Source organism: Olea europaea, chromosome 13 (assembly GCF_002742605.1).
Source record: "Olea europaea var. sylvestris chromosome 13, O_europaea_v1, whole genome shotgun sequence".
NCBI classification, from domain to species: Eukaryota; Viridiplantae; Streptophyta; class Magnoliopsida; order Lamiales; family Oleaceae; genus Olea; species Olea europaea.
In genome coordinates, this window is record NC_036249.1 from 27,475,228 (window position 1) to 27,547,316 (window position 72,089).

Consider the following 72,089-nt stretch of genomic DNA (forward strand, 5'->3'; position numbering starts at 1 on the left):
TTTGGAGGGCAAAAGTGACATGAAAATCAAATTTTGGGGATCAGATTGTACATAGATCAAAGTTGAGGGGCCTTTGTGGAATTAAATGGAGTATTAAATTGGAAAAAGAAATGAAGAAAGCCACTGTGTGTGCAAGCTTATTATGGCATGTGCACGGGAGGAACTTTGTGATTTACTGAGGCCAAAAGGGTCTCGCAGCGTGTGCACGGTGCCTTCCAGCTGGGCGAATATTGCCTATTTCGCATAAATTTCGAGACCTCTTGTGCAATTTCACTTGAGACGATTTCTAGCCTTTTGAATACTGGTTTGTTGGTCACTTCTAGGGTAACTCTTATAGGAGAACACTTAGAAAAGCATTCAAAGAGAAAAGATGCAAGAAGAAGAAAGAATATATATCTAGCAAAATTGAGAGTTTGCAAGGAATATTCAAGATTTCAATTCCTCATTTGTTCAAGAATATATTCAAGGGACTGTCTTCTTCCACTATCTTGTATTTTTCTATTATATCCTTCATTTTGTAATGGGTTCTCTTTTTATTTCATTTTTCGTGCTTCTATTTTGCAATGGGCTAAGTGTTTAATGTCAGGATTTAGGGTGTAACTTGACCTAAGTTTCTTTAATGTTAATATTCAATATTTAATATTTTAATTACTATGTTATTGTGCATTTATTATTGTCTTAAATTTTTACCATGTATGTAGCCAATAGATGATTGAATTAGGCGGTTTGTGCAATTATTGAGAGATTCTTGTGCATTATTGACCAAAATAATTAATGCCCTAGGTTGATTTAGAAGATAAAGATATACTTCAAACCCCTATGTGATCCATTGAATTATTTTCATTACAATTTAATGCGGACGGTTGGGTTTTTATCAACATAGAGATATAGTATGTAAAACCAATCGATTATGGTTAATTTCGCTCGAGTGAGTTAATTAACTAAATTTGAAAAATCGAATCTAACAATATAACTTGGTAATTTACATTTTTGGTTTGTTGCGATATTAAAGAAATGATGGTTAAGTGAAATTGTAAATCCCAACTTATTTATAAATTTTCTTTCATAATTGTTATTTTAATTGATCTACAAATTCATTTTCTTTTCCTTTTCATACATAAAATCTAATTGTGTGTTTTCAATTGTTAAAATTGAGTAAACAATTGTATAATTAAAAAATCACTCCTCGAAGGATCGATACTCGGACTCATAAGTCCACTTTATTACTTGAACACATTCGTGCAACCGCGGTATATAATTTTAGCGAATAATGATAATTAAAATCGAAATAAATCAATCCCTTTTGGAATGATACGTAAACTCAAAATCCATTTTATTATTTTTCAACAAACCGCACACTTGCAATGGTTTAATTCGAAATATATTTTCGTGAACAAATTTTTGGCACCGCTGTAACACCCAAATTCTAATAACCCATCGCGTTACCAAACATGAGTTCTTTAACATTAATCTTCAAAAATATGAGATATAAGAAAGTTTTTAAACTAGAATTTATTTAATCAAAGTATATAATTATAACATTTTTTTAACATAGAAACTTAGACAAAAATTATGGAACAAAATAATTTGGAATGAGTTTAAAAAAAGAGAAAAAAAGAAAAGAAAAAAAGAGCAAGCTGAAACTGTTTTCTACAGTTGTGCAGTGAGTTTATAGAAGTTCTTTGACCTAGTAAACCTTGACAAAAATGTATGAAATTTTACAGAAAAATATAAAACTCATATAAGTACAACATATAAAAATATAGGACCTTGAGCATGAAATTATTTTTCAAACAAGCTGGTTTGTATTTTCCGAATTTGACCGTCACAGTTTACTAAAATTGCTATTGTAAATTCTACAAGAATCAGATCGACCTATTTTCAGTTGCGTATGATAATAACTCACAAAGGATCATTTTCCAATTAAATACATGCTAAGATTCCAAATACACGAACCATAGCACAATTTAAAAAATGGTGGCAAAATTCTTGAATTTACTAAAAATGCATGTTCAAATATTAAAAATTGTCGTCACAAAACATGAGTTTAAACTACAATTTCTGGGACACTCCAATGATTATTAAACATAAAAGGGACAATCTAAAATATAAGAAATAAATTTCTCTAAAAACAACACACACCTTTCATGCCGAATTACTGCTGGATCTCATATTACTCTGAAAAGGTTATATAGGAGTGAGCATTTCAAAGAATACTCAGTAGGCTGCATGTGATATATGAACATAATAATTATATATTTCATCATGCATCCTTACATATTACCTTCATAAATAAGCAAATCGATGGTCAAACAATATATTTAAAGTTCCGAAGAGCCTTTGCGACCACCAATTTAAACATATATACTTGAAATTCTAATGGCCCTCTACGACTATCAGTTTAAACATATATAATCTTTCTTGCTTCAAAATTTAAAAGAATCTCTCAAAAGCACTTTATATACTTAATGAGCAAATATAACGAATAACATGCTTAGATGAAAATTTAATTTATATAACAAAAACTTCATATAGGGATCCTGCCTTAAATTTGTAATGATATGGTAGTGAGTACGTCAATTGATATTCCTTTCGAATCTTAAACGTGAAAATATTCTCTGCTTTTCTATACTTTTTTGGTGTATCTGTCATATACATATAATATGTATTTAATGGGCGCTATGTATTTTATGTATCCAGAATAACTTTTTATCTATAATATCAATAGGATTTAATGAGTACTCGCAAAGATGAGATAAAGACGTATATTAAATAAACAACGGTTTTCTAGTCAATCTTTTGAAACCCACACGTGAAATGCTGGAAAATGATGGAATTGTTTATAAATCATTCCAATGAAAATCAATTAAAACAAATCCTAAAAGCTTTCATCCTAATCCAACATCAAAAGGTCAAATTTCATTTGACTTAAGGTGGCTACTAAACTTGTCAAACGCTTTACTAACCTTAATTAAAATAGGACTTCCTTTGAACTACAATAATTTAGGCCTAACTTATCCAAAATATTTTTTTCTCGAGTACAAAATTCGCTACTTAATATAAGCTTCGAAATAAGCCCAATATCGATATGAAATTTCTCACTAAATGAATATTTGATTATTTGGCCAAATAACTAAAATATTGACATAAAAACTTATTTTTAAATAATCCCTCGGTATCTCAAAATTAAGGAAACATGTCAAGATGAAATAGATGAATATTTATTTTCGGTTGCTACAATCCTCTCCACTTAAAATAATTTCGTCCTCAAAATTCAATTTACGTGATTAAGGGGTCTGATTACTTAGCTAAAACATATTCTTCTCTCTCCCACGTAGCCTAGTCTCTCCCATGTCTACCCCACTGGACTTTGACCAATGGCATTTCTCAATTTCTTAAAATGTGTACCTTCGTCTACAAAACCATTACAAGTGCTTCTTCATAAGTCACATCACTACACACGTCCAACGACTAAACATAAACCACGTGACTTGGATCGTGGATGTACTTTCTCAGCATAGAAACATGAAATACATCATGCATTGTCGATAACTCAGGCGTAAGTGCCAAACGATGTGCTACATTTTCAACCATCTCAAGGATCTCAAATGAACCGAGAAATCTCGATTTCAACTTTCCTTTCTTTTCAAATCGTAATATGGGGTCACCTTGAGAAATACTTTCTCTCCAAGCTCAAATTCTAGTTCTTTTCTTCCCTTATTTGTTTAACTATTTTGGCAATCTTGAACTATCTTAATCCTCATTCTGATCTTATCGATAGCTTCCACAGTCCTCTGAATAAGTTGTGGATCCAAAATTCTCTTTTCGCCAACCTCATCCCAATATATTGGTGAATGATTATCTCAATTCATGCAATTGTGACGATCGATAATTTCACTTTTATTTATTATTTTTTCCCAAGATATAATAAATCAATGATTACCACGAGACGATTCTATTCTTAGTCCGAATTCATATGGCAAACATGCATTAACATTTATGATTATCATATAAGATCGTACATGCCACAAATATTATTTCTAATATTTATTGCCCGTGTGTCCCAATAATAATGTTCTACTTCTCATGAGTTTTTCAGCAATACGAATAAGCAACTTATTGTCGTAATTATTCGTAAACATTAAAACAATGTAAATAGGCATATTAATGAAATCACAACACAAGAATTAAGATAAAAACACGGGTTTCAAATTAAAACTAAGAATTAAACAATTTTGTCATCCATCCAATACATGGAAATACTTAGCCTAACATAATGTTGGAACTAAACATGTAAAAAAGGAAGGACATCACCTAAAATCGAAGGGACGTGATTAATTTCCAAATTCCTTGCATAATTATTAAAGAATAACTGCACGAAAATTTAGCCGCAATGTCTGATTCTTTCTGCTGCCGCCAATTTGTCGTTTATATTCTTGGCTCCCTTTTCAATTTTTTTTGCTACAAATATATATAATCTCCACCAGGCAGCCTTTCCAATGTGTTCTCACCCACAATTCCAATCACCAAAGTTTGTAAATGTGTAATTTCCCACTGCCAACACGTTGATTATCAGTTCCTCTTCATTTAACCTCAATATCAACTGACCCTTTTGCATATCTATTAGAACCCTTTCCATAGCCAAAAAAGGGTGACCCAATATGAGGGGGACGTCCTTATCTTCCTCCATATCCAGAATAATAAATTCCGCAGGGAAGATAAACTTATCGACCTTCACCAAAATATCTTCACAAATACCTCAAGGGTGTTTGATCTACCTATCAGCCAACTGCAATGAACCTATAGTCGGTTTTGCTTCCCCCAAACCTGGTTTCCTAAAAAGAGATAAAGGCATTAAATTAATGCTAGCCCCTAAATCACACAATGCTCTATCTATATATAAATTACCAATGTTACAAGGAATAGTAAAACTCCCTAGATCTTTTAACTTCGGTGGTAACTTATGTTGGAGAATTGCGATGCACTCCTCAGTAAGCATGACTATTTCATTTTCCTCTAGCTTTCTCTTATTTGATGGAATATCTTTCATAAACTTGGTGTAATTGGGCATCTGAGCTAAAGTTTCAGTGAATGGTATGTTTATGTGCAGCTTCTTGAACACATCCAAAAAAATTTGAAATTGCTTATCGAGCTTGTGTTTTTGCAATGTAATGGGATCGGAGGAACATAAACTTTAACAGGAGTGGTTGCCTTCACCCATGGACTATCTGATGACTCAACTTGATTTTTCTCTGTGGCTTCGTCTGATTCATCCACTTGCTCTTCACTCGTGGTAGGCACCTTTTCTATGACAATTGCAAGCTGCTTTACATGTATTTCTGGTAACTGGAGTCACTACATATAGTGATTTCTTTGACCTATTCCTTAAGATTTGTCTCAATATTACTAGGTAACGCTCCTTGAGCTCTATCTGATAGTGCGACTGCAATTTATCCCATCTGTTGTTCCAAGTTCTTGATCGAGGCTCGTTTGTTCTGAAAGTTGGTCTCAATTTTTGTAATGTATTGAGCTAGCAAATCTTCCAACGATAGCTTTCTCCCTTGCTGTTGTTGCTGTTGGAACCTTGTAGTTTATTTTGATTGTTTCCTCCATGTTCTTGTCCCTGATTATTAGACCATGAAAATTTTGGATCGTTCCTCCACGCCAGATTATATACGTTGAAGTAGGGTTTATTTCGCTGTCTCTAAAAGTTCTATGTGTAGCTCACTTTCTCAAGCTGATTAACATGTATAGAAACCAAAGGGTAGTGTGTAGTAGCTTGATCCATTCCACAACCTTCGCTAACAGGTGGTAATTGGTGTACCATGTTAACTGACTTAGACAGATTGTCCATTTTCATTGTAAGAACTTCCATTTGCATGGCCCATCTATCACTGCATCCACGTTGTGTAACCTTACTATTTTCCTTGGAGCTTTCCTATCGATTGGCCACATCGATTGATCTTCAACTATTCTTTCATACAAATCATAGGTCTCGTCGATATCAAGTTTCATAACCGATCCTTCCACTGGAGCATCTATTATATTCCTCAACTCCTGTTTTACATCGTAGTAGAAAAGACATTGCTGAGCCTGCTTAGGAATGTCAAAGCTGGGTTATTTCCTAAAAAAAAACTTTGAACCTCTCCCATACCTCAGATAGCTCTCAAGATCTTTTTGCTTAACGGTGTGGACTTTATTACTAATCTAGTGAACTCGAGAGGGCGAAACGAATTTCATGGTGAATTTTTGAACCATGTCATTCCATGATTGGATGCTCCTTGGAAGTAAATAGAGGAACCATTCTCTTGCGACGTCTTTCAAGGTATGAGGAAATAATCGCATTCGGAATGGGTCTACTGATATCCCTTCATGAGGGATTACCTCAAATAGCATAAGAAACGCTAAAATATGTTCATGAGGATTCTCCGTAGCTTTTTCAAAGAACCTGATGTCTTGGTGATTTTGAAACAGATTGATGAGATCTGGTCTGAGGTGAAAATTAGGCTATCTGAAAGGAGGTTATTCCACGGCGGGTTGCACTGGTACAGGAACTGGATTTAATCCCCAACTAAAATAGGAGCTCCATTATGGATGGCTCTCTCTTGATTTGGCTGTTGTATTTGCTCTTGAAACTGAACCTGATTCTACGGTTGATTTTGATTATCAGCCATTTTCCTTGCTTGATGTGCACTCTCCTATGAAATCTGAATGTCGTTTCGATTTCGTGATCTATCGAAATGAGATTTGACTCGTCAAGATTTTGCATAAACTAAAGTCGCCTAAAAAGAGTCAAGATACAAGAGAATTAAGTAATGAAATAGAAACCTAAAAATAATAATTAAAAAAAATAAAAACAAATCTAAATTATCCAATAACTAAAATTAACATCGTTATTCCCAATGACATCAAAAACTTTTCATCAAAATCCCGCAAGCGTACGAGTTCGTTGTACAAATAATAATTGTGATGATAGTGTAATCATTTCACATGGAATAAGGATCAATTTTAGTATATTTGATATACTTAAATTCGTGTTTATAACCGAAAGACAATTGATGAATAACTGACTAAGTTTTATAACTAAAACTTATGAAATCAATGAAAGTTGATTTAAAAATCAAATGTGTGAACATATTGAATTTTCGGCGCCACTGATAAATACTTAGTTATAATTCTCAACCAATAATAATTATCTCAATTCATGCAATTGTGAAGATCGATAATTTCACTTTTATTTATTATTCTTTTCCAAGATATAATAAACCAATGATTACAATGAGACGACCATATTCCTAGTTCGAATTCATATGGCAAACGTGCATCGACATTTAGGATTATCGCATAAGATCGCACACGTCACAAATATTATTCCTAACATTTATTGCCCGTGTATCCCAATAATAGCTTTCTACTTATCATGATTTTTCCAACACTACGAATAAACAGCATATTAATGGAATCACAACACAAGAATTAAGATAAAAATACAGGTCTCGAATTAAAACTAAAAATTAAACAATGTTGTCATCCATCCAATACATGAAAAGATTTAGCCTAAACATAATGTTGGAATTAAACACATAAAAGAGGAAGAACATCACCAAAAATTGACGGGACGTGATTAATTTTCAAATTCCTTGCACAATTATTAAAGACTAATTGCGCAAAAATTCAGCCGCAGTTTTCGATTCTTTCTTCTGCCGCCAATTTGTTGTTTATATCCTTGGCTCCCTTTTCAATTTTGTTTTTGCTGCAAATATATATAATCTCCACCAGGCAGCATTTCCAATGCATCTTTCCCCACAATTCCAGTCGCCAAAGTTTGTATATGTGTAATCTCCCAGTTGCCAACAATTGTATGTGCTTTCCCAAACTGCTAATTTGTATATGTCTCTTATAATTAAGCAGAAAGCAACCTTTTTCTTCCCAAATTCACCAGTTGTGCTGCCCCATTTATGCGTGTATACATATGCTATAGCCGACCGCCCAATTGGTCTCCTTTTTCTACGTTTAATTTGACTCCAAAGAACTCCAATATCTCCCTCGTTGGCAGACGACAGCCCTCTTCTGAAGTTAGTCTCTCCTCCTCTGTATCTGCATGCATGTAAGCAGCCATAATATTTGACTAAAAATGGACTATCATTCTCTTTCAATTACTTGACTTTTGCTGTGTCTTCCATCCCACTTTTTGTGTAAATTGGATTCGCAATTGTTAATGAATTTTAATCCTATACAAGTCCAACAATTAGGCCTATTTAATTTATTATTTTCTTCAAGTCCTCAAGTTTCAAAGTGCAGAATTTGGTCCCCAACTTTCATCCAACGGCTAATTTAGTACCTTGTACTTTGGATTTTGCCATTTTTCGTCGCTTTTTGCTTATTTCCTTCAATTCCTTTTTATTCATAAAGTTTTACCTGTTAAACGTAAAATACAAAAATTTAGGATATTGTTTGTTAAAAGAACTATTGAATATTTCTATTTTAGGCATTGGAATAAGTGTATAAAATACAGTTATTAGCGAAATAACATCTCTAGTCATAAAATGCCTCGTACGATGCCATGCTGATAGTAGCTTGAAAACTGTTATTGCATGCAAACTCAACCAACGAAAAATAGTTTTCCCATTTAATACCCAAATCTAGTATACATGCTCTCAACATATCTTCTAGTATTTGGATAGCTCGTTTTAACTATCCATCAGTCTGAGGACGATATGCTATAATGAAAGACAACTTAGTTCCCATAATTTTTTAAAGACTCTTCTGAAATTTGAAATGAATCTTGGGTCTCTGTCCAACACAATGGACGTTGGTACCCCATGAAGTCGAATATTTCTCTGACATATAATTGTGCAAACTGTTCAAAGTGAAAGTCATACGAATCGATAAAAAATGGACAGATTTTGTAAGTCAGTCTACTATGACCTAAATGGCATCATGACCTTTTGCCGACCCAGGAAAACCTACTATAAAATCCATCAAGATCTTTTCCTATTTCAATTCTGGTATGTCCATTGGATTTAATAGCCCTGATGGCCTCTGATACTCAGCTTTCACCTGGCGACAAACTACACTCTTTAACCTGAACAAAGCTATTCTTCCTTTCATATTCCTCCATCAAAAGGTACTACATAAGTCTCTGTACATCTTTGTGGAGATGGGTGTGCGGCATAAAGAACGGAGTGAGCCTTAGCCATGATTTCCTTTCTTAGTCCTTTACCCTTATGTACACACAATCGGCCTTTAAACATAAGTGCCTTATCACTGCTCATCTTAAATCCCTTTCTTTTCTCGATTTCAACATCGACCCTTATCTTTTCCAAGAAAGGATCATTTTTTTAAGCTGCTATAATCTTGTCCATGAGGACTGATTTTAGAACCGAACTTGTTAACTTATTTAACGTTCGATCTAGTAGTGTTAGCACTTCTATTCTCTAATTTTCAAAGTCTTTGATTAACTCGTTTAATGTGTACAGAGTGCTAATAAACGACCTAGATTCTTCCTACTAAGAGCATTCGCTACTGCATTTGCTTCCATACAAGTAATGATGCCAAATCTTGAGATCGTGAACTATTGTTGCAAGTTCTAAATCGTGTGTTGGATAATTTTTCTCATATTGCTTTATTTATCTTGATGCATCCCCTGGTGGTGCCGCTTCATCATCTTCCTCAATCCATTGTCTCAAGAATCTTTACAGCTGTCTTATAAATCTCACTATTGTCATAACTCTGCAAGTTCTCAATTTTTTCCAACCCTTCGGCATCATCAATCATTTGAGCATAGAGATTGATATCTCCACTCCATCCTAAGTTCTTAGCTTCCCTGAACTTCAAAATGCTTTCAAGCCCTTCTAAACACACAGTGACAATTCTTGGGTCAGGACAAACGAGTAGATCGCATAGAGGCTTAACACATTGTTGACTTAGAAGGTACCTATTTACAGAAGATAATAGACGTCAAGGAATGTTAGCATAAAAACACACACTCTTATCATCTATGTACTTGATTTGTTCATGAGTGCCACCAGATGTGGCATTAGATATTGCCGATGCAACCTCTTTTTTTATTTCGAATTCTGTATTTTGAAGCAAATGAACTAGCGGGCCAATAATGTTAGTCTCAATCATAGCCTACGGAAGTGGGAAAAGTCATGTCATCCATAACTGACATGCTTTTTTTGGCTAAAGTCCAAAAAATGATCTCATGGGCTCTTGAGAAGATTAAAATTGATATATCAATTACCTGAATTTTCTTCCTATTTCCAGCTGTGATATTTGAAATAGTCCAGCATGCTTCTTTCTTAATGTTCTTCTTACGATTACAAGTTAAGAGGTTCAGAAGACACGACAATGCATTGAAGTTGATGATAAACTGGAAAAACCCAGATGACTTAGCCAAAAAAACTAACCAACGGTTAGGAATTTACTTATCATGCACAGCGGAAATAAAAACGAATTTCAATTCCCACTAGGAATCTTCTTTGTGTTTAGCTTCTTTGTATTTAGATAGGAATTGTAGTAAAAGTTATACATTTTTCTAGATCTGTAAACTCCATTCTTTTTCTCTGTTTTAGCAACATTAATCTGCCACCCACAACTGTCCAATTGTTCAGCCTCCAATGAAATTTCACACAAAGAACATATTGTAGTCATTGGGGTTTTTTCCTATTGTACTAGCAAGAATAATGAGAATCTCTACAAATTGAAAATCCTAGTCACGTATTTATATAAGCCAAAATGAGCTTGGCCTAATCCGGTCCAATATTTAATTAACTTATTTAATTAAATCCGGTCTATAAATTAATTAATCCGGATCTATAAATAAGCAACACAATTAATTAATTTATCCAGCATTTGTTAAATTAATTAATTGACAAATTACAATAATTCAATTTTATTTTTGTATGTGACCCATCAGGTTCCCGATCACAATATCTAATTACGTGAAATATTATTTTGATCTAATCAAAATTGAGAAATGAAAACACCATTTTAATTTATCATCAATTCACACTTGCCATCCCAAATTGATATTTAACAATGTGTCAGGGCAATTCATGTAACGAAAAATGTCACATGGTATGACAAAATCAAACTTGTTGTTTACCATGAAATTATAATCCATTTGTCAACATGATCCGATCAATTACGAGATATAGAAGTGTGTCAATCCCGATTATCGACCATATCTTTTATTCCACTATTAAGTCAATATAAGTCGAAAACTCTGAGTACATCTTGGCCAGAGATTTCGTTATTGATTTAATTGAATGAATTATGGATTATAATATCTTACTATCTAAGAGTGACGAATCCTCTATAGGTTATTCACAACTTTCATACGATTTTTGATATACCCGAGCGATACTGTATTAGCGTCCATTGGCAGAGCAACATCCAACACTGCCAAAGTATGACTGTCCTCATATAAAACACTATGATGACCTCAACTCAAAGGACCAATTCTACTATCGAACGTTAGAGATTAACCACTCACACTCAGATAGTTATCCATGTGGAATCTCCCAACGAGTCTCCAATATTTTGTTCTATAACAAAACATTTACGCGTTCATTTAAATGTCACTACATTTTAACTTTTGAGTTCAGCTACTTACTTCACAAGTAAGAAATGCCACAAGTGACGGTCTATCCGTAATAACGATATACGTATTTCGTTATTATTTACGACCATTGATTATTCAAGATCTAATCATATGTAATTTGTATCTTGCAATCACAGTTCTTGTAATTAACAAAATACTGAAACTTGAATTTTCGGACTCTATTATTTAATATTATTCATCAAAATATTAATTTAAATAAATAATAAATATTGCCAAAATAAATGTATTAAACATATTAGAAGTGTTTACAACCTAAATTCGATTAAATATAGGGCATAACACTTAAACCAACAACCAATAGTATATCCTATGAACACTAATCTACAAGGATTAATTCAGACTTCACAAGACATAGATCAGAAAAAGCTAAAACTCTACTTTCTTAATGAGATAAATTACAGTAATCATATTTTGTGGGTTACAATTGAAAAAGAATACCATTGTCTCAATAAAGGAATCCTTCAAAGATTTAAAAAAGCACATGGCAAACATGCTGTAATTCAGTAATGTAGCTTATTTCCAGGCATCTCTAGTCCATCTCTAGTCGTAGAATGACTTACCATTATTTTGGAAATGCTCTTAGTTAATTTTTTTTTTTGTCACCAAGAGATGCAATAATGCAACAAGCAACTTGTATTTGTTAAGTCATTACACTCAATAAAAGTAATAGTGGTTCAATAAACTAGTAGTAAAATCCACATATAGTGTAGGAAGAACTTATGCATAACAACAGTCCTAGTAGTGAATTACTATTGCGAAATGTTATGATAAATTCTGATTCATGATATTGAGGAACACGTTTCACACCACTTGGTTTCAGCATTAATATTTTGACAAGTTGTGAACTTACATCTTAATCTTCTTAAGATGCGAAAATGCTCAAAAGAATTATATAACTTGCACTCTCCCATGAAAAGATCCAAGTATTGCCGCATCAATAGCTTACAATGTACGTGCAGAAATATGGATACATGAAAAGACGGAGAGTTAAAATAAAATTTGTGGTGTTGCACACTACCTATGTTTTTTTTTTTTTGAACATCTCAATTCAGATACTATCTCTGTCCCATTTATATAGGCCGATTTTCTTGTCCCAAATTATAGTCACGTTTCTTTATTGAAAATGTATTTATTTTGTTCATTTACATAAGAAAAATGTATTTATTTTGTTCATTTACTAATATACCCTTATTTAATTTGACTAGTTATAACCAATTTTCTCCATTTAATCTTGAAATTGTACTAATTTTAAATTACCTACTCTTTGGAATCATCCAAATCATACACACAGTTCTTGGAGGGAGTAGAGTTTAGGTGGCTCATAGTATTTCCCACCATTATTTTTTAATAGTACTACGTGTTTTGTTGATAATTAAATAAGTGTAAACTAAAAAAATTCATTGCAAAAATTGCTTTTTCAATAACATTGAATAAAAAATTTTAATCCACATGAAAAACAAAATCATTCGATATAAATGGAATGGAGGGAGCATTAAATTTGGCCCAATTAACAAACTTAATACAAAGAGTTATCAGTTCTTTCATTGAAAGGGTCCTCATGATATCATTTGGTAATACTATGATCTCAATTGAGATCTAATGCTCTTCTTGAATGTGATCTCAAAAATCATAATAAAATTTCGTCTAGTTCACATTCTACAATTGATTTGTATTTGAATTCTTCATGTCCAGCAACTTATCATCTCCCATTACAATCAATCTAGTTATCACTACCTTGAATTAAAAATGGCACTTTAAATCCAAAACTTTAAATTCTCATTTGGTGCTTGTTTGATGATTTTAAAAATTTTAAATTGTTTGCTACAGTATGATTCTCCTCCATACATTCACACAATGAAATATTCTACACACAAACCAATATTTTTTTTAACCTCACATTCTCCAAAATATACTATTCAAAACCTTTTAATTTCCCAAATAATGGGTAACAAACAGAGGCTTAATTCTCACCAGAATATTCGCATCTCCCTCTCCCTCTCCCTCTCCCTCTCCCCTATTTCTTGTTGTCTCCAAATCTCTCTCCTATCTTCCTTGACCTCCCATATTACGCCTATTAACCTGGGAAAATAGTCAAGAGAGAAACGATCTAGAGATTCAAGATCCAATCGCCCAAATTATTAGATTTATCTCCGTGCCTACTAGGTTGTGACAGGTTCATTTGAGTCTTTCCCTATTTTTATATTGTTACAATCCTTGTTTAATAGCCATCATGGATTTTAGTAAATTTGACCTTCTTTCCCTTTAATTTTATGTTTTCCCATTAAATTGTTTGAATATCACAAAATGGGGTTGCAGTTTACAAGACATTATGTAATGTAGCCCGTGAATCAGAATTAAAAAGCAAAATTTAGCACATTGTATTGATCCCAAAGGTGACGCAAGGATTGAGATTAATGACATTGTATGAAATATGCAACAAGATCACAATGAAACAAGATTTAAAGTAAAGAAATCAAAGAGAGTTAAATAGAGAAAATGATGCTTTATTATAACAACATGGAGAGAAAATTACAACATAGAAATTTTGGTTTGAACTGAACTGAAAGAAGATGCCGCTATTTATAGGTACATACCATACCATAAAGATGAAAATAGTATAAAAAATTATGTGTAATAAAGAAAATAATATTTTTCCCATAAAATCACGTAAAAATAAGGAAACAATTTGTTTCCTAATTTGAGTCATAAATCCAACAATTTCACTTTGAGCTAAATTTCGGTATAACGAACGAAACTCAAAAATTTCTCCACCAGGAAAAATATGTCCAACTATATCGAAATAATCGAACTCTTCAAAACAGTAACTAGAACTCTCCATCACAAAAAAATCTTCTGCTCGGCGTCCAGAAGCAACACCCGAACCTAACTCCTTGTGCTCTCAAAATTCCACCAAGAAATTAATGCTGACCAAATAGGGTCAAAACACAACCTGTAGCAGAAATCACACCAAATGCCTGATCAGAAGGCCCTTTGTTAGAATTTCGCTTTCGACGATCTCGAAAGCATTATAGACATTACGAACACCACTATACTTATGCTCCATGAATCCAACCTTAGCAACTGAATACAGTGTATCCACTTAAATTAATGGCAAAGTAGAATCTACAATGCTTTCCTAAGCAATGTTCTGAACCGACTCAGATCCCGTCACAAGAGGTACCGTATCAAACTGAATATCCACCACGGTATTGAATTTGTCTACATATCTCTTAATCAGTTCTACACTTCCCTACAAGATGTACAACTGTGACTTCTTTCGTCCCTCTAGTACAACCCGGACACTCCTTCGGACCTTCAAGGCTCCACCTCTACCAGTGAATTTATACCCTTTTGCATTTAGAGCACTTAGCGAGATGAGATTCCTTTTCAGGTCTGGAATATGTCGAAACTGATCAATTGTTCTGACTGTCCCATCCTGCAACCTTAATCTGACTCGACCAATTCCAGCAACACGACAAGATTGATTATTTTCTATCACAATTCCACCTTGCTTGATAGTCTCATATGTCAGAAAGAAATTTCAATTGGAATACATATGCGAACATGCAGAATTGAGAATCTTCTCCTCATCAGATTTAGACTCCACGTCAGATACCACGGTCAACATCACATCATCACCGTCCGAAAAATCCTCGGTAACATTAATCTCATCCGAATTGCATGAGTGCTCCCTATGATTTGCAGTTAAATTACCTTTAGCCTGTAACTTATATCAATCTTTCTTAACACGTCCTTTACTCCTGCAATAGAAGCAATATAAATTGTTGAAATTCGTCCTCGATCTATGCCTCCATCGATCATCATGAGATACAAGAGTTTCCTTATCCCTCGATGTAGCTCTAACCAAATGTTTCATCTTCTCTTTTGAGAACAAAGTATTGTAGACATCCTCAATGGTCAAAGTATCACGACTGTAGAGGATGTTGTCCTGAAATGAGGAAGAAGAGGCGGGCAGCGAACACAACAGGATCAAGGCCAAGTCATTCTCATCATACTTAACCTCCAATGTCTCTAAATCTTCAACTATTTTTTTGAACACAGCAATGTGGTCTTTCATTGACCCTCCTTTTGCCATACGATAGGAATACAACTTTTTCTTTAGAGCCAATTTGCTAGTGAGACTTTCAGTCATATATAACTGCTCTAGTTTCAACCAAAAAGTAGCCGATATTTTCTCCTTCAAGACGTTCTGCAAAATATTATTGGATAAATGAAGATGAATTTGCGATAAAGCCTTCCGATCCCTTTGTTGTTTCTCCTTCATTATCCAATTAGCTAGCATCTTCTCAAAACCCGACAATGTATCATCCAAGTCCAATTACGCCAGACTAGCCCTCATCTTCACTTGTCACAGAGAAAATCTTGTATTATGATCCAACAGCATAATATCATATTTCAATGTAGCCATCTCTAAAAAATCTCAATCAAATCTCGAAGAACCTGCAGCCTAACTCTGATAGCACTTGTTGATCGCAAAGGTGACGTAATGATTGGGATTAATGACGGTGTATGAATTATGTAACAAGATCATAAAGATAAAACAAGATTTAACGTAAAGAAATCAAAGAAAGATAAGCATAAGAAACGATGTAACAATATGGAGAGAAAATTACAACATATCAATTTTAGCTTGAACTAAACCGAAAGAAGCGACCACTATTTATAGGTACATATCATACCTTAAAGATGAAAATAATATAAAAAATTATGTGAAATAAAGGAAATAATATTTTTCCAACAAAATCACGTGAAAGTAAGGAAATAATATTTTCCACATGAAAATAATGAAACATTTTTTTCATAATTTGAGTAATAAATCCAACACACTGGACACATTTGGGAAAAAAAAAAAAGGATTACACGAACTGATGTCCTATGAAGTACCCTATATACACGCCGACACGTGATTTTCAAAAAATAAAGATACATCACGTCGTTGACACATGGATTAAATTCTTTAAAATTATTTATTTATATAGTATAAGTTTAGTTTTATATTTCTTATTAATTTTCCTAGTTGAAACATTTTAAATATGAGTACATATTTATTATTTAGGTTATGTTTGATACCCATTATTTTTAAAATTCATTTTTCTCTCTTCTTTCAATCACACATTTTTCAATAAAATAATTTTACACGCAAATTAAAAAAATTTCCTTATTTTTCTACCAAACATTTTTCATCAATCTACTATTCTAAAATGCATTCTTTACTAAAAATGAGGTTCAAACATGCTCTTAATAATAACTTCCGAGTTAAAAATATTTAACATTTATGATAAAGAGAAAAATGACCATGACTGAGTGTCGGACACGGACGCGCTACTCTAGTTGAAGTGTATGTGTCACAGAAGATCTGTCCATTGTGGTATTTGCCAGGCTACTTAATTTTTGACAAGAAACCTAAAAGCAATAACAAATAAACAGAGGAAATGGGTGTGAATCTTCTTCCTGCACCCACACACCGGAAGAGAATGGGCTTCATTGGATCTTTCTCTATTCTTAGGGTGCTTATAATCGATGCCTGGTAAATGCAGCATAATGAGTCTCTCTCTTGCTATCTTCTTTTTTCCTTTTTTATTGGACTCCTGCTAGGTTTTTTGTTGCTTTCGTAGTAAGTTTACAGTGTTCCTTACTATAATGCAAAGACACAGCATATCTTGAAACAGAAACATATTCGCGAGAACAGTGAAACTACCAACACCTTTGAACTGTACCTGAGTTGGTATATCATATCTGGTGACAATGTTTCCAACTGTCCGAAGGGTAGGGATAAGAACAGAAGGAGAGGGATGACTGAAATATCACATTGTCTTGTTATCAGATGCATATCCTAGCAAAGTTCATTCAAGGTCATGAAATGAAATTGAACATAGCAATAACTCAACCAAGTTCAGACATACTTCAGAATCCATCACAGCTTGACTTTTATCGTTTGTTTCATCTGAAAGATATGGCAAAGCCCAGCATGCATCAGTAAAAGCTTCTTCATCACTTGAGTGTACAAGTTGCTGAAGAAATGGAAGTGCAGGCCATGTCTGTAACCAAAGCATTCTTTATATGTGGGACAAGAAAAAAAGTTCAATTTAATTACTTATCCTCAAGAGTCCAAAGAACTCGGGTAATGCCAATGAAAATATATAATAGCATATAGGTTGATCCCTTTTGTGTAACATAAAGTAGCAGCTAAACCTGAACGTCATTTAAAAATGCCTGATCTTATTATTTCTTTAATAATAGAACCAAAAAAGAAAATAAAAGAATACAAAAACCTCTAGAATAGCATATCATTATTCTACCAAATGATTTTGTACAATTCTGAAAACCAGCATCTCTCCAAAAATGAAATAAGAATAAGGCCTTTTTTGTGTCCCTTTAATTTCAAAAAGTACGTTATAGAATAGTGATTGATGTTGAAATGTGTGGTTAAAAAGGATGGAAATGTTTTTGATTTATTTGTAATATTATTTTAATGTAGAATGTGTGGTTGAGAATGAGTCATGTAGAAAAAATAACGTGGTAGAATGGTTGACAAACAATGGCTAAGATCTTTGCTATTAGAGATATACATGTTCAAAAGCAGCCTGCGGCTTGCCTTAGCAAAAATTTGAGAATGTCCAGGTAGCATTTCTGAGCATAGATAACTTAGCATGTTAAAAACAGGGGAGTAAAGAGACAGATTGATGTGTTAAACAATGATTGAGTGTTTTTATTTTAATTTTTTAAATTGTCTAATCATGCGTCGACACGTGTTCCATTTGAATTTAAAGCTGGATGTGTAGCATGATTGTTCTCTCAAATAAGGTTTTCTCCAAAACGAATAATCTTTTATATAATGTCAAGAGATAATTTATTATTAGACCGTTTAAAATATAATTAATTGTTTCAACAAATTGCATCATGTCAACACATATTCTGTTATTCTTTCTCTCATACATATTTTTGGCACACAAGCATTGTTGAATAAAATATGTAAATATCAAAGACCTTGTGTCAAATGGTCTACGTCAAATAATGCTTTTAGTTAAATAGCTTCCTCTTAATGCTTGTTTCGGCCTCATTTGTTTGTCAAAAAATATATTTTGGATTAGTATTTTAATGAAGAATATGTAGTTAAAAAATAAGGAAAAATTTTGAGTTTGCATATAATATTATTTTATTGAAGAATGTGTGATTGAAAAAAAATTGCAAAAAAAAAAGAGAAAAATGAAGAGAGGGAAAAAAATGTATTTTGAAAAGAATAGGGACCAAACAATGACTTAATGTTTCATGGTCAAATAGCCTCTATTTATAAAATACAATAAATGAAGGGTGTCGCTATTTATATCCATGATTGTTATATATCTATGAGACTCTCTATCTATTTCAAACAAAATATTAAAATTTTAAAACATTACTATTTTCATCCCCATCGCATTTCAATATATTCATTCATTTAAACAATATAGGTGCATACAAATTTTATATATTCCTCACACTCTAAATCCATCCGTAATACAATTTCAAAATTTAAAAAAACACTATACTCATCCACATTACATATAACATCAACAATCTCACAATTCAATAATTAATTTTATAGACCAATAATTCGAAAGGTAGCATTTATTCCGTTACAAAGGAAAAAGTTGATTAAAAAAGGGGGGGAAATTGGCCTTTTGCTAGAACACTAGAAAAACATGACAAAAAGGATAAGGATCGGCCTTTTGTCAAGATCAACGACAGTGATGGCATCACTTTCTACTTCCATGACAAAAAGGAAAACAATTTATGCCTTGTTACTGACCTCAACCTCCACATTCCAATTCGTCTGAAAAAGAAACGAAAACATGAAGACGGACTTCACTTGGGTTCAATCCATTGGAATCCTATTCGATAACAACCTCTTAATTGGAGCAAAGAAAATTGCCACCTAGGATGACACCAACGACGACATTGCCCTCACCTTGGACTGGTCTCCATTAACCCCCTGTTTGATCCTAATTTTTTTTGGGGGGGGGGGGGAATGTATTTTAAAGTGGTAAGTTTTTTGAGAATGCATGATTAAAAAATGAAGAAAATTTGGGTTGACGGTAAGATTTTTTTATGGAGGAATGTGCGGTTAAAAATAAGTTTTGGAAAAGTCAGTTTCTAAAAAAATATGGGCCAAACATAGGCTAAAAACAGGTTCTAGCGAAAAAAAGTATTTCGAAATAGTGATTTTTCGGAGAATATGTAATTAAAAAATAAGGAAAAATTTTGAGTTTATGTGTAATATTATTTTGTTGAAAATAATAAAGAGAAAAATATATTTTTCTAAAATAGCTTCCAAACAGGGGGTAAATACCCCCACCATTGGAAAAAACTTTCAAACCTTATCAATCTAGTTCAATTTTAGGTAATTCACGTTTTCAAGGTATCCACAAATTCTCAACGCTCTCTTCCTCTTTGACGGTCCGTGATTGCTACCCTAGAATTCCATTATTCATTTATTCTCCATCTCTTTTGGGCATTCGAACAAGATTTGTTTACCATATCATCTACATTGAGAAATTTATTTACATTTTACGAAAGAGAAAGGGTATTTTAAAAATTTCATGTAAATTGTACTTCTATTATTAAATGCAATATTAGATGATATTTAGTTGGTCATATTTACCGTATTTTTTGTGTTGTTGAAAATTATTAGATAATAACAATACTCCAGTCGTCATTTGTTATGTAGAATAGCACTACAATCGTTATCTTCCATGTAAAACGATATTGCAGCAAATATAATATAGTGTTGCTATATAGATGACACTTAGTCCTTTATTAATAATTACAATGTGGTCACTTGATAATTTGAATATGGTAATTATTTTCTTATTACTTTTATATACACTTGAGTAAACTATTTAATTTATTTTTTCATTTTTTTATTTTTATTTTTAGCTGTTATGGATTATGTTGAAATAATATGGGTACAAGTATGTTACTTTGTTGAGTTTTAGAAAATTGAAAAAGGTAAATGGACAAGGAGTTATGTAAGGAATTGTGAAAAAAATGCAAATCTTCATATAAATGTAGCAGGTGTTTAAAAATTGGGCATAACCTTATCACTTGCACAGATTGTGTACCACTCAGTGAAAAATATGCATTCTTTTAAGTTATCCAATGCAATATGTTTTATATTATATGGTTCACTTGCATCACTTGCTAAAATTAGAGGAAGATGGAAGGAGGAGGCTCGGAGTAGATAGTTTGCAACTTGACAAATAATTTGTTTGATTTTTTTATATTTTAAATGTCAAAATCCTACTGTATATAATTCATGTGTTTGGGTGATTTGGGCTAATTTGATGTTTGTTGGGTTCAGTTTGGCTTTTTCAAGTTATAAAAATGAACTAGGCTTCTCTATGATAATTTTGACACAATTTTTAAGACAAATGCATGTGCATTTTGACGTTTAAGCATGCATATGCAGTCAATTAAATGGGTTAACATATGCGGGTATATTCAAAGCATATTAGTGCATTTTAGAATACTGGTTCAAAGAGAATGGTGGTGTTATGATGTACCATTTTTGTAATTTTGAAATGCAAACTATATATAATAATTAGAATGATTGATTTTCTCATTGTCTTATAATGAAAGATAAAGACATGATAATTGACATGCTATTTTCGGTTATAATAAAATAGCACAAGTATTGTTTTGACTATTTTACACAGAAAATATAGCAATGATGTTCAACAACTATAAATTATTGAATTTAAGATCAATTTTTTTTATTTTCAACATCTACTTAGTCATTTATTCCTATCGTGTATACAAATATAACACACAAGAGACATTTTCCTGTCTAGATAAGACACTTGCCATTCTATAGTTTTCACCTATGTTTTGGGTTTTTTCGTTTATTTTTTTAAACGAAATGACCTCTAGTAATGAATCTTTAACGTATGTAACATAGGAAGGTTGCCCATGTGATAGAGAAAAGTTAAATTGACATAAATTATATATTATAAAGTTGGTGAAAAGCATAAGTCATCCTAATGATATTATCGATTAAGTTAATGAACATATATCTCAACTTTTTGTATGGGTAATGTGCATCTCACAACAAAAATAAGCTCTACTTATTAGTTTTCAGAGCAAGGATAGGATGTGACATCTTATAGCCATGTTTACACACATAATGATATAGAGCCATTTTCATCTGTTGTATTTACCTATGTTTTTTATTTTTTCTACTGATCATGTGGAAAAGAACGATTGAAGTGACATAGATTATATGTTATCGAGTTGGTGAAAGTACGAATCATTCTACTGATATGTTACAAGCAAGACAACAAGCATATCTCTCAACTTTTGTATATGACATGTGCACATTCCAACGTAAATGAGTCCCACTTATTGTTTCTCGGGACACGAATTAAATATGACTTTTTATAGTCACATTTACACACTTAACAACACAAAATGCTATTTTTATGTCCAAGAGGTATCGTTCTATCTTTTTCAGGGATGCCAATTTACCCCACCCAGCCCCAAACGGGTTGGCGGGGCGGGGCAGGCGTGAAGAAAAAAATAAAATAAAATAATTAAAAATAAATTTATTTTTAAACAATTTACCCGTTAAAAATTCATTTTGAATTTGTATTTTATTTTCTAATAATAACATAATTCGAAACTTTCAAAATGTAAAACAAATAAAAAAAAAAATTAAACGGGGCAACAAATGGGCAAAAAGTTGCCTCATCCCCACCCCACACCCCATTGCTATCACTAGTCTTTTTACCTATCTTTTGATTTTTTTTCAAATGGAAAGATCTTTAATAATGGACCCCCTAATGAATATAACACAGAAAGGTTGACTATGTGAAAGATGACATAAATTATATGTTGACAAATTGGTGAAAGCAAAAATCATCCTACTAATATATATCAATTAAGACAATAAGCATATCTCTCAACTTTTATATAGGTCATGTGTATCGTCCAACTCAAATGAGTTCCATTTATTAGTTCTCAAGACATGGATTAAACATGGCTTCTTCTAGATATGTTAGCACAAGGTCTACTTTCATGTGCAGAAATGCACTTGTGTCGTTTTGTCATTTTTTTTCTTGTATTTTAGTTTTCATACAACGACTTCTAATAATGAACCTAAGGTATGTAACACATAAAAGTTGACTATAAGACAAAGAACATAAGTTGTGACATAAATTATATGTGATCGAGTTGATAAAAACATAAGTTGTCATACTAATATGCATTGATTAAGAAAATGAGCACATCTCTTAATGTTTGTATATGTCATGTGCATCTTACAACGTAAATGAGTTCTATTTATTATTTTGTGGGGGTATGAATGAGACATGACTGGTGATGATACTTGTGATGTCCTCATAGACAATAAGTCAAATAATGGAATTGTTTTGTTCTCTTGCATGCTTATAAATTCAGTAACGACACTTGTATTTTCCTCACGGACATTTCAGTAAGAAAAGATACTTGTGTCATTCTCATAGATATTTTTAATAAATCTAATAACAACATTTTTACTGTTTTCTTAAGACATAAGGCACAATTGTCATTATTTTGATTTTCACCTATACTTTGAGACGGAGGTCACGTAAAAGGCATCAACATTGTAAAGATACATGCAAAGATTTAACTTAAAAGGCAAACAAGATTTAACTTAAAGGCCAAAAAGTTAAAAAGCAAGGTAACTTCAAAAAATTAACTAAATCTAAGAATCAAAATACCATGCGAATATCTCTATGGCTCAATTCGTCCTCCAATTGGACACATATTCTTGATGGAAAATTTATATTAAATTAAGCTTGCAAAAATTTTATGTATTTCACTATGAACAACTTACAATCAAATCCATAAAATAATTGTGAGAAAAGGTTTAGATTGAAAATGACATATAAGAAACAAGTGGAACATGATGGTGCTAAACTTTTAGATTGAACCGATTTTGATTGAACCGAACCAACTCATTTCTTTGATCAGTAAGTACAATCCTCCGATAGTGAAATATGTTGGTGCTAAAATTTTCATCACGCACCACGTATACCTTTCTCAATCAATGAACAACCACTTGAATAGGCTTCATACATTCGGCCATAAATATAAATAATTCGCTACATAAAATCGATCTTAAATAAATTGTGGGAATCCGGTATAAAGTAAGAAGCATACAAAAATCTACAATTACTCCAATTCCAAATGATATACTCCGGGATAGGAGCAAAGAGCTTATAGTACCTTAACTTGTCCTTCTTACCATTCCAATTAATCTACATCTCTTCATCATTTGCAAAGTTTGGACAAAATACTAAGAGCTTTTGAGGATTCATGCGTGGTGCATGGAGGATGGATTTCGAGTTAGTTAATATTGTAACCTTTTGGTCATATTAATTATGACCAATACAACAACTAGAACGTAGAAGGATCATCCTTTGAGGTGGTGAAATTTGAAAAATAATACAAATATGAATTAAATAGCAAAATAGAACGTTTCCAAGTTTCAAAATTCAAATTTTGCAGTATAATATAAAATAATATCTTTAGCGAATTCGAAGTTTTATAACTTCATCTTTATGTTTCCAAAATAGCTATGCTACATACGTAATGTGATGTAAAGTTTAAAAAAGTTTTAATCCCATTTGATTTACCATCAATACACATTAATGATGCACATAGCTATGTTACATACGTTCACAAGGATTCAAACATTATCATATGATTTTAAGTAGATTATTCATTGATAAGTTTCATTAATATTTTCTTTATCATTTTATTGACATAATTTTTTATCTATAATAGTAGCAATAGATGAATTCCTCTTTAACCCATCATCTCTAAAACTTCAAATGTATCAAAAATTCATCAACGTTAAAAAAATTCAACTAAAACTCAATTCAGATCTTATAAATAAATTATGAAATCATAAAAAATGCTTCCACACTTTTCAAGTTTTCATTGTAATCCTACACCTATAGAAGCACAAAATTACATTTCAAAATGAAAAAAATTGAAGGGAAAGTTAGCTTTTTTGCTACACCAGTTTGTACCAAAGAGTGAAGAAGTAATGTGAAATAAACTTGAATGGAAGGAGTTGTTTTTTGTAATCTTAAAATGTAAAAAAAATTGAGGTGAAGAAGAATACAGTAGAATTCAGATTTGGGGAAAAGAGTTTCGCAATGAAACTAAAGTAGAAAGAATGAGGTGAAACTGAGGAAAATTATATAAATATTTTGCTATTAATCGAAGGACAACTTTATCATTTTGGCAATTAAAATATTTTTAATTTTATTAATTTTTTTAATGGTCATTTCCCCAATCTCTTTGCCCAACCCATCTATTTGGCAAAATTCCCTAAATTCTAGATCGGTCATATTACCTGACTAACCTCCCAATCGGATTAGATTCAGGTTGATTTGAATGAGATTCAAGTTGACTAGGACCCGACCCAAAGTTTAAGGTGCAGATTTTTTAAAAGATTAATATTTTATGTGTAAAATATTCATGAAACTGACAACTCCAACCAACTCGAACCGATTTGGGATTTCATCCAAACCTAGAAGTCGATTCTATGACTAGGTTGGACATGAATTATAATTCATTACGACTCCACAACTCTTATGTGTAGCACTCATACTTGTAACTTACGATTTGTGATAAGTGATGTTGTGGGGAATAGGTTGAAGCACGGAGATGTCTCATGAACACTTCATCCTATTTAGATTAAATGAAAATTTAAGCGATCATATGGTTTTTTTTAAAATAAAGGAAATTTCTATGAGAACAATTTTATCATTGGAGTCTGATTTTTATGCGGGCATCACGTAAAATTGGAAATGTGAATGCAATAAAGAAGGTTAAAGACATGTATATCACAATAACGGAACGTTAGACACCCACGTTGGAGTTCACTCAAATAAAATTCGAGTTTGGTCTGAAAGTGGAAGTGCTGGCCTTAATTGAGGAAATTTAAGGACTAGTGAGAATGTGTTGAACCAAACTCTTTCTTTCTTTCTTTTTTTTGAAAAAATTAATTTTCATTTCAAATTTTGTGGGCCCGGAAACAGTGAATTGTTTGAAATGAGTTAGGAGTTTTACTGTTATATCCGTGTGATGTCTTTAACAAGAAATACTATTTATTAGATGTCAAAATATTAGTAGATACGGATCCTATATATCAACTCACTGACATGTCAAATAATTTTTCGTGGCCAAGCGGCTGAAGAGCAACCATGTTAGCCAATCTTGGTAGCACTGAGCTTTGTAGACTTGGTGTTTGTTTGGTAGGGATTTTGATAATTGATTTTTTGATAGTTGCAGAGAAAGTGGGTCTTATCTGTGAGTGAAAAATTCAAAAATAACGGCTCAAACAGTAAAATAATAATAAAAAAATTGATTTTAATTGACTTTTAAATCCTAACAAACAAACTCTTGCATGTGTATGATAGGTGTGATCTAAGCCTCTGCTCGAGTTCGATACTCTAAAATTCTCAGTATTTCTTCAGCCTCTGTTTGATAATAATTTTGTGCAGCTTTTTAATCAATGTTTTGAACTTGGGACACAAGGGTGGGTCTCATTTCTGCGGTCATTATTGATTGCACAAACCACCAAATATCAGAAATGCCCCAATTTGCAGAATAAGAAATTAAATGTTAAAGGGCAAATTGGTCATTTTAATTAATCCAGTCAACTATTGCTGCCACCTTCATTGACAAATGACTGTATAATAGTAACAAAATGAATTAAAATTTTTGGCCAAATTTCTAGTAAAATAATTTTATACTTAAATTCAAAAATTTTCCTACTTTTTTAGCCACATATTTTTAAAAAATCACTTTTTAAAATTTATTATCAAATAATAACCTCAAATGGAGGATAAATAAGATTTGGACTGACCACTTTTACTCCTTTAAATTATGTGGCATGAGTTTGTGATTGAAAAATGCCGTTCACTTCTTAAAGATGCATAGAACATTAGAGTCATGTTTACACACATTTTTTGTTTGAGTCGACTCGCAACTACATTTGAGATACAAGCCTATAATTAAAAGGTTGATACGATAGAAAATGTTGTCAACCATATAATTAAAAGGTTGATACGATAGAAAATGTTGTCAACCAATATGCAGAGTCATGAATCTGACAGATGATGGATGGAGTGCAACATTCAAAGATAAGTGACAAATTAGGAAATATTTTAAAATTTGTTGAGTAGATCGTGAACATTTACCAATGTTTTGAATATCGGACCGGACTGGCCCATTCAACCAAAGAAATCCAAAATCGGCCTCAAATTCAGTCTAGTACTAATAAATTAATCGAAAATGAAAAAACTGGTAAATAACCAGTCGAACTAGCCATTTTAACCGGAAAACTAGTCACGATTTTTATCCCTTTTTCTAAAAAAAAATAAAAAATAAAATTATAATTACTTCAATAAATGTGCTCAAGCATTGGCAAACTCAATTTTACCTTCCTTCCAATACAAGTGTTGTTTTTAAAAGAGAAGAGATATGCAATGTTTTCCTCAACTTCTAATCCGAAATAAATACAAGTGCTGTTTTTAAAAGAGAAGAGACATGCAATGTTTTTCTCAATATCCAATGTGGGATAAGTTGTAAAATTCTTTGCAATTTATATATTTAATAATTGTTAACTTTTTTCTTTCTATTAAACAAATTTGGCCTCAAGAGCACAAATAATTTCAATTTTAACAAAACAAATTATTTTAGACACAACAATTGTTAATTTTTTATGTTTTAAAATAAATTATAGGATAATAAATCATTAAATTTAATTGACAAATATTGATTTATATTTACTTTGAATTAGTAATGCTACAATTTAAAAATTTGTTATTGTTATAATATTTTAGAGTTTGTTGGAGTATTTATTTATTTAATTTTGATATCCAGTTTGACCTCGGGTGGACCCGGATTCAACCTTTTGACCCGTAACCTTTTTTTCTTTTCCAGATCGATTTATAAAACATTGACATTTACTCACTTTTTTAATCCTCCAATAAAATGTTATATGAATTATGCTATTTGTATATTAAAAAGTAATATTTCTTGATATTGTATGAAGTGTCAAAATCGAGATCACTAAGTATTTTAAGTATTGTTAAAGTCAATTACAAAATGTGTGTCATATCATACAATATCAATAAAATTGTCAAGACAATTGTATCGATAGCAGAATTGATAAGGAAAGAACAAATCTACATGTACTCACATTTTTTATTAAATAATTTACTCACTACTCACAATAAAGGATGGGGACCACAAGTCGTCGTTTTTAAGATGCACCTCGGACCTGCATATGTGTGAGAGTGATTGAAAGAATTTGTACACCAATATATATATATATATATATTATTAGTATTATTATTATATATATTTTTTTTTATACCCAGGTAGACTCTTATAGCGACTAATCATGGGTAATCCAGCCCCTCTTCACGCAAATTAGGTAGATCACGAATTGTACCTCAAACTGATCAGGGTTCAAAAACCCCCCAAATGATCTGCCAAAGTGCTTGTACATGTATATTTATCCCATACGGAAATGATCCACGAAAAATTATCATTACTAATACAAGAAATCGTTTAAAATTCTTACTTCTTGCACAAATTGGAAGTCCCAACTCTACTCGGAATAGAACGCGTTTTTGACCGTGTATCACAACGGTAAATTAATCCTAACCGTCTACCCCCCTCTCATCATCCATAAATACGACGGTCGACTCCTTGCGGTAATGGCATCTTGGTTTTCTCATAGTTTCTCTAGGTACTTTTACTAGGGTATTTTAATGGTTTTTGGAGTTGTTTTCTTCTTTGAATTCTCGGACGTTTTCGAGAACTTCTGACTATTTGTTTATCTCCTGAATCCTAATGTTTAGACATTGGGTTTCCTTGATACAATGATTGATATATCCACAATTAATCCAAGAATCTTGTGAAGGATTGAATGTTTGGTGCGATTGCTGTATCTGATATTTTCTTGATATTAATTAATTTTTTGAATCTGATCTTTTTAGACCATTATGACGATTCCGTTATTTTCCTTCTTTTGTGGGTTTTTTCTTCCTTGGTTCTGCTCTTGGCGTTTTGGTGGCCATCCCAACTGTAGGTAATTTGAATTGATTTCACTAAATTAGAATGGGAAATTTTTTAATTGTTTAATGAAAAGTTTTCTACCTAATAGATCGTGTTTTTGCTCAAACTTCTGATTTCTTGTTTATCCGCTGATTTTTTGATGATCGACATACTAAAAATTATTCTCTGGAAGAGAAGGTTTTTGGTGCGATTACCTGGTCTCTTAAGTGGTATTCTGGAATTTTCTAGATATTGAATATTTTAATCTTTGATCTTTCTCATAATTCTTTGGTGGTTTTAGCCCGTTTGGCATGATTTTGTGGGTATTTCTTTCTTCCTTTGCGGATTTTTGCTTTTGGTACTGTTGAGCGTTCAATGTTTTGGTAATTTGAACTGATTTCGATTACTGGATTGAGTGTGGAAATTTTATGTATGATGGAGTTTGGGCCCCCCTTAGATTCTCATATCTTTGCAAGTACTTTTATTTCTCGTTTATTTCTTGAATGCTAAACGTCCTGTTATGATGATTAGATATAACAATTATTACAAGAATCTTTGGAAGGGTTGAGTTTTGGTGCCCTGAGATCTGGTGTACTGGTATTTTCTTGATACTGGTTATCTTAATCTAGGATCTTTTTTGTGATTTCGGTGCTTTTAGCACCTTTTCCTTCATATTGCGGGCATTTCTTCCTTGGTTCAACAGATATTGGTTTTGGTATCAGGGTGGCTGTCATTTGGTAATTTCAACTTGTGGATTAAGCTGTGAAATTTTAATGGTTTGATAGAACCCCTCAAGACTCTCCTATCTTAACAAAAACTTTGAATATCTTATTTATTTCCATAATCCTAACATATACTCATTTCTTGACATGATGATAGATACATATGGACAACTATACCAAGAATCTTCTGAAGGAGACTTAGGCATTTGGTAATTTCAACTTGTGGATTAAGCTGTGAAATTTTAATGGTTTGGTAGAACCCCTCAAGACTCTCCTATCTTAACAAAAACTTTGAATATCTTATTTATTTCCATAATCCTAACATATACTCATTTCTTGACATGATGCATACATATGGACAACTATACCAAGAATCTTCTGAAGGACTGGGACTTTGGCATATTCTGGTACTTTCTTGATACTGATTAGTTGCATCTTGGATTGTTCTGATGTTTTTTAGCCCCTTTTTACATGTTATGTGGGGTTTTTATACCTTGCGCTGCTGAATATTTTTTGGTGTTTTCGTGTGGCTTCCCTAACATTTTGGCTTTTTTGAATTGGTTTCTGTTACTGGATTAAGTGTGGGTATTTAAAATAGTCTGATGAAGTTGTTCCAGAAATGGGGTTATTTGCTTCTCAAGTTAATGCAATATACTAAATCCTTATGGTGAGTTACTTGCAGGAAATAAATTTACAAGTATATAAATTCTGGGCGATTGCTCATACAGAATTACAGATGACTTTTGGTTCTGATTCCATCAGTTTTTGCTCATACAGAATTACAGATGACTTTGGTTCTGGTTCCATTAGTTTTCCATTAGGCGGTCTCTTATTTTTCTAGGGATATTTTCAAGACTAAAGGTTTACAATCAGAATTAAATGTTGCACTTTTGTTAGTATCACAAATTTGTATATTTTGCAAGCTGTTTGTAGTATAAGGCAGTTATCAAGCGAAATCTAGTTATTGTTTACCGTGGTTTATAAAGTATATTTTAATATGCAGATAATATTTTGGAGGAAACGATTGGAGGAGTGACAAATTATAAAGGATTTTGTGATGCCTTCTATGTGGTCATGAACTTTGATAAACTTTTCCCGCTCCTTGATTCTGGTTAATTTTTCCCACATTTCGGAGGAAACTTCAGAGAGCAGAGGTTATCTTTGTTTCTTGGAAACTTCTAAATGGTTTTCAGGATGATGGTGAAGCAATATCTTTACATGTTTGCTCTTTATTTTTTATTTTATTTATTTTTAAAATTTTCAGTTGCTCGGAATGTGATCTTGACTCTTATGTACAGAATATCCAGTTTTCTTCTGTGCTTCTTCATCTGCTTGTGGAAATCCTTGTGGTCAAAGATAATGGATATTAATGGAACAAGGGTGTAAGATTTTCGTTTGGCTTTTTCTTGTTCATTTCTGTTTCTGCAGTCTTGTTTTTTGTTTTGGGGGAGTTCAGGTGGAGATTGATCATTTCTCATGGGGTGGTGTGAAGGGAAAATTATTCGATGTTAACTTGTGCCTACATTTGCATTGGTGGTTCCCCCTCTCTAGCATAGCTATATAAATCTAGATTGTAGACTTTTTTAGGTCTTCTCGTATAAAATGCCTTAGGAACTTGATCTTTCTCCGTGTGCAGACAGATTGACACGAAGTGGACAATGCTTATAGGAAAACTATTGAGATTTGAGTTTTTGCTTGTTTTGCTTTACAAATTATATGGCTGAGGTTTCTAAGCAAGTCATGATCAACTTTTCCTCTCCTTGATGGTCTTGTTAAAACCCTTATTTCTTGCCACCCCATTGATGCAACAAGGATGTCATTAAAAGTCTATTCAAGGCGAAAGACTAATAATTAGTAGAATTCGAGTTTATTTAGTAGTTTTATTTTGATAATGTTCTTATTGTTCCCCCTTATTTCTTATTGTTCCTTATCAATTTGTATGCTTCTGCATCACCCATATTTCAAATCAAGTTGGAAATCCGAAAGCACTTTGGATTTAGCATCACATAGCAATTTAAAATATGCATCAAATTATTATTATTATTATTATTATTATTATTATTATTATTATTCAGGCTGATCAAATTCTTCCCGCATGCTTTTTTGTTCTAGTGAGTGTAAATGGGGCATGCTGACAAATACTCTTAAGAATCTTTGAATCAGGGTTTTTTGGTTCCATTGCCTGTAAATTGAGGCCATTAATTGTTCCTGAAATGGCGGTTCACTCCTAGGTAATATCACTAAATCCTTAGTCAGTGCATGAAATATATATATAAATCCTGGGTGTTGCTCATACATATAACTTCGGTTTTGGTTCCATCAGCTTTAGCCAGCAGATTACTGAGGGGATATTTCCAAAAATAAAGGTTTAATATCAGAATTAAGTGTTGCATGTTGGATCTCCTTTCTCAAATACGTCTGTCATGTAAATTTAGTGTTTGAAGTACAATGCAGTTCTGAAGCATATTTATTTGCTGCAGTTTATACGTTGTTTTGAATAAGGTGTTTTTCAAATGCAGAAAAGGACAAGATTTTGTCCTCATGTTTTTGATTTGCAATAATAGAATTTGTTGTCTCTTTTTAGATGATGGTATCCTATCATTGTCAATCTTTTTATGCCTGATTCTCTTACTATACCTAGGTTTTCATCCCCTTTTTATTCCCCCTCGCTCAGATTTTCTCTGTAAATTGAGTTGTGTGAAGTTTTCAGTTCATTGTTTATGATGTGGAGTTGTTGGACTCGAATTTTGCAGCTTGAATCTACGTATTTGGTTTAAATACTATGACCTTGACTTCCCTCGTAAAAATTAATGGGCAGTTGTTTACTGGAAAGTGGTGTTACAGCGTAGGTGAAGAATTGTTTTGTTAAGGACGAAGATTTTGTCTGGTCTTTATTTTTCATGTTCTCAGCGGTCCCAGTTTGTCTTTTAGGGGAGTTCAGATGGATTGGTCATTTTGTAGGGTAGCACGAAGGGGTATTCTTTGTTAACTGCAGCTACATTTGCAATGGTGATTTCTTTCAACCTGTTCCAATATCTGCTCTACATGAACGAACTGTATACTTTTTGACATCTTTTTTTTTATATATAATGCCTCAGCACTTTGATGCATATGCCTGACAGATTGACATGAAAAGGGCAGTGCGTGATAGGAATACTAATGTCTAAGTTTCTGTGTGTTTGCTTCCTGATATTTTGGCCTTTCTGAAGGAGTTTGTCCTGTCTGTCTTTCTAACAAGTCATGCTGTCCATCTATTTCGGTCTGTTTGCTAATACACTTGTTCAGATTTGCATCTTTCCTCTGGTGAATTGGGTTAATATTTTAGGTATGACTGTACAAGAGCCTTCGGGGCGTTGGTATTCCATGTGCAGACAGAGATTCTTTAAGGATGATAAAATGACTTTTTTGATTGTTACACCACAAAGAGAAAGGGATTCTTGGAATGAGAGTGAACACAGCTTCTGCTGCTGGAGGCCGTTCATATACTGAAAATATTTTCAATGGTCTGGTGGACTCTACACCCTCTACCTTAACTGCACACAATTTCAATCTTCTCATGTTATTCTATGCGCAGAGTTTATTTATTTATTTTTTATTGTTACACCACAAAGAGCATGGGATTCTTGGAGTGAGAGTGAACACAGCTTCTGCTGCTGGAGGCCGTAGGTACTGAAAATATTTTCCATGGTCTGGTGGACTCTACATCCCACCCTAATTCTTGCACACAAACTCATTCTTCTCTTGCACAGTTATTGCTTTTACAATTATTGGTAAGGTGCTTCATTCTTGGAGTCGAATGCAGAGCCACATAAGGTTCAATTGAATTTCCACTGTGGCAACACCTCTGTTTTAAAATAAAATAAAAAATCATTGCAGAACTACTTTATCTAAATACAACAGCATTTGATTTATTTTCCTAGTTTAAAAAACATTATATTTTGGGGTAATATACATCTTCATCTGGCTAGAATTGAAGATGTTTTCAGATGGTATCTGTTGTTGACAGCGTAAACATTTCATTGCAGAATCCCATTTAAAATAAAATAAAAAATCATTGCAGAACTACTTTATCTAAATACAACAGCATTTGATTTATTTTCCAGCAAGGGCTCCTTTCACAATTAGGGGTTTAATTATTAGGTTTCTACTTCCATTCAGGCAGCCCATAATTCCATGAAGTACAAAACTTACCTGTTTTCAGATAGATGCTCTATAGTACCCTTTTTTTTTTGGAGCAACATTTCGTATCTATACATAATTTCTGTTAAGAAGTCAAGTTACATTGTTACTTCCACTGTTGAATATTCTTAATGACTTTCCTGTAACTTGATATTAATAATTTTGGCGCCGTATTCACTTATGTTGCTTTTATAGCCTTAACAATTCTGAGAATTGTTTTCACCTAGGTAATATTTACTAAGGTAATGCTGGACTCTCTTTCTGCCAAATGACTACATCAGATCTCTAACATATACTCCACCTTTCAAGGTAAGCATTATAAATTAAAAAATACACTGATTGTTTTGGAAATTCTAAGATTTCCTTATTTTGCACTATTGTTGAGTTCATGGATTTCTTTTGCCCTAGAAGTTAGACAACCCTTACAGACTTTTTTACCCTTGTGGCCTAGTAGCTTTGTGTTTTATCAGAATTGTGAAGTTAGGTTGCAAACCCAAGTGCACCGCAAGTAGTAAACTTGGAAGTCGGATGTCAAACCATTGGGAATTGGAAGGAAATAAACTAGTCTATGAGTATTGACGATGGAGAAGAACACTAGAGCGTTGGGGGATTCACTTCGGCTAAATGGTAGGAATTGTTCTTGATATTTTATTTAACTCGTATAGAAATCAAAACTAAGTAGTGATCTCCTATAGAAGATAAAACATTGATCGCAAATGTATTTAAAGATAGATTTTGATAAATTGTTTGAGAGAATATGTCAAGATAAGTTGTTAGTATGTAGAGATTGTCTAAGCATAAATGTGCCAAAATTTGTCAACAATAAATCAAAGTATTTAACAAACCAAAATCATTTGTAGAACATATACTTCAACCAAGTAATAAGATGAACATTGAAGTGAAAGAATGGTTTAGAAATATATAATCTAAAAAGAAAATGAAGGAAACTAGAATATGATGAAGAGGAATTGATGCTCTCAAAATTTTGGCCAAAATCCCCTTCAAAGGAATATTCAAAATGCAAGTGGACAATGCAACTTGTTTCTGTCCAGTTTCAAGATAGTTGGAATATGCAATTTGGTGCCAATTTTTGAATTCAGGTTCATTGGATTTCTGTAACTCCAGATATGACAAAAACAATGAGTACTACACAGGTAGAAAGAAAAGATGTAAGGAGCCAACAAGTTGGACTTTGAGATAGTTCACTATTATTGACCTTTCCACATTTTCTTTCCACTTGCTCCACTTGTTCTACCTTAGAAATACATGTAACATCAAATAAATACTCATTCAAAGTATTTCGATTAATTTCATTTTTAATCATGTAAAATGAAAATTGAATTTATGCCAAGAGAATTGAAAATAGAGATTAGCATTAGTGAATTCTAACAAATTGAATGTAAAAGGGTAAATATATCTTTGAAGCACTTTTAGACACTAATCACACTTCTCAACCAAGATATTGCTAGACTATAGCAATAAAAATTCAAAAATAGTTCTAATGAAATAGCTTGCATTTGACCAATCGGTCAATGGCCAACGTGTGTGTGCGCATAAACAATTCAATCACATACCTTTTTCAAATTGGACACATCCCGACCCTCAATGGTCAACTATTTCTCTTTTCTCTCGTGGCCACGATGCACCCCAAACTTGATTTTATGATTTATTGTAGCTCAACACATCAATAAATCACGATTCTCCTTAATTTTGACTGATTCAACCTCCAAGAATCAACTAAATTACTAAACCCTTATTTTGGGATAACTTAATCAAGGCATGTAGTGGGTTCTGTTTCATGCACCTTTTTTTTTCAAGTTTGTCGTGCGTATTATGTTATGCACCTGTTTTTTTCAAGTTTGTCTTGCGTATTCTGTTTCATGCACTAGTCTAATCTCTTTTTATATATATAATTGTCCTCATTGGGCTCTTTTTATATATATAATTGTCCTCATTGGGCTCTTTTTAGCTTCACAACATGACAGCTTTTTCCCTTCTATTATTAGTGTCATTCCTCATTAAAACACTTATTCTCGAAAATCGATATTTAAATCAAGATTTTCACCTAATTGTCATCTTATTGGTTAATCCACACAAAATTTAAAACACATGGAATCCACAACTATCTCAATTGTCTCCCTACTGTTGCTCAACCATCCCAAACTATCCTAGAGTTGGTTTAGTAGGAATTTTTTTTTTTTTTTTTGGCTCATAGTTAATTCTACATATTCTATCCATTGTTGGCCTAAACAATATGTGATTTTCATAATTATCGTGCTCAATGTAAATCAATCTGTTAATAAACAAGCTTCAACTAAATCAAAGCTCCCCATTCACATAATTCATAACATAAAAACAATTTCAAATAATATCATCATCGGTCGGCAAGAACTTTTTTTTTTTTAATTCCTCTTCCCCCAACTTAAATGAAACATTGTCCTCAATGTGAAGATTAAATATGCAAAATGTATGAAGGACAGTAAGGAGCAAAATTTTGAACAAAGGGACAGGTTTTGAACTTTACCTGGAGAGTCTGCATAAACTTGGCCTAAATGAACCTTTAATTTCATTAGAGAGAGAGAAAAAGAAAAATGACAATAAAAGAGACACACCTAAAATAAACATACCGTTTATAAAACTGAAAACAAACATACAAAATAAAACAATGAGAAAGGATATCAATCTTTGGGTTGTAGAAAAGAACTTTTTGGGAAGGCTCAAAATTTTTTCTAACAATGTTTTATCATGAATACCTTCATTCTTTCCTTGTAAATTGGAGAGTTCTCATAGGCTTCATTTCTGATTTCTTCCAACTCATTCAGTTGAAGTTTCCTAAGTGAACCTGTCTCATCTAAACTGAAATTAAACATTTTAATAGCCCAAAATGCTTTGTGTTCCAATTCAACAAGACTTCCCAAAATAAGTCGATAACATGACATACCAATGGGTGTTTTGAAAGCTACAGCCCAAAGAGCATCAGTTGATTGTAAAGACCAATCTTTTCTATTTGGATTCACTGTTTTTTCTAAAATGCATTTTTAATGCAAGTTCAGCTTGACCACTAGTGTTTTTGGGTGATAAGGACGACACTTTATGAGTAATCCTATATTTTTTCATTAGGGCCTTATAAGGTTTATTACAGAAATGTAAACCCCCATCGCTTATAATGGCTCGAGGTATTCCAAATCTTGACAAAATATTTTCTTTCAAAAATTTCAAAACAATTTTGTGATCATTGTGTTTACAAGGAATTGCCTCTACCAATCTTGATCGATGTTGTTTCAAATGATCCATCACAAGTAAAACAAGTGATCAGCTACAACATTCTGAGGCTCCGTTCTTTTCTCGAATGGTGATGTCAAATTCTTGGAGTAATCTAATCCACCTAATCAACAACCTAGGTTTAGCATCTTTCTTAGAGAGAAGATATTTTAAAACTGCATGATCACTAAAAATAACAACTGGTGAGTTAACAAGATATGATCGAAATTTGTTCAAAGCATGTTACAGCAAGCAATTCTTTTTTAGTGGTGGAATAATTCATTTGAGCACTTCTAGTTTTAATTGGCTTAAGACACAGCTCCAACACAAATCAATAGCATCACACTCATTCAAAAGGTAAATGAGGTTGCATAATAGGAGAACTAGTGATGTTCTTAAGTTTAACAAAAGCTAAGAGACAAGACTTAGTCCATTAAAAAGGCATGTCTTTAGATAAGAGTATTCACAATGGTTTAGATATGGCACTAAAGTCTTTGATAAACCTTCTATAAAAACCAGCATGTTCTAAAAAAAAGATTTTACTTCTTTAACACTATTTGGAGTAGGCAAATTTGAAATCAATTCAGTTTTAGATTTGTCTAACTCAAATCCGTTAGGTGATACAATATGACCAAGTACGATGCCCTTAGTGACCATAAAATGACATTTTTCCCAGTTGAGCAAAGATTCTTCACACCTAACTAAAATTTTTTGCAAGTTAGTTAAACAATCATCAAATGAATCCCCAAAAACAGTAAATCATCCATGAAAACTTCCAAAGATCTTTCAATCATGTTGCTAAAATGCATTCTATGATAAGTACCGAAGGGACATGTGAAAGTCGTCTTTTCTTGGTCCTTAGGTGCAATTTCAATTTGGTTATACTCAGAATATCTATCTAGTTTCAATAACAGTTCTAGTTGAAATTAACCCATTTTCTTCATTTTTTGACTACAGTAACACCAGATTTTTTTGGTACAACTTGGGTTGGATCTACTATCAGAAATAGGATAAATGATTTCATTATCTAAGAGTTTAATGATTTCATTACCCCTTTATATTAGCTATGGTCCATCTTAAAACATTTTTATCCATTTTCAAAGTTTGCAACATCTTTCCTTCTTGGTGCGCATCAAGTTGGGAAGATTTATTATCGGAAAAATTTCATCTTTACCCAAAAATGATTATTTCAGATTAGCTGGTAATGGCTTCAAGTTGAGTTTTCGCATTCAAACACTCGAAATCCATACAATACTGTTGTGATAATTTTTTGAACTTTGATTTCCAATCACTTGTCTTTTCTCCTGAAAATAATTCAACAAAGAAATTATATTTGAATTTTTAGAATTATCGTTAAATTCAAATTCTAGTTAGTGCATTAGATGAAATAAATTGATCATCAACAAATTGTTTTAATCTATGCAAAATCATCTTTATCTCCATGTTGCTTGCATTTGTTAAAAATATTCATTTCGACGGTCATATTTCCAAAAGAGAGTTTCAAGATACCATTTCAAAATGACCTGTATTTGTACATTTAAGTTGAGTCAAAGCATTCAAACACTCGAAATCCATACAATACTGTTGTGATAATTTTTTAAACTTTGATTTCCAATCACTTGTCTTTTCTCCTGAAAATAATTCAACAAAGAAATTATATTTGAATTTTTAGAATTATTGTTAAATTCAAATTCTAGTTAGTGCATTACTGATCATCAACAAATTGTTTTAATCTACTCATGCAAATCGTCTTTATCTCCATGTTGCTTGCATTTGTTAAAAATATTCATTTCGACGGTCATATTTCCAAAAGAGAGTTTCAAGATACCATTTCAAAATGACCTGTATTTGTACATTTAAATTTAAAACAAGATGTGTGTTCAAAACAATAAAATCAACAGAATAATAGAATTGATCTATTTGAACTAGAACATCTTCTACAACCCCTTCTGGAACTTTTGGATCAATCGGCAAGTAGAAGTGTTGTTGTTAAGACCAAACTAAGTTGCTCGTACACAGAAAAAGATAATAGATTAATTAGGATTAAGCAAAACACGCTTCCTCTTGATCACAAGTCTTTTAAAAATTTTGCATATGAAAGAACTTGTTTGATTGCATTCAATATTGTATGTTAATTTTGACTTGTTTGAAAAGTTCAAAAATTTCAGAATTATGGTTGAGTTTTGAAATTGGTTACAATCGTTGAGGAAATGGAGCTGGAATGAGACATTTTTGACTAGGTTCAGAAATGATTTTTTCCTTAGTGGAATAGTTTTGTCAATAATTTTTCCACTACGAGGAGTCGTGATGGAGTTGGAGTTGGCATTTTCTTGTTGACATTCAGAGGAACTAGAAGCATTTACTAAACATTTCTCTTGAGAACGCGAAAAAGAGGTCAATGAAGAAAGTGTGTTCTTGATTTCATTGATGGCTTGTGAAGTTTGATTATATTAATAAACTTGTCCTTGCATATTCGACTGCAATGTTTCCTTGGGAGTTTTTTTCCATTGTATTAATGATAATGGAGAAGGAAAAGGCTTTTTAAGTTTATAGCAACTCCATCATGTAAAACTTCTTTGAAAACTGGGATGTTAGGACAACGATGCCCAAAAGTTTCACAAAATGATACAAATTTCATCATTTTGCACGGGGTACTTTCCTTTAATTCCATAGCTTTCCGAACAAACTAGCAATCCTAGCATTTAGATGATTTTGTGACTTTGTGTTTTCGATTGGTTAAACTGTATCGAGATTTTTCAGCTAGATGATTTAAAAATTCTAAAGCTTTGACCTCATCTTTATATAAAAATTCACTATTGCACATCGTTTCTACAAATTGTTTTGTTTCAGGACCACATAAAAGAAACTTATGGTACGCCATTTTTCAAAATCATGATGTGGTGGTATTTAACAAATCTTTAAATCTTTCTAAACATTGAAAGTACGTTTCTTCAAAGCATTAGTTTTATGTGCTCCAAAAGAATTTCTTCAAAAACCTACTTGGCATTTCTTGCAATGTGCATTACCTAGCTAAATCTTTTTTAGAGAAAAAGGAAACAATTTCAACTTAACAATTTCATTGGGACAAGTTTGATCGTTAAATTTGGCACACGTATCTTCAATTTTAAGATGCATAAATGGACCTTTGGATTCTAAACCATGAAAATTAGGAAGTAATGGAATCATACCTGACTTGAATCGAAAATTATTAGCATTAAGAGGGAAAATGAAACATGAATTAGCAGAATTTCGAGGAGGTTGCATCACACGCATGGTTCGTGCTTGTTGGTTTTCATTTTCATCATGTGCGCTTTCATTATCAGCCATGGTGGAAGATGTGAGTGAGTGTTGAGGTGAGTCAAATAAATTACTAAAGAAAGTTTCACTATCTTTAAATAAATGATGAGAATTAAATTCATGATACCAATATGACATAAAATAACATAAAATAGATGTAAAGAACAAAAATTAGGTGGCATGGCCAACTATGAAGATTTATGAAGATTATGAAAGAGAAGAAAACCTCACAGAAAGTAGCAGAAAATAATCCTTAAACGCAAGTTGTCACAAGTAGTAAACTCGAAAGTCCGAGGTCGAACCACAGGATTTCAACTCCTGTGATCTCATATGGAAGATATAACATTGATCGCAAATATACTAAAAGATAGATTTTGATAATTGTTTGAGAGAATATGTGTCAAAATTTGTCAACAATAAATCAAAGTCTAAAACAAACCAAAACCATTTGTAGAATACTTCAACCAAATACATTGAAGAACAAAGTGAAAGATCAAAGGCATTCACCAAAGGTTCACCCCTCTAAGGTTTAGAAATACATAATGTAATGTTACAAAGAAAATGAAGGAAATTAAATGAAGAGGAATTGATGCTTTCAAAATCTTGGTCAGCGTGGGCAAAGGAACATCCAAAATAAAATGCAAGTGGAAAATGCAACTTGTTTCTGTTCAGTTTCAAGACAGCTGAAATATGCAATTTGGTGCCAATTTTCAGTTATTTTGTGCAGCGAATTTGGACTTATGATCAACAGATAAATTGTTGCCACTTGAGTTAGATTTTAATTAGTGCAATTATCAGGTTCATTGGATCTCTATAACTCCAGAGATGATAAAAATAATAAGTGTCGCTTCACAGGTAGAAAAGCTGTATCCGACAGGTATCAAGCTGGACTTTGCACGGTAATTTTGGCTGCCTTATATTGCGAATTTAACTTCTTGGTAAACATGAAAGTTGTAGATACATATCTTATCCAAACCAGTAATCACTGTGGTTCAGTCTGCAGTTTAAGTTATGATCATTTTACCGACAGCTGCTTCTTGCTTGAGACAGTTCAACTATTCTTAACTTTTTCAACATTTTTTTCCACTTGCTCCAGTTGTACTATCTTAGAAAATACACGTGAAATACATTAAATAAATACTCCTTCAAAAGAGAGTTGAAAATTAGTGACTAACATTAGTGAATTTTCATTAATTTCAATTCTCTTGCCGTAAATTCAATTTCCATAATAAATACGTGGTTAAAAATGCAATTAATTGAATTACATATTTAAATACGTCGGCATGAGTATAATACATTTGAAAGAGTATTTAAATGTATTTCCAATTTAGAAACAAGAGCAAGTGGAGGAAAAAATCAACGAAAGTCAAGAATCAGCGACAAGCAGCAGCTGTCGGTAAAATGATCATAACTTGTGCTGCAGACATTGAAACCAAGGTGATTCAAGCTGAGTTTGCAAGTCAAATTCGTATCATAATGCAGCCAAAATTACCGTGCAAAGTCCAGCTTGTTAATTGTAGGATATAACTTTTCAACCTGTGAAACAGCACTCGTTGTTTTTGTCATATCTGGAGTTATATCCAATGAATTTATTTGCACCAATAGAAAGTAACTGGCAATAATTTATCTGTTTCATAAGTCCAAATTCGCTGCACAAAGTATCTGAAAATTGATATCAAGTTGCATGTTCCAGCTGTCTTGAAGCTGGACAGAAACAAGTTGCATTGTCTACTTGCATTTTGGATGTTCCTTTGCCAAACCTTGGCCACGATTTTGAGATCATCAATTTCTCTCCATCATATTCTAGTTTCCTTCATTGGGTAAAACTTTGGTGAATGTAATATTGTCTTTGATCACTTTGTTCTTCAATGTTCATTTACTTGGTTTGTTCAAAATTTATTGTAGACGTGTACGAATAACTTATTTTGACATATTCTCTCAAACAATTATCAATATCTTTTAATATGAGCAAATCAATGAAAAAAATAAAAGATCAAGAGTAATTTTACTCATTTATTCGAAGTGAATCCCCAATGCAAGATTCTCCATCATAAATACTCTAGCTAATTAATCGAAATAACTAAATACGTGTTGGCCATGTATTATACTTTAGAAAGATTATTTATTTGATGTATTTCACATTATTTCTAAGGTATAACAAGTGGAGCAAGAAGCAGTCGTAAAGGAAGGCCGAGCCTCCCGATCTGCCGTTTCTTTATTATATCAAGTTCTTTACATTATGGTTGGCCGTGCCACCTAATTTTCGTTCTTTACATCTATTTTATGTTATTTTATGTCATATTGGTATCGTGAATTTAATTCTCATCGTTTAGTTGAAAATAATTGTGAAACTTTCTTTAGTAATTTATTTGACTTACCTCAATACTCACTCACATCTTCCACCATGGCATCATAATGAAAGTGTATATGAAAATGAAAATCAACAAGCACAAACCATGTGTCTTGTAACCTCCTTGAAATTCTCTGCTCCTTCATGTTTCATTTTCTCTCTTAATAAATTTTCGATTCAAGTTGGGTATGATTTTATTACATCTTAAAGAATTTGAGGAAGTATTGTGCTAACGATCAAACTTGTCTCAATGAAATTGTTAAGTTGAAATTCTTTCATTTTTTTCTGAAATATAAAACAAAAACTTAGGTCGATTGGCACATGGTAAGAACATCATGTTTTTGAAAAATGGCTTATCATAAGTTTCTTTTATGAGGGCTTAACTCCTGAAACAAAACAATTTGTAAAAACGATGTGCAATGGTGAATTTTTAGATAAATATTAAATAGCTTTAGAATTTTTAGATCATCTAACTGAAAATTCTCAATTTTGGCAAGTAAACCCAATCGAAAACTCGATAAGATCTAATCTTATCGCATGAGTTAGGATTGCTAGTTTGTCTAGAAATGTTGAAGCCGTGTCGCATGATTGTTCTAACATCCCAGTTTTCGAAGAAATTTTACATGATCAAGCCATATAATCAACAATGGAGAAATCATCCCAACTTTAGTTGGAGAGATGATTTTATTCATATATCACAACATTTTTCTGTGTATGAGCAACTTGGTTTGGGCCAACAACAACAACACTTCAACTTGCTGATCGTTCAGTAAAAATTCCAAGAGGGGTTGTAGAACATGTTCTAGTTCAAATTGATAAATTCTATTATCCTGTTGATTTTATAGTTTTGGACACACATCCTATTTTAAGTTCAAATGCACAAATGACAGGTCATCCATTTCTTGCTACTTCAAATGCGTTCATAAATTGTAGAAATGGTATCTTCAAACTTTAAAAATGCATAAAAATGTTTTGGGATTCCACCATAGCTGATATAAAGGGGATTAATCCTTTGATTTTCACACATAAGATTTATTTGGAGGAATATGTTAAACCTACAAGAGAAATGCAACGAAGGCTTAATGACAAAATATTTTTAAAGTTAATGGACATCGTTTGAAACCATTTTTTGAGAATTTCTCTAGATTAGAAGAGTAGCTTTACATGGTCAATCCTTTTCTTATTGTTTTATTTTGTATGTTTGTTTTCAGCTTATGTTATGTGTATGTTTTAGGTGTGTTTCTTTTATTGTCATTTTTTTTCCCTCTAATGAAATTGAAGGTTTATTTTGGCTAAGTTTATGCAGACTCTCCAGGTAAAGTTCAAAACCCGACCCTTTTTTCAAAATTTTGCTCCTTACGAATTCATACATTTTGCATGTTTAATCTTCACATTGAAATTGTTTTTATATTATTGTGACTAGGGGATGTTGCTTTGCTTTAGTTCATGTTACATTGAGCACAATAATCATGAAAATCACATTATTTATATTGGATCGATGGATAGAATATGTAGAATTAACTATGACAAAAAAAAAAAAAAAAAAAAAAAAAAAAAAAAAAAAAGAAAAAAAAAAAACCTACTCTAGTATAGTTTGGAGTGATTGAGCTATTGTAGCACCACATTGAGATAGACGTGGATTCTGTTAAATTTTGTGTGGATTGCTTAGGACCAATGAGATGATACTTAGGTGAAAATCTAAAGTTAAAGATCGATTTTCGAGAATAAGTGTTTAATGAGGGGCATTGCACTAATCATTGTATAGAAGGGAAAAAGCTACCATGTTGTGAAGCTACCCTAAAAGAGCAATGAGGACAATTATATATATAAAAAGAGTGCTAGTGCATGGAACAGAATACGCACGGCAAACTTGAAAAAACAAAGGAGGTGCATGAAACAGAAGACGGACTAAATGTCTTGATTAAGTCCCAAACACTTATTTTAGAAAATTAGACCTTTGATAAGGATTAGTAGCTTAGTTTTCTTGGAGGTTGAATAAGTCAAAATTAAGTCCTCATTTATATCGTGTTGAGCTACAATTAGTAAAATTTAACCAAACTAGAGAGGGTGAGCAATAGTATATAAATTTAACCATAAATCACACATTGGGAAAATAGTTACAAAATAAAGTTTGGGGGTGTGCATCCAACGAGAGAAGAGAGAAACAATTGATCATTGAGGGTTGGGATGAAACAATTGATTATGCACACAAACGTTGGTTGAGCATTGGACAAGTTAGACTATATTTTGATAGCAAATCTTAGAAGAATTTTGTTAAGAAGTTTCAAATCCTAAGGCAAATGCGACAAGCTATTTCATTTGAACTATTTTTGAATTTTTATTGCTAGAGATATGGTTGGGGTGTCTGATTAGTGTCTAAAAGTGTTTCAAAGATATATTATTTACAAGACATTTTACATTCAATTTGTTTAAATTCACTAATGTTAGTCTCTAATTTCAATTCTCTTGCCATAAACTCAATTTTCATAAATACATGGTTAAAAATGCAATTAACTTAAATACGTATTTAAATACATGTCGGTATGAGTATTATACTTTTAAAAGAGTATTTATTTGATGTATTTCACATGTATTTCTAAGGTAGAACAAGTGGAGCAAGAGGAAAAAAATGCTGAAAAGTCAAGAATAGTGAACTGTCGCAAGAAGCAGTTGTTAGTAAAATGATTATAACTTGAGTTGCAGACCGCGAACCACAGTGATTCAAGTTGGGTTGGAAAGATAATGCATGTATCTACAACTTTCATGTTTCGCAAGAAGTCAAATTCGTATAACAAGGCAGCCAAAATTACCGTGCAAGACACTTGTTACCTGCCGGATACAACTTTTCTACCTGTGAAGCAGCATTAATTGTTTTTGTCATATTTGGAGTTATAGAGATCCAATAAACCTGATATTTGCATTAATGGAAAGATAACTCAAGTGGCAATAATTTATCTGTTGATCATAAGTCCAAATTCGTTGCACCAAAGTATCTGAAAATTGACACCAATTTGCATATTTCAGCTGTCTTGACTTACATTTTGGATGTTCCGAAGGCCTATAAAAGAGGACCTTGGCTAAGATTTTGAGAGAATCAATTCCTCTTCATCATATTCTAGTTTATTTTATTTTCTTTGTAACATTTTTCTTTATCATTAGCTCTAGCTAGGGGTGAAACTTTGGTGTATTGTCTTTGATCTTTCACTTTGTTCTTCAATGTTCATCTTTTTACTTGGTTGAAGTATATGTTCTACAAATGGTTTTGATTTGTTAAAGACTTTGATTTATTGTTGACAAATTTTAGCACAATAAAATGCTTAGAGAATCTCTATATATCAACAACTTATTTTGATATATTCTCTCAAATAATTATCAAGATTTATCTTTTAGTATACTTGCAATCAATGTTTTATCTTCAATATGATCACTTCCATATAAGTTAAGTAAAAGATCAAGAGTAATTTCTACTCATTTATCTGAAATGAATCCCCGACGCTCTAGTGTTCGTCTCCATTGTAGCACTTATAGAATAGTTTATTTTCTTCCAATTCCCTTTGGTTCGACCTCGGACTTCGACTATTTCTGTGGAGTTCAGTAATCTTCTTTTTCAGTGAGAAATTAAATGACTGAGCAGAATTTCAGAAGAACACAAAAAATAAATGCAACCAAGAAGAGCAGGAGCTACTTATTTGGTATTATAGACAACATAATTCCCAGTTTTCATCGATATCTCTACTTAATAAATATTGCCAGAGCAGAGATCAAACAGTACAAAAGTAGGAATTTGGATCAAAAAACACATTTTTTACGAAAAATATAGGTAATCAAACGCACTCTAAATGCAGATTTACCTTTAAAGTACTTCTAATCCATGGACGGAAATGCTTTTGCACATGAATATCTAAACATACAGTAGTAGTAATAGGTAATTTTATTATCCAAATTTAGTGCAGCTCTGCCCCAGATTGGGAAACCGGCTTTGGGGATGTGTAAGAAGTCAAGTGACTATTAATTAATCACTTCTGTGGCTATCCATGCACGCTCATGTTTTGAGGTTATGTTAGGCTCTCTTACAACCCGCTGATAACATTGATTAACTTTCTGGTAGCTATTAACTGTTCACATCCACTCAGTGAAGCGTCGTGGCAGCTGGATTCCATCTCTAAGTTGCATTAATTCATATATGGTGGTGCCTGCATTAGATAAATACTAACTGCATAGGAGGCTTGAATGCTTTTTGTATTTATTATTATTGCACTAACCCTCAGTGGAATTTATATTTTCTTTTTCTACAATTTTCTTTTTTCACCTTGGTTAATCCCCCTCTCCTCGCGTTATATCTAAGTACACGAGCCATGCTAATCATTGGCGGATCCACATTGGGTCCTAGTGGGTCTACCCACTAGCTTTAGAGGTTTTTATTATTATTATTATTATTATTATTATTATTATTATTATTATTATTATTATTATTACTTTTTTTTAATAGACTCCAAAATCACGAAGAAAAAAGAGAATCCTTTCATTACTAAAGAACAATTGAATTGATTGTTTTTATTGATAAATCTGTGATTATTGATAAACAAATTATTTTTTCAGTCGAATTGATTGTTTTAATTGGTTGTTTATAACAGGTATAGAAAAGTACTTTTAAAGGTAAATCTGCATTTAGAGTGCGTTTGATTATCTATATTTTTCGTAAAAAATGTGTTTTTTGATCCAAACTCCTACTTTTGTACTGTTTGATTGCCTTTCTTCCATGAAAAATATTTTCTCACTTTTGGTCATGTGACCATATTTTCCTCAAAATCAAGGAAATTATTTTCTTTAGGAAGAGTAGGATTTTATTTTTCACGGAATTCACTATCTCTTTCTTTCTCTTATTTATCAACTATCTCATTAGAACGCGTAGAGAACAATTGTAATAAAATATCAAATATATTAAATTTTCAGCAACTTTTTCTTAAGCCCTCATTTGGCCCCCATTATATTACATTTCATTTTTCTGATATATTTCAACCACACAATCTTTCATAAAATAATATTACACGTAAATCGAAAAAATTTTCATAAAATAATATTACACGTAAATCGAAAATTTTTCCTTCTTTTTCAGCTATTTATTTAAAAAAAAATATTCCATCCATTTTCATTTCCAAAAAATGGGGGCCAAAAAATGCATAAATTTGATCCACTAACTCCAAATATCTGCGTCCGCCAGTGATGCTAGTCATATTAATTGCCAATTTGGAATACCAGCTTGGCTTATAGTGTGGTCCAAGAATGGGATCAGAGACCGAAGTACCTAGTTGGGCCTCGGGATCTTTATTAAGAATTCATGAGTGACCTCGTTAACCTGATTTTAACAAAGGTTTAATCGATCACTATTAGAAAAGGGAACAAGTCATGGTCCTGGTTTTTTTTAGCTTGGACATCAGCATCAAGTCCTAAGCTTAGTGAAGAGGTAAGCTGCATGCCAGTTGTCGATGTAATCAGGTTTTCCACCTAATAAGCAGTTATGAAGAGACATCCTCACTTCGGCCGATCTGACAAGTTTCAAGGATATCTGACAAAATGTCCAAACCAACGAGTTAATAAGGCACACTGTCCAATAATTGTATGACACTGATGGTGACTGACCTTACATATTGTACAAGGTGGCTAGAGGCTTTTGGTAAGCAGTGTTGTCTGCATTAAGCTCTTAACTCTGTTAAATTTAACTCATTCCATGTCTGACTCAAGCATTGGTCTCGGCGCTAAATTTCTTTATAGCTCAGTCCAACAGCCAAAAATATTTGAGTGTGATAGCATTTTTGGGTATTTTTCTGCTCCTTTCTTGTGAACTTCGATATTCGTTTGTAGAGGTATGAAGTATCTGAATGAGATGTGATATCTTACAGTGAGATAAAATATATAACTACCCATTGGCTGAATTCAAGATTGCATTTCCGGTAACAGTTTAGTTGTTCCTTGTCCATTTGAATTCTCTGATCAATGATGCAGAATGGTGGTGTTAGTATGATTCAATCATATTCACGTTTTATTCTATGGGATGTTCTTTGTGGTAATGGTAAGTTGCATGATGGAGTTCTTGGCACCCCCCCTCCTTGGATTCTCATATCTTTGCAAATACTTGGAGCTCTCATTTATTTCTTGAATGCTGACGCCCTGGTATGATGATTGATACATAATGACAATATTACAAGAATCTTTGGAAGGATTGGGTTTTTGGTGCCCTGAGATCTGGTATGCTCGTATTTTCAAGATATTGGTTATCGTGGATCTTTTTTGATGATTTTGACGGTTTTAGCTCTTTTTCCTTTGTATTGTGGGTATTTCTTTTTTGTTTTGGCAGATACAATCAGTCATTTGTTAATTTCAACTTCTAGATTGAGCATGTGAAATTTTAATGGTTTGATAGACCCCATCAAGACTCTCGTCTTTTCCAATACTTTGAATTTCTTGTTTATTATTAAAATCATAACAAGAAGATGTACTCATTTCTTGGCATGACGACAGATACACACCGGCAATTATTCCAAGAATCTTCTAAAGGATTGGGCCTGTGTTGCCTTTGCTTCGTCCGGGAAGTGGTATCCTCGTACTTTCGTAATACCAATTAGTTGAATCTTGGAATACTCTGACGATTTTTTTAATAGTTTTAGCCTGTTTTCTGTTTTTCATATGGGGTTTTTATACCTTGAGCTGGTGAATATTGTTCTGGTGCTTTGATGACTGCCCCAACCTTTAGTGTTTTGAACTCATTTCGCTTACTGGATTGAGAGTTGGAATTTAAAGTAGTTTGATGGAGTTTTTTCTCAAGTGGATTTTCGTATTTTTTGCAAAATATTTGGATATCGAGTTTAACATCTGCAGCTAATGTGTGATACTGTGATTTCCAACTATCACGATAGGTAATTCTTGGATCACCTTTTTTTCATCTTTTCTCTAACGTAATGCAATTTCCTGGTATCTGTTATAACAAATTGACATTTATTCCGGTATAATCTTTGGAAATAGGTTTTTGGTTCCGTTGCCTGTGGATTGAGGCCATTAACGTAATATACTGAATCCTTATAGTGAGTTATTTGCAGGAAATAGACTCAAAAGTATATAAATACTGGACGATTGCTCATGCGGACGACTTTGGTTATGGTTCCACCAGTTTTCCATTAGGCAGTATCTTGTTTCTCAAGGGATAAATATACTAAAGGTTTACAATCAGAATTAAGCGTTGCACTTTTGTCTTCGTCTATCTCGAATTCTTCTATTTTGCAAGCTGTTTGTAGTACGAGGCAAGTAGAAGAGAAATCTAGTCATTATTTTCTTGTTGTCCATACAGTGTTTTTCATATGCAGATGATATTTTGGAGGAATCAATTGGAGAATTGCACTTTTGTTAGTCCATCTATCTTGAATTCTTCTATTTTGTAAGCTGTTTGTTACTGAAGCAATATATAGGGTCATTATTTTCTGTGGTCTGTACACTGTTTTTCATATGGAGATTTTTTTTTTGAAGAATTGACTGGAGAAGTGACAAAATTTTCTCATCATGTTTTTCATCTGCTGCAGCAATAGCATTTGTCGTCTCTGTTCAGATGACAACGTATCTTGTCCTGTAAATCTGTTTATCGCTGATTCCTTTAACTAATTCTATTCAGATTTTTTTTTTTTAGTTTGAATTGTGCAGTTTTCAATTCAGTGGTTAGGACATGGGGTTGTTGGACTCACATTATTGCAGCTTGAATCTATGTAGTTGGTTTTAAATTCTATGACTTCGATTTCCATTGGTGAATTTCATGGATGCGGTTTGTTTGTTATTTTTGATCGGTAAAAAAGGATTTCATTGGTGTTTCCATGAGTTTCTTTGTTCCTTAGTATTTGCAGTCTATAAGTGGTCTTCAGGGTTGTGTGAAGCAATATATATATGATCTTCACTCTTGTATTGCTAAAGATGAATATCGGTTTCTTTGGCGCTTCATCCGCAGGTGGAATTATTGTGATTAATGATAATGGTCATTAATGAATAGGTGTAAGATTTTCCTCTTTTTTACTCGTTCATTTCTGGTTAAACAGTCTCAGTTTACGTTGTCAGGGTTTTAGGTGCAGATTGATCAGTTTATAAGGCAATCTGAAGGGAAACCTATTCGTATACTGCTACATTTGCACCACTCATTTTTAACCTTCCCCAGATGAATTGAATTGGACTTCTCTGTCTTTTCATATAAAAAGCCTTAGGTTCTTTGATGTTTCGTTACGTGCAGAAAGATTTCAACAGGAAGAGAATATTGCTGTAATGGGGATAACTTATAAGGTGTGTAAGGTGAAAATATGATTTTTGGTTACTAATATTATTGGCCTTTTTTTAATGAGTATGTTCTCTCTACCTCTCTAGACAGGATTATGTGATGCTGTCTATGTGGTCATGCTTTGATCGACTTTCCCAACTCCTTGGTTCTGATTAATTTTTCCCACATTTCTTTAAGGAAGCTTCAGAGAGCAGAGGTTATCTTTGTTTCTCGGGAAACTTCTGTCTAGCTGGACAGAGTGGAGGTGAAGCAACATTATTATTTTTACATGTTTGCTGGTTTTTATGAAATTTTTTCCAGTTGCTTGGAATGTGATCTTGACTCTTATATTGGTATGGAATCTGGTTTTCTTCTGTGCTTCCTCAGCTGCTGGTGAAAATCCTTATGGTCAAAGATAATGGATATCAATGTAACAAGGGTGTAGAATTTTCTTTTGTTTTCTCCTTGTTCATTTATGTTTCAACATTCTCAGTTTGTGTTTTGGGAGAGTTCTGGTGGAGATTGATCATTTCATGGGGAAACCTATTTTTTGTTTACTTGCGGCCACATTTGCACCTGTGGTTCAAGACCATTTCCCCTCTCTGGTGAGATTTTGCGTGTACTTCATAGATAACCTTCCTGAATGTGGTTCTCTCTACTTTTTTAAATGAGTCATGATCAACTTTTCCCTTCCTTGAAGAAAATTTTTCCCGGTATTTCTTTCCATCCCATATTATGGATCAAGATGGAAATTCAAAAGCAATTTCGAGTTAGAATCACATAGCAATTTAAAATATGCATTGACACATATGTAGGAGCTGTCGTGTTATAAACTTACTTTTCAATCTGCCGTTATTAATATTTGAGGGTGATCAAATTCTTGATAATCAAGTTCTTCAAGCATTTTTCTTTCTTTCTTTCTATTTATTTATTTATTTTTATTTATATAGTTAGAGAATAAGTGGGCATGTTGACAACTATTCGAAGAATCTTTGGAATGATTAGGTTTTTGGTTTCATTGCCTATAAATTGAGGCCATTAATTTTTCCTGAAATGGCAGTTTGCTCCTAGGTCTGTAACTAAATCGTTAGTGAGTGCATGAAATATATAAATCCTGGGTGTTAATCATACAGACAACTTTGGTTCTGGTTCCGTCAGCTTGTCCATTAGGCCAACATCAACAACTGAAGGGATATTTCCAAGGCTATAGGTTTAAAATCAAAATTAAGTGTTGCACTTTGGTCGTGCAAGCTTAGTGTTTAAAGTACAATGCAGTTCTGAAGCATATTTTGAGGGTGTTTGGGAGCCATTTTTATGTAAAAATGTATCTTGGAATAGTAAATTGATGGGAAATGTGTGGTTAAAAAATAAGAAAAAGTTTTTGATTTACGTGTAATAATATTTTAATGAAAAATGTGTGGTTGAAAAGAAGAGAGAAAAATATATTTTGAAAAAAATGGGTACCATGCTTTGGTTTATACAGTGTTTTTCAAATGCAGATGATATGTTATAGGAATCCATTAGAGAATGGACGTGAGATTCTCATGTTTTAGGAATCCATTAGAGAATTGACATAAGATTCTCATGTTTTTGATTTGCAGTAACAGATTTTGTTCTCTTTTTAGATGACGGGGTTCTATCCTTGTCAATCTTTTTATGTCTATTTCTCTTACAATACCTAGATTTTCTTCCCTATTTACTAACCTGACTTCCCTCAAAAAAATTAATGGACAGTTGTTTCTTGGAAAGTTCTTTTACAGGTTTCTGTGAAGAATTGTTTTGCTAAAAATGAAGATTTTGTTTACTGTACATTTGCACTAGCCATCCACCCCCCGGGCTGTTTTTTCTCTAAATGATATGAAATGTAGACTGCTTTTGATCAATTTCATATAGAATCCTTAGATATCTTTATAGAGAAGTATATTTTCTTTATTGCTACAAAAGGATTTTGCGAATGCTATCTATCTGGTCATATGTTTATCAATGTTCCCAATTCCTTGATTCTGCTTTATTGTTTCAAGCATTTTCCCAGTTATTAATGCCTCTTGTGACTGCATTCTCAACATAGAAAAATCAATGTTTGGCATGCTTATGAAGTTGACATAAAAGGCGGTCAAGAAGCTTTAGTTATTTATTTGATGTTATAACAACATCGTTCCCACTTCTCATTGATATTTCTGCTTAAATGAATATTGTGGGAGACCTTTCTAATCCGTGCACAGGAATATTCACTTTTGCACAAGAATATCCGGACATGCAGTAGCAGGAAATTCTTTTCCACAATTCAGTGCAGCTCTACCAGGTTGGGAAATCGGCTTTGGGGGTGTGTAAGAAGTCAAGTGACTTAATATTTGTCAGTTCCATGGCTATCTACATTTACTTACAGGGACATGTACAATATTCCTGTGGTGTTGCTAATGTTTTGAGGTTATGTTGGGCTCTCTTACAGCACACTGATAACATTGATCAACTTTCTGTGACTATTTACTGTTCACATCCACTCAGTGAAGTGCCGTGGCAGCTGGAGTCCACGCACCGGATTCATACTAACCGTGATAAAAAAAAGGTTTCTTCGCTGGGGTTGATGGAACTCTTTATTCTTGGGTATGAAGTATGCTACTTGATTCAATTGTCAACTAAATCAAATTTAGTAGTACAGCTTTTTGAAGTTATAGTTAGTTCCTTTATCCATGTTAGTTCAGTAATATATCTGAAATAAATAATTCTTGTTCCTTCTTTAGAAGTCAAAATGCTCACTTAGATCACCTGTTGTCCTGCCCAAAACATAGGAATTGTTAGAAATATAAAAGAATGTTCATTATACCAGTATATTTCTTTCTCCATTTCACAATTTTCTTTCAAAATTTCTCTATTTTGGTAATAAGTTGAAAATTTGCTTATGTGCACCATTGTTATAAACTCAAAGAGTTCCCGCGTAGGCAACATTAATGTTAGGGTTTTGGTTGAGATGCCAATGAGAAAGAACAGGGAGAAATAAGAAATATTTAAGAGAGCTTATGGATTTTGGCTTGATTCATAGTGAGATGTTTAGGATGCATGTTGTAAGTCCGCCTGTGTTGCATGTTTGCTAAACACAGTCTGTCCCAAGCTCGGGAAAGAAGGAGGGTTGAATCGAATTATGGTGCAGTTTCTATATAAGTGAAGGTCTCTCGGGGAGTGCTTGAGTATGTGATTATTTTGGCCAATTATTAGTGTGACTTATCGCCATTTTTTATTGCACATATTTTCTTGGCAATATTGGTTGTGGTTGTGTTCATTAAATTTCAGTATTCCTCTTTTCTCTCTTCCTTTTCCAATCTTCTGTGAAGTTCATTGATGTGATATTAAAAAGGAGCAGTTTTTTTGTTTTTTGTTTTTTGTTTTTCAAGGTTTAGCTTACTAAAAAACCTAGCTATGGAGATCAAAAAGACCCCCATGAACGAACCCATATCTTCAAAGGGTAAATGATGAGCATTGTAACGACTCTTTTTGACAAGGCTGGATCAGATCATCACTACGTGGTAGCCAGCTAGCAAGCCAACTAGGTCCATACTTCATGTCATTGAACCTTGGCAACCGGACTGACATACCACCTTGAAGTCCTCGCTTCCCTCTTCGCAACCCACCCAAGCTCTTGCCATAACACCAACTGATTTGGTCAAAAATTCAAGCCAAAATGGGATGACCAAGCACAAAAAATGGCCGGAAGTGTTAAGAGTCACCACTTTTGGACAACCAAAACTCTACCCTTCAGCCACCTTGGCTGTCGGACCGACATACCACCAACCCATTTGGTCGAAAATTCAAACCAAAATGGGATGACAAAGCACAAAAAATGGTCGGAAGTGTCAGAGTCACCACTTTTGGGCCACCAAAACTCTACCCTTCGGCCACCTTGGCTGTCGGACCGACATACCACTTTGAAGCTCCCACTTCCCTCTTCGCAATCCATCCAAGCTTCGGTCATAACACCAACCGATGCGGTCGAAAATCCAAGCCAAAATGGGCAGCCTGGAACATTAAAAAATGAAGATTCCAGCCATTTTTTGTGCTTTCGGTCGCTCATTTTGGCTTGAATTTCCAACCATATTGGTTGGTGTTATGGCTGGAGCTTGGGGGGTTACAAAGAGGGAAGCGAGGGCTTCAAGGTGGTATGTCGGTCCGACGGCCAAGGTGGCCGGAGGGTGGATTTTGGTGGTCCATGAGTGATGGCTCTAAGGTGGTTTAGGGGTTGGAAAGTTCAGTGACTTTTGGGAAATTTTTTGCAAAGCTCAGTGAGACTTCTGAGAAGCATTTTACAAAGTTCAATGACCATTTAGATGATTTTTAAAGTTCAGTAGCCCCTTGAAAACCTTTTGCAAAGTTCGGTGACTATTAGCATAATTAACCCGAAGTTTCAAACTGTAACCACAATATGAAAACATAATTACTTGTGAAGGAATCATGGTAGATGTGAGGTTGCATATAGAAGATACGTTGAGGAGTGCTGACTGTAGTTGCCATCGTAATTGGTTGTATTTGAGAAAACTGGGCCTGGATAAATTGATTTATAAACATTATTCATATAATTATTGAAAATGTATACCATAAATTGAGAAGCATAAAAATCAACGTAAAGTGAGAGCATATATATCAACATAATGATTATGGTGTCTCGTTTAATGTTAAAAAGTAGATTTTAAAGTGTAGTTAAGTAATTAGTCAGTGCGTACAAAATAATGCTTTGTAGGATAATTCCAGAATACTCACATGGGGTGGAGTCCATGTAAATAAAATATTATTAAAAAAATAATCACCCACCGTTTATTGTGCATGACCTGTAAGATCCCTGTGAAAGCAACCATGTACGTCGAGTGGGGCTCATTTTACTTAAGGCCATTTAAGTAAATAATAAAAATGTGGTGTAATAAGTAAATTTTGTGGTAACAATATTTTTAGCCCCGACTAGAACTAGCAATCATCTTTCATTATAAATTGGAATATCAAAAATGTCTACTTTGTGTTGAGTGTCAAAAATTTAGGTACACCAAGGTCTTTTAATTAAAATTTTTAATTGACAGGACATGTACAGTCCAAAATGCCTGCAACAGTGTGGGGCCATTTCCTGCATATAATGGTTGGATATTTCCTTATAATTACACGAGAATCGCTGTCAAACGCGCTAAGATTATATTATGTACATATTATATTTGTTTCTATTTTTCTCTCTCTTTTATTGTTTATTTTTAAGAAAAAATAGTTTGTAACTAAAGATACTTAGAATTTTTTTGCTTTTTTCAACCATTTTTTATGTAAATATCTATTTGTAATTAAAATATAAATTTTTATATAAAAGTAATTTATAACTAGATATTAATATATAGATGGGGCATGTTCTGAAATTCAGGGGATGCATCCACTCCCTGTAGTTAGAGATGACAAAAAAACTTGCTCAACCCGATACCCGTGGAGCTCCACCGGAAATGGAGTAGGTAATGTCCTTTCTAACCAGATACATGGGATGGGTATGGGACAAGGGTCATTGTCCCAAAACGGGTATGGGACAGGAACAGAAAACATAGTCCCCGCCTCATTTAATATTAATTTCAAATTTAAGTTTTTATTCAAACAGAAATAATAGATTTATCATTATTTTTAAAGAGAACAAAAGTTGTTTTTAATCAATTGGTAAAAAAGTAATACTATTTACTAAGGACATAAAATATAAAAGCAAAATAAAAAATAAAAAATAAAAAGAAAAGAAAAAATAAATGGGACATGAGACTTGCCTTGCCCCATCTCGCTTTAATTGGGTATGAGTATGAGGTAAGATAACAAAAATATCCAATGGGACTGGATGAGAATGACCGATCCGTTCCATACCTGTTTCGTTGTCATCCCTACCCGTAGTCTCCTGTTCCCTCTACTATTGTTTAGCAGTCAAGGGTAAACGTAGAGTAACTCTTTCATTTGCTAGCAAGTGTTCGCTATACTTATTACGATTTATTGTTTTGTAAATATTTTGGTAATCTTAATACAGCCTATTCTTTCTTAAATTAACATGACAACATAAATGATAGATATACATGCACATTTATGCTTTGTGCTTGAGTGTGACAGTATATTCGTAATTTTCTTAATATGCGGAAATTGTCTACTTTAAACATGTCAATTTGCCATGTCATTCTCTAAGCAAGTTCATTTCCAGATCACATTTTCTACGAACCAAAAGCAGCGATAAAGTCAATAAATTTTAAAATCATCATTGTCATTTCCCAGTTTTTATTTTTTTTATTTTTATTTTTATTTTAAGTAATGTAAACTTGGCCAAGGAAATTCTAGAAATAAGAAGAAGTTGAAGATCATTAAGAAGTTTTAAAAGTATGAAGATGAATTTATGACTTAGTCAAAATTCAAATTGATTAAGCAAAATTTTTTTATTAGATAAAAGAATTTTATATGGTTAAGGAAAAGCTCGTCATTAGTTGAGAGTTATTGAAAGAGTTACTTAAACCATTTTGAATTCTTCATCTATTAAGAAGGTGGAAGTTACTTAACCATCTTGAACTTTTCTTCTATCAATGGAGGTGAAAGTTAAGTAATTCATCTTGAATACTTCTTTCATTAAAGCAGTGGAAGAAAGTTACTTATCAACTTGAGCTCTTCTTAGTTTTTTCTTATAATTAGATGTATTGGTATGTATTTTTATTTATCAGGTAGAAGAGAAATTTTCATGTTTGTATGAGTTTTTTTTTGAGTGAGAGAGAGAGAGAGAGAGAGAGAGAGAATTGCTCTATTATACTAGTTATATATTGCGTGATTAATGAAAGTTTGATTATTTGAGTGAAAAGTAATATTCTATCACAACTTTTAATTTATCATTTTTGGGGCAAAATTTGATCAATGATTGAGAAATTCTGCAAGGCAATTAGGCTACATACGTGCTTAACGTCAGTATTTTATATCATTCTTCTTCTTTTCAGCACCTGAAGTGGGACCAAAGAAAGGTTGAACAGAATTCGGTAAGGGAGAAAATTAGAAGATGAAGAGAATTCAAGTTTGATAAGAGATAGTACTGGAGATAATGAAGAAAGGCTTAGTACCTTACCTGAATGTGTTCTTTGTCACATACTATCTTTCATATGTTGTTCAGACATGTGTGTTGTCCAAACGATTTAAGAACCTTTGGTCCTCGCTCCCGTCATTAACTTTGATACTACTTCGTTCAGTAAATTGTCATCTTTTAACAAGTTTATGGATCGAACACTAACTCTTCGTGACAATTCTAGTAGGGTTTACGACTTCAAATTTTGTAATGAATAAAACCTTCTTTCCATCTTTTCTAGTGAGTCATTATTATTATAAAACTGCAACATGTCAATTAATTCAGTGCTAAAATTTTACTAGTATAAATCGTCATCTTGTAGGGAAGTTGAATTATTATTTTTATTTGAAGAGTTTAAAATGTAATATATAAATGAGCATTACAACTATAATGTGGAAAAACCTAACCAATCTATCCAAAGCTTCTTCAACACCACAAATGAAGTATCCTATGATGTTGAGCTCAAATTTGTGCCACACCGAATCATACATCATCATCCACGGGAATGACAATGGATATACCGAAAGAAGATCAGCTAGAAGCCACCAAGAATTTCGTTGGAGATATGAAATACTCCCACTAGGTTATCTCTTTATACTTTCTCTCTATTGTTATGCCAAGTTCAGATGAAAAAAGTAAAGAAGTCTTGTAATTATAGAGTCAAATCCATTTGAATTTAAATTCAAATATTGTACTATGGTTAAGAGTGAATGTGACAAGACTAGTATAGGAGAATTGACCACAATCCACTTCAATCTTTCTAGACCAATCAACTTGTAGCAATTAGATGGTGTGATCCACCTCACATCATCATCATTATTATTTGTTATGATTTGACTTTAACGATACTTGACACACAAGAACGTTAATAATGCTATATTGGGCTTCCCAGTAGGTAAATGTTTCTCTTTTGCCAAGTAGTGATCCCCAAAACATGGCAACTCAAGGCTCGGGGCCGAGGATACACCTCAAGCATGAGGCCTAATGTCTCTCTCGCACGAGCTTTTCACTCCGATAACAAACTAGGACTAGTATTTGGATGGTGTAGTTCCATCGCATATCAATTACGGTGTAACACTCCTACTACATTGATCGACTTTTAGCATATAGAAAAGGGACTCCTAAGTGAACCAGGATTGTTAGGGATGACAATGGGCTGAGCCAGCTCTGCTCGGCCCTTTAACCCACAAGCTCGGCTTGGGCTCATGGCTCGTGAAAGACGATTTGAGCTCGAGCTTGCCCATGAACCATTCGCAAGCTTGTGATTTTTTTAATTAAAAAAAATTTGGTAAATCTGCAAGCTTGTGATTTTTTTAATTAAAAAAAAATTTGGTAAATTTGCACATTTTTTGAACTTTTTTTTGTAAATTTGCATTTTTTTTTACGAGCCTACGAATGGGTCTGCCCACGAACCGCTCGAGAGCTCGTGATCTTTTTAATTTTTTAATTTTTTGATAAATTTGCACATTTTTTAACCATTTTTTTTTTATAAATTTGCATATTTTTTTATGCTCATGGGCACACGGTTCATGAGCCGCTCGTGGGCTCAGCTGATGGGATTGAGCCCCCTACTCGACTTCGGTGCTTGAGGCCGGACTGTCCCCAAGCCGAGTTTTAACGAGCCGCTCGACCCGTTTGACATCCCTAAGGATTGCGCCTATATTAGATCACATATCACTGCTTGTCAAGAATGTCCTAATCATACAAAGGCAACTCTCCTAAAACATTATATAGACCTCTTAATTCATGATTAAGTCATACCCTTTTGTACAAAATTTGTTACTCCCTCTCTCTCGGAAAAAACTTAGTTAGGGTGGTCACACCACGTAGCGGTGTGCCACCTCGATAGGTGGGCCACTACACACCTCCAGGTGTGTGGGCCATCCGCAGAGGTGGCGCCTCGAGGTTGGGCAGTCTCACCACGTGAATGGTACGACCGCCCCACCCAAATTTCTCTCCTCTCTCTCTCTCTCACACACACAATCTGACATCTTTATTTCAAATATTTTGAAAGCTCTAACGAAGGTATCGTAGCTCCTCGCATTTTTCATTGAGTATTATGGTATGATTATTGCTATCCATATATCAATCTCATTACACTTCGCCCTTGATTGTTTTGGATAAAAATTAGATTTTTAGTAGATTTTGACAAAAGTTGGTGAAATGTATGAAAAGTGAAAAAAATTTGGCTTTCATAAGATATGTGGTTAAAAATGAGTCTGGAAAAATAATTTGTGATCAATGGGGCGAAATAGGGGATTCAAATCATGCATCATCAAGTATGAATATTGGTAGCATTAATTTCTCAAATAACTAAGGAAATTAACTGTCCATATAAAATAAGGAATGTTTCTCTTTTGGTGAGAAAGACACTCAGTAAGTTCCTTCATGGAGACACAAAGTTAATAAGAGAAACATAGGTTCAAAAACTTGATATGGCCAGAACTTACAATTATACTTTCAAAAGATTCCTTCAATTTTTGAATGTCAATGTTTAGTCTGTATATTTATTTATTTATTATTATTTTATTTTATTTTTTTGAAAATTCACCACATACCTAATTTTGAATATATATTCATATTATACTACTGTATATATTTTTAAGCCAAAATTGCTGCATTTTATTAGTAAAAATAAAAAAACACGAAATTGCTTCCATCATCCATTACACGATTCCATGGCTATAATTACTTCCCCAAACATGTCTCAACATTCCCGGCTAAGAAATAAACTTTTGTATCTACAATCTACTTTAAATAATCGATCAAACACGTCCCAACTATCACTGGTTAACTTTCCCAAAAAATCATCAATATTGTGCTCTTACTCTTTATGGAAAAAAATCAAAAGTTTCATCAAAATTGAGGTATTTTCCCTTTAAATCGTATTAAAACCTTTTTTCACATCCCAAATCTAGGTTAGATTTCACTGAGTGTGTCTAGAAATTGATTACCATGCTACGATTCGCATTTACCCAACTATCCTACGATTATGAAATCTCTAAATTCTAATAGCCATGAAAATTTTTTATAGTTCTTGAAAATCATACAAATTATCCTTTTCCTTTTATCATATAAATTGGATGGTATACCACAAGACAATTACAGTTGAGTGCTGGAAAAATTCCATCATATGGGGCCATACATGCATATATATTAAAATGTGTAGTGCTATTTTTAAAGTTTAGTTGATAAGGTGATCCATTAAGTTTAATTTTGAACTAATTGATATTAATTCTCATGGGATTAAAGTGTAGAGACTGGAATAATTATTTTAAATTAATAAGGGGACAATTTAAAATAAATGAAAGATAATAATCAATTATTTAATATGGGACATGGTCCCCAATTGCACGTGATTTTTAGAATTCTCTGCATCCCCATCAAAAGAGAACGGATTTCAAGAAATCACGTAGCAGTTGGAAAATCATAATCGGTTTTAGAAAATTTAGATCTATGGATGTATTTATTTTATTTTCTCATTGATTTCAACATAAAGATTCAAGAATCTGGTTCGTTTCGATTTCCTATAAGTGGTATCAGAATTCAGAGCCACTCCATTGTTGAATTCTTTGAGAAATTGCAAGATTTAATGTTACTACAGTTTTATATTACGAATTAATTTTTTTGGATCAAGATCTTGCAATATTTGTTTAAGAATTTTCAGATTTGACAACATTGAATATATTTTTCTTGAATTTGAAAATTGTTTGGGATACTAATTTTTTTTTTAATATTCTTTTGGATCTGTTATTTGTTGAATTAGAGCATTATTTTATATATTGTTCATGATTATAATTCAAGAACTAGGTTAAAATTTTCTAAAATCAGTTTCTGATTTTCAATTTTTTTGGATAAAAAACATAAAATTAGATAGCAGCAATGCTAGGTACTGCGGTCGGTTGCGGCGCCAACGACCGTCGCCATTAAGAAAGAGAGATACAGTCTTCATTTTTTTTTCAGAGGATGGATTTTTTGGGGGCAGGGCTTGAGGTACAATTTTGGTATTCTCAGGCCCTTGGTTGCAATTCAAAATTAGGGTTAATTATATTTTTCAAAATAAAAATTTACATTTTAGTCCCTAATGTTTTTGATCCATCCAAATTGGACCTTTAAGGTTACGTGTTTAATAATCCAGGTCCTAAATTTTGAAAATTATTTAATTTAGGTCATTAAAGTTCTGAAATTTGTAATTAAAGCCCTTAATGTTTATAACTAATTAAAATTGGCCCCAAAGTTTTAAGCTTTTTAAAATTTGATCCCTAAAGTTTTGAATTATTAACCCTTGGGCCCCTAAAGTTTTCAAAGGCATCTAGTAATGCAAAATTAATGATTCTCTTTCTCAAATTATGGCACTAAGGACTCTTTCAAGAGAAATAATTGAGATTTAATTATGTGAGACAGTCAAATTCGAATAATTTGGTAAATCATTCATAATGAATTAAGGCTATCTAACATTTTTTTAATAAACTAATTGAAACAATATGTTACCAAATTGACCTCTTTTGTATAGATTGGTTTGTATGGGATGTTTAGATGTAGTGTGTGTATTTCTTCATGCGAGTATTAGCCAGCACAAAGGAAGGTTAATACTTGGCTGAATTACATATACGCCTACGGTGGTAAATGTGTGCCAATTATAAGGTTTCCATGTGAATAATAAATCAATCCAAAGATGGTTTTATTATTTGACAGGAGTTATTTTCAATGTTTGATCACTGTACTGAGAGTACCACTAGTAATTAATATTACTATCTAAAGACTTGATATTAATGTTGCACTAGGTATCTTGAGATGAGACTTGTTATTATTTGAATTTATTGTACATTAAGTATGGATATGAGCATGATTATTTGTTTCTTTTTGTTTTCTATACAGCGAATTCATCTACTACCACAATATTTGCTAATATCAATTCCATTTTCATGCTTAATGGGACAAACTTCAAGGATTGGAAGGAGAACGTATTGATCGTTCTTGGCTGCATGGATCTTAACCTTATACTTCAGATTGAGGAACCCACTACTCTTACGAAAGAAAGTTCTCCTGATGAAAAGAGGAACTTTGAGAAGTGGGATTGCTCAAATCGCACGAGTCTAATATCATTAAGCACGGCATTCAGGAAACCTTTACAGGTGCAATATCCGAAGAGATAACTAATGCTAAGGAGTTCCTTACCAAAATTGAGGAACGTTGTACGAAAAATGATAAGGCTTTAATAAGCACACTTTTGCAAAGCTTGATTTCAATAAAGTATAAGGGCAAAAGGAACATAAGAGAGTACATCATGGAGATGTCTCACATTACTTCAAAACTTAAAGGGCTAAAGTTTGAGTTGTCTGATGACTTGCTCGTGTATTTGGTATTGATCTCGCTTCCTGCACAGTTCAATCAATTTAAGGTCAGTTATAACTGTCAGAAGGAGAAATAGTCTCTAAATGAGTTCATTTCATATTGTGTGCAAGAGGAAGAAAGGTTGAAACAGGATAGAACTAAAGTTGCTCACTTGGCAAGCACTTCTAAGGATAATGGCAAGAAAAAAAAGAAGAAATATGAAGCTGCTCCTAAGGGTCCAACACAAAAGAAACAGAAGGAAGATAAATAAACTTGTTTCTTTTGCAATAATACTAGATATGTAAAGAAGAACTGTGCCAAATATCATGCATGGCAGATACAATTCTTACTTTGGTCTGTTCTGAGAATAATTTAGCTTCAGTACCTAGAAACACTTGGTGGATGGACTCTGGTGCTACTATTCACATAAGTGTTTCTATGCAGGGCTGCTTGAGCCAACAAAAACCAAGTGATGGTGAAAGATACATCTATGTGGGTGATGGCAAATCGGTGGAAGTTGATGTAATAGGCACTTTTAGGTTATTATTGGGAACTGGTCATTATTTGGATTTGGAAGACACTTTTGTTGTGACGTCTTTTAGACGGAATTTAATTTTTGTTTCTTTGTTGGAAAAATTTAGATATTGTCATTCATTTGGAAACAATCAGTTTAGTCTTTCATTAAATTCCAACATTATTGGTATTGGCTGATTATGTGCATATTATCTATATTTACTTGATATAATTGCATCATATAATGAAACCTTGCATGTGGAATCACGTGGTACTAAACACAAATTAAATAAAGAAAATTAAGCAAAATTATGACACAAGCGCTTAGGTCATATCTCAAAAGCTAGAGTTGAACGACTTGTGTCAGGTGGTATTTTGGATTCCCTTAACTTCATGGATTTTGATGTACGTGTTGACTGTATCAAGGGAAAACAGACCAAAACAAAGAGATTAGGTGTAAGAAAACTTCAGACGTCTTCGAATTGATACACACTGATATTTATGGGCCATTCCCTACGACTTCTTGGAATAGTCAACAATATTTTATATCATTCATAGACGATTACTCACGTTATAAGTATCTATATCTCATCCATAAAAAATCTGAGTCACTGGACATGATCAAAGCCTTTAAAATCGAGGTTGAGAATTAACTCAACAAAAGGATAAAGAACGTTAGATCTTATCGTCGTGATGAGTACTACGGCAAATGTGATGGATCAAGTGAACAATGTCCAGGATCATTTGCTAAATACCTAGATGAGTGTGGAATCGTCCCACTGTATACCATGCCAGGATCACCTAGCATGAATTGTATAGCTGAAAGACGAAACATGACTCGTAAAGACATGGTAAGGAGTATGATAAGTCATTCCACCTTACCAAAATCACAATGGGGAGAGGCATTATAGACTGCAGGTTATATTCTGAACAAAGTACCAACTAAGGCTTCTGCTAAAACACCTTTTGAGCTTTGGACAAGTATAAAGCCTAGTCTAAAGCATTTTCATATTTGGGGATGTCTAGCTGAGGCAAGACCTTATGGGCCATATGAAAAGAAATTGGACTCCAAAACAGTCAACAATTATTTTATTGGTTACTCTGAGCGATCTAAGGGCTATAAATTTTATGATCCCACACTTATGTCAATTTTTGAAATGGGGAACTAAAACATTTTTCGAGGATGTTGAGTTTGGAAGAAGAAATAAGGTTACAGACATTGTCTTTGAGGAAGAAATTGAGGAATGATCGATTTCGATTCCTACTATTACTTTTGCAAAGTACATGTTTCTATACCTGTCGCTGGTCAAGAAGCATATCCAGAACCTCAACAAGACAATGTTAAAGAAACACACATCCAAAATGAGGTAATTATTCTAGAAATACAAATTCATCAACCTCAAGAACTAATGCCATTAAGGAGATCCACGAGAGAGAGGAAAAATGTTATTCCAGATGATTTTATAGTGTTTCTCTAAGAACATGATGAAAATAATGGAATGGTGGAAGATGATCCAATCAAGTTTAGGATGAGGAGTATAAATCTATGCAAGACAATAAAGTTTGGGATGTAAAGCCCATTGGTTGTAAATGGATTTTTAAATCCAAAAGGAATTCAAATGGTAATGTGGAAAGATATAATGCTCGTCTTGTGGCTAAGGGCTACCCAAAAGGAAGGCATCGATTTCAAAGAGACTTTCTCTCCAGTTTTAACGAAAGACTCTTTCAGGACAATTATGGCACTTGTTACGCACTTTGATCTTGAGTTACATCAAATGAATGTTAAGATGGCGTGTCTCAATGACGACATTGATGAGACGATCTATATGGTGCAACCAGAAAACTTCATGTCAGGAGACTCGAAGAATATGGTTTGCAAATTAAAGAAATCCATCTATGGACTCAAATAAGCTTCCCGTCAATGGTACCACAAATTTCATCAAGTCATTATCTCATTTGGTTTTGAAATGAATGTCGTTGATGATTGTGTATATCACAAGTTCAGTGGGAGTAAGCATAGATTTTGTATGTTGATGACATAATGCTTGCCACTAACGATATAGGCATTTGCACAAAACCAAGAGATTTTTATCAAAAAATTTTGAGATGAAAGATCTTAGTAACGCTTCTTTTGTATTAGGGATTCAGATACATCGGGATCGTTCTTGAGGTATTCTTGGATTGTCACAAAAGAGCTATATCGATAAAGTATTTAAAATGTTTGGAATGCAAGACGGTAAATTAGATGACACCCTTGTTGCTAAGGGAGACAAATTTAGTCTCAAACAATGCCCGCAAAGTGATCTTGAAGCTAAGGAAATGCAAAAGATCACCTATGCATCAGCTATTGGGAGTTTGATGTATGCTCAAGTTTGTACATGTCCGGACATAACATTCATTGTTAGAGTACTAGGCAGATATTTAAACAACCCTGGGATGGATCATTAGAAAGTAGCCAAAAGGGTTATAAGGTATTTAAAGATAACAAAGGATTATATGCTCACATATAACAGATCGGACCAGTTAGAGATCATAGGGTACTCCGATTCTGATTTTACTGGTGCCAAGACAGTAAAAGATCCGCAGGCAATATCTATCTGTTAGTTGGAAGAGTGCCAAGCAGACACTCATAGCTTCTTCTACTGTGACAAAGTTTGTAGCATGCTATGAGGCATCTAACCATGGAATATGGCTGCAAAATTTTGTCACCGAGCTGCGTATTCTAAATGGAATAGAAAGACCACTAAAGTTATATTGTGACAATAACTCGACAGTTCTATATTCTAACAATAACAGGAGCTCATCTAAGTTAAAATACATTTACATTAAGTTTCTGATTGTAAAGGAAAGAGTACAGATTAGACAGATTTCTATAGAGCACATTGGAACAAACTCCATGATTGCAGATCTGTTCACTAAGGGATTACCACCCAAGGTCTTTCATGAGCACACTGCTCGCATGGGTGTTGTATTTCTTGAGAATATCATGTTTTAGTGGGAGTTTCTATTCTCGTTGCTTTATGTTTACTTTGGACACATTTGTGTATTTGGATATTTTTCTATACACAAATGAAGTATTTAGTTCATTCCACTCTATTATTATGTTCAATATTGATCTCACTTAAGAAATAAGGTTGAACCAGTTGGAAATAGACATGTTCGAATCACATAACATGTAATATACATGCTACACTCCCATGATTAATTTATATCATTTGGTTGTACGGGTGTGTGTGACCATTGATGGATTTAGTCACACTAAATGTGACAAAACTCGCTTTGATCCTACATTAATATGACTGATGGACGAGATTGTTTGGAAATACCCTTAAAAATGATAGCAAAAGTTTGAGCTCATAAAATTGCACACATTTGTTTACATGTATGACCTAGTGGGAGATTGTTGGAAAAATTCCATCGTATGGGGCCATACATGTGTGTGTGTGTGTATTAAAATGTGCGGTGTTATCTTTAAGATTCAGTCGATAAGGTAATTCACTAAGTTTGATTTTGGATTAATGGGTATTAATTCTTATGGGATTAAAGTGAAAAGACCGGAATAATTATTTTAAATTGATGAGGGGCCAATTTAAAATAATTAAAAGATAATAATCATTTATTTAATATGGGGTCATGGTCCCCAATTACACATGACTTTCATAATTCTCTGCATTCCCATGAACAGAGAACGAATTTCAAGAAATCACGTAGTAGTTGAAAGATCATAATCAATATCAGAAAACTCAGATCTATGGATCAAGATACGCTTCCACATTTATTTTATTTTCCCATTGATCTCAACATGGAGACTCAAGAATCTGGTTCGTTTCGATTTCCTATAGTGAATTCTTTAGAATTGGATGAATTACTTCTACACACATCACAATGACATTTTCATATTCTAGTTTATCACAAACTGTCCAATTTATTTAAAAAAAAATTTGTACACCTTTGATTACGCCCAAAGAATAACGCGGTGATTGTAGTACAGCTTTGGGGTGTCGTATCCATAGGGAGATGGAAAAATTCTCAAAAGATCAAACAAACTAGGGTTTTCGTAATTAAATGTGGGAATGATTTGTCACTTGAAATAAAAATTAATTATCAATATGCGAATTAGTGAAGCGTCGGAGTTCCCCCATTGGATTGGATCAATCAACATCAATAATTCATGTATTTTTACTCAATTAGAGGTTTTCTTCCCAACTCTCTAATTGGAAGATTTAACAGTGAAGTCCAATTTTATTCCAATTATATTTCTAGAATCTAGATTTTCTATAACACATTCGCACATTTTTATTGGGACAAGATCAAAAATCGACCATATACGTCAGGCATAAGGCAGTAATCAATCCGCCAATAAAGTGATATTAAGATTAAAATTCAACAATTATTTCAATCATTCGATAGAAAGAGCATGGCTAGATCTATGAAGGATTTGATAAAAGTTAAAATAATCTCAACAATAAGTAATTTAAATTGAAACTCAACAATTAGTTTAATTTAACAATGGAAAAAGCACGACTGAATCCATGAGAAATTTATTAAAAGTTAAACAAATTTCAATACTAATTCATAACGAGAAAATCCAAATCTAGAAATTATTAAGCAAAGAGAGTTCGAATTACATGAAATTATGACGTGAAATCTCCAAATCCAATGAGTTCCTTCGTTGCTTCACCGAGTTCCTTAGTTTTCCATGGATTTTCTTGAGCACCAAGATGAAAGAAATAGGTCTGGGGGCGTCCCTCTTCGTTCTGGGTGGTTTTGGGCATTTATATCTCGTGAAAATTAGGTTACCATAAGAGATTCAATCGTATAAGGAAATTGAGATTCGGCCGCCCAAAAAAACACTAGGCGACCGCATGGTTATTGTCATTGCGGTCGCATGGTTATGCACTTTCAGCCTCTTGAATTCTCGATATAGGTGTATGCGACCGCATAGTAGAAAGGCATGCGGCCGCATGGTTCTGCCAGACAGCTTTCAGTGTTTTAATCATAACTTTCTTTCCCGATATCCAATTGAGGTTATTCAAGTTGCATTGGATAGCTAACTCAAAGGGCCACAATTTTTATTCAGAAGTCATCTCCCAATTCGATCATCTTCCATGTCAAAAATGGGTTCCAACATGAGACTAAAAACTGGTGTGTTGGTTTTCGATTGGAAATTGATGTATTGATCAAACTTTGATGTTATTTCATCCCTTTGACTTCATTCCTCATCCACTTGACCTCTAACACTTTCAAATCTTCATCATAATCCTGGACACAAGTTTGGATCATTTGTACTTTAGTCCTCGAACTTTCGTTCTCTTCTACTTTGGTCATTTTTCACTTGTTTCTTCCGAATTTCATCTTTTTCACCAAAATGCAACCTAAACCAAAATATAAGAGTAATGAGTGCATTTTGGCATAATATAATCACATGAATGCAATAGTTAAGAGGGGAAAATATGGTATTTTACACTCTTATCAACCTTCATTTTTCAAGCATAGTTGCGGTTTATATGTAATTAAGTTTGCCGAATATATTATCAACCAAAGATCAACCAGATGGTAGACATGTCAGATGCAAAAATTGCAAAATCTCACCTGCAACTCAAGTATACAAGCAAGTTTTCGAGAAGGTCACATGATAGGTTACGAGACTGACTTCGGTCTTAGACCATGGAGTATCATTAGGGGGAGAAAGCTGTAGGGCATTGTTAATGAGTAATAGTGATGTAGATTAACTATATTTCTTCTTGGATTAGCAATTTTACTTTTGATTAGTCTGGAAACGCTAGTTTACTTTTGATACCATATTCTAAAAAATAAAAAAAAATTCAATGATGGTTTTGGTAAAGCTATTTTACTTTTGCATGTTCTGGATGATTAGTTTACACCGTTTTGTGAGATATTAAATCCGATGGGTGATTATTTATTTATTTATTTATTATTATTATTATTATTATTATTATTATTATTATTATTATTATTATTATTATTATTTTGTAGCTTTTATCTCATTTTGTTGTTCAATGAAATTTGATATTATCTATATAGCTGTGTTAACTATATATCAAATGTGGATGATGAATTATTTCCATCCATAATTTAACTCTTATGGAAAAATATCACATTTATTGAGAACTAATTGGACGAACGACTTAATCCAATGATTAAAATCGATTCTAATTGTCAAATATAAGCAAAGTTGCAACTTCTTGCATTTTAATAGAGACAATGAGGGCAATCAACCATCACAAAACGTGATCGATGATTGAGTTAACCCCATTCATCGTAATCTATATACATTTGTCGCAAAACATTCCACATTTGTATCAACAATTATGCAATTGAGTTAGCCGAACAATGTACTTATTGGAAATGAGTAGATTTTTGTGTAAATTATATATATAAATAAGTTGATTCTCTAGACTTCTTTGCAATAACCAAGGGTAGTTTTAGAAGATAATTTTCCATTGCTATCACTGTCAATTAATTCATCACTTTCATTTGATTTTGATCATTTTTTCCTACCAGCCATTTTTTGAGTAGAGTCACATAATATCTAGACATGAAATCTAGGATACCATTTCATAGCTTCTCTCTCCCTCTTTTTTTTTGGATGACGGGGAACCCGCAGCCGCTACCTTTCGGGTGCACACTAGGTAAACACTCGAGTTGATGCTAGCTTGCAAACCACGTCAGCCAAGTAAACCGCACTAGACAAGCCCTGTGCGATAGGCTCAACTGAAAAAAGTTTTGATATGGAAGATCGAACTCGTGACCAAGAGTCTCCGCGCTAACCTACTTTACCAACTTGACCACTCCATGGGGGCTTCATAGCTTCTCTCTTCAACTGCTACAAGAGAGGGTCACAGGGCAAATAACAATGCTTGGCTTGTACACGCTACCGAAATGCAATGATCCAAGGAAAGCTAAAACAAGGATGGTTTTGCCAAGACCCATCTCATCTCCAATTATTCCACCTGCTCTTTGATAATGTAGTTCCCATAACCACTGTACACCAACCATCAAAAAGCTTGCTAAAAATTGTTTTTTGGTTCTTAGTCCCCCTTCGAGTGTCACAAATGAAAGTCCTTCAAACTCCACATCTTCGACATCTTACAAATCATCTTCTTCATAACTAGAGGTGAATAATAATTGTTACGTGTTTGCACACTTGGGCAACCCACCGGGGCCCACAGCCAACTTATGTCGAACCATGTGGCACTCAAGTCGAGGTGATTTATATAGCCAAAGCCCATAAATCGAGCTCCACAGAAGCCTCGGCCAATATATACTGAGGCCCATATATCATTGTCTCTTGAGGAGCTTTCGAAGCCAATATGTCGAGGCCCCTTTGAAGGTGGACGAGGCCCTGTGGCTGAAGCTCTGTAGCCGAGGTGGCAGCCTCCGAAGCACAAAGCAACATCTTTTCATAGGCACTTCTCCTAAGAGATCCTCTACACAAAGATCTTACTAGAATGATTGATAGGACGTTTTTCATGAGTGTAAATGTTAAGTCTTGTCACTAGTAGGGCGACTCTGCCAATCACTAAATGTATAGCAGGCTAGGTGCGGCTGATACCTACAATTTGACATGTAAATTAACTGGATGAGGCCATGTGTACCCTGAACCAAAAGTCACGATCTAACTTGTGGCGCTATAAATACTCTCTCATGTGCCCCATACAAAAGCTAATGCAAGAATCAATACAAGAAACTACACTTTACTCCCTCTTTCTTATTATCTTGCAACACAATACGAATTTACGCATATTTACACATTTACAAACATCGATTGGTAATTATTGTACAATCGGTTAACGAACATCCTGCCGGATCCCGAACGTCCTCATCCCGTGCCGTTGAGCTACTCCCACACCTTTGATCTATCCATTTTAGACAGTCCACATATCTTAGCATGTTGGACTTTCGCTTACGTGTATGCGGGTAGGTCCGACATCTGTTGGCAAAATTTTTTGGGGTCAAAAGAGCAAGCTGAAACTGTTTTCTACAGTTGCGCAGTGAGTTTATAGAAATTCTTTGACCAAGTAAACCTTAACAAAAATGTATGAAATTTTACAGAAAAATATAAAACTCATATAAGTACAACATGTAAAAATATGGGACCTTGACGACTATGTTTGGAGCATGAAATTATTTTTCAAACAAACTGGTTTGTATTTTCCGAATTTGGCTGTCATAGTTTACTAAAATTGATATGGTAAATTCTACAAGCATCAGAGTGACCTATTTTCAGCTGCATATGATAAATAACTCACAAAGGATCATTTTCCAATTAAAAGCATGCTAAGATTCAAAAT

The 72,089-nt window shown here is 33.2% G+C and overlaps 2 long non-coding RNA genes and 1 pseudogene across 3 annotated transcripts; 2 read left to right on the forward strand and 1 right to left on the reverse strand.

Moving 5' to 3' along the window:
* Positions 1-9,629: 9,629 nt before the first annotated feature.
* LOC111408617 lies at positions 9,630-23,742 on the reverse strand (annotated as a pseudogene).
* Positions 23,743-33,071: 9,329 nt separating this feature from the next.
* On the forward strand, positions 33,072-46,997 carry LOC111408092. Of its 2 annotated transcripts, XR_002705281.1 has the most exons (3): positions 33,072-33,135; positions 33,876-33,957; positions 45,158-46,997. It is a non-coding gene; the product is annotated as an uncharacterized LOC111408092 (long non-coding RNA). The 2 variants fall into 2 exon arrangements; XR_002705282.1 differs by lacking the exon at positions 45,158-46,997 and having other exon boundaries at positions 33,876-34,547.
* A 681-nt stretch (positions 46,998-47,678) lies between these two features.
* Positions 47,679-58,130, forward strand: LOC111408093. The gene is made up of 3 exons (XR_002705283.1): positions 47,679-50,869; positions 50,951-53,447; positions 57,806-58,130. It is a non-coding gene; the product is annotated as an uncharacterized LOC111408093 (long non-coding RNA).
* Positions 58,131-72,089: the final 13,959 nt, after the last annotated feature.